General features: G+C 46.4%; 6 protein-coding genes across 7 annotated transcripts; 2 read left to right on the forward strand and 4 right to left on the reverse strand.

The window, feature by feature from the left end:
* Positions 1 to 35601: 35601 nt before the first annotated feature.
* On the reverse strand, positions 35602 to 36933 carry LOC123073651 (E3 ubiquitin-protein ligase SINA-like 10). Its single transcript, XM_044496714.1, has 3 exons — positions 36864 to 36933; positions 36537 to 36770; positions 35602 to 36448 (listed from the first exon to the last, which is right to left on the reverse strand). The coding sequence occupies exons 2-3, from the start codon at positions 36762 to 36764 to the stop codon at positions 35780 to 35782; spliced, it is 897 nt and encodes a 298-aa protein (XP_044352649.1). The 5' UTR covers positions 36765 to 36770; positions 36864 to 36933; the 3' UTR covers positions 35602 to 35779.
* Positions 36934 to 40017: 3084 nt separating this feature from the next.
* Positions 40018 to 41580, reverse strand: LOC123073652 (putative E3 ubiquitin-protein ligase SINA-like 6). Its single transcript, XM_044496715.1, has 2 exons — positions 41154 to 41580; positions 40018 to 41067 (listed from the first exon to the last, which is right to left on the reverse strand). Exons 1-2 carry the CDS (start codon positions 41472 to 41474, stop codon positions 40291 to 40293), a joined length of 1098 nt encoding a protein of 365 aa, XP_044352650.1. The 5' UTR covers positions 41475 to 41580; the 3' UTR covers positions 40018 to 40290.
* A 3506-nt stretch (positions 41581 to 45086) lies between these two features.
* Positions 45087 to 46823, forward strand: LOC123076791 (putative E3 ubiquitin-protein ligase SINA-like 6). The gene is made up of 3 exons (XM_044498921.1): positions 45087 to 45216; positions 45319 to 45556; positions 45914 to 46823. The coding sequence occupies exons 2-3, from the start codon at positions 45335 to 45337 to the stop codon at positions 46646 to 46648; spliced, it is 957 nt and encodes a 318-aa protein (XP_044354856.1). The 5' UTR covers positions 45087 to 45216; positions 45319 to 45334; the 3' UTR covers positions 46649 to 46823.
* A 1369-nt stretch (positions 46824 to 48192) lies between these two features.
* LOC123076792 (lecithin-cholesterol acyltransferase-like 1) lies at positions 48193 to 49995 on the reverse strand. Its single transcript, XM_044498922.1, has 2 exons — positions 49507 to 49995; positions 48193 to 49204 (listed from the first exon to the last, which is right to left on the reverse strand). Exons 1-2 carry the CDS (start codon positions 49905 to 49907, stop codon positions 48289 to 48291), a joined length of 1317 nt encoding a protein of 438 aa, XP_044354857.1. The 5' UTR covers positions 49908 to 49995; the 3' UTR covers positions 48193 to 48288.
* Positions 49996 to 53083: 3088 nt separating this feature from the next.
* On the forward strand, positions 53084 to 56582 carry LOC123076793 (uncharacterized). Its single transcript, XM_044498923.1, has 7 exons — positions 53084 to 53384; positions 53558 to 54157; positions 54266 to 54388; positions 54686 to 54941; positions 55215 to 55333; positions 55463 to 55669; positions 55762 to 56582. The coding sequence occupies exons 1-7, from the start codon at positions 53298 to 53300 to the stop codon at positions 56437 to 56439; spliced, it is 2070 nt and encodes a 689-aa protein (XP_044354858.1). The 5' UTR covers positions 53084 to 53297; the 3' UTR covers positions 56440 to 56582.
* Positions 56583 to 58867: 2285 nt separating this feature from the next.
* Positions 58868 to 64193, reverse strand: LOC123076795 (uncharacterized). 2 transcript variants are annotated; one of them, XM_044498924.1, is made up of 11 exons: positions 63963 to 64145; positions 63751 to 63886; positions 63074 to 63658; positions 62844 to 62966; positions 62091 to 62438; positions 61395 to 61997; positions 61165 to 61287; positions 60540 to 60756; positions 60179 to 60252; positions 59870 to 60088; positions 58868 to 59786 (listed from the first exon to the last, which is right to left on the reverse strand). In XM_044498924.1, exons 2-11 carry the CDS (start codon positions 63874 to 63876, stop codon positions 59106 to 59108), a joined length of 3099 nt encoding a protein of 1032 aa, XP_044354859.1. In that variant the 5' UTR covers positions 63877 to 63886; positions 63963 to 64145; the 3' UTR covers positions 58868 to 59105. The 2 variants fall into 2 exon arrangements, with proteins under 2 accessions (XP_044354859.1, XP_044354860.1); XM_044498925.1 differs by having other exon boundaries at positions 61395 to 61952; positions 63751 to 64193.
* Positions 64194 to 70134: the final 5941 nt, after the last annotated feature.

Below are 70134 nucleotides of genomic sequence, written 5' to 3' on the forward strand. Positions count from 1 at the left end.
AATATCACAGTAGAATGTAAATTCCCGTGCAAATTTACATGTTGAGCTGAGTCTTTTTCCATGCATGTTGCATGATGTGGCATGCTTGCATGTTTAGAGAAATAGGTTAGTGGGGGTCGGCCTTTTTTTCATACATGTTGCATGATGAGATGGCATGCTTATATGTTGAGAGAAATAGTTTACTGAGGCTAACTATTTAGATATACTTTAGAAGATAAACAGTAGAGGAACAAAAGACACGTAGATTGATGAGCAGTGCTGGGCGTACGATGAATTCCTGTAGGACTGATGTCCAACACTAGCAAACCACCGTGAGATGACATCGCCACTTGAACCACGAACGTAGGATCCTAGTGTCGTATGCCGGTCGGACACATATCATACCCAAAAGCAATTTCATTGATCGAAATGAATTTTGATCATCCAATCTAACCTTAGGTTCTAACTAACTTCATATAGTAGTACTTGCCAACTTCCGCCCTCCCTTTTAAAGATAAAGACACATACATACAAAGTGGTGAGGATACCTTCCAACAAGCAAGTCGAACGAAATATAATGACGACGAGCGAGTGACACAAGTACCACAAACCCAACACCCTGCAATAAAAACAGGAGAGTCCATCCCTAACAAACTACAACCAAGACTATTAAAGAGGATCGAAGCTGAGTCCCCATGAGAACCCACCGAACACCTACGATTCGGACACACCGAGCCACCTCCGGAAGGGGCCGTCTCACCGTAGCGATAGCCCCCTCACTTCGGGTCATGGACAACCGCTCCTGCCAAGGGACAACAAGGACTGAGAACAAGGACCACGGGGACCTGTCTAGAAGATAGGAGATAAACAGATGCAACCCACTCCATAGACTAGGACGTGATACTCTAGGGGGAGGCAAACCCGACGTCGTAGGCCATCTGCCATCGAGAGGGGCCGAGATTCCGCGACGATGCCATCAAAAGGGTGAAGGCTCCGGGCGCCACCGCCATCGGGCCCAAGACTCAGGGTGTCTCCAAGGCTGACCCGCAAACCAGACACCGCATCAGTCAACAGACCAGGGGGGGGGGCAGTCAACGAACACTGATGCGGAAGCCAACCATCCAAAGTTAGCTGCATACATGCATATGTAAACAAACTAGATGAATCTCATTAAAACTTTGTTGTTTTTACATAAAGCCTTATGATTTTTGATCTAGACCAGACTCTAAACCTAGAAAAATAACCGCCAGCACTCGTTCCCCATGTCCGGCAGGCCATGGGCCCCGGGAACTGAAGCTCCGCCTCTGCAGCCTGCAATAGCTACTGAGCCGACGATAATGAGCCCGCCAAGCTTGGCTTCAAGGGGGCGAAAGAGCGATGGCCTTCCTGGGACCCCGAGCGTTGGTGACCTTCCATGCTCTACTCTTCCTCGCTATCGCCGGTGCCTGCAGATGTGTCGGCTTCGTGGTTGTGGCGGAGCTGGTGACGTTGTCCTCGTCCTCGATCTTGTCGTAGACTTCATTCGCCGCCTCGTCGATCTCCTTGAAGGCGTTCTAGCTCTGCCTGATGGCGGCGGTACCACCAGCGGTAGTGGCGGATTTTGTGGGTGGTACGATAGGAGTCGAACAGGTCCACATCCAGCGCGATGGTCATGCTAGCGGCGAGTTGCTCCTCCGCGCGCTGGTGCTCATCGAGGAGGCAAAGGTTGTACTCCTGGTCGGCATGCGTCTGCCGGAACGTGGCCTCCCGCTCACAGGGCCGGCCCTGGGGTATGGCCGATGGGGCGACGGCCCAGGGCCCAGGCGAGGGGTGGGGGCATGATGGAGTATATACATATACTATAGCCCAACAAAAACAAGTAAAAAAATTACAAAAGAATTAAAGAAAAGAAATAAGATGGGCTAGGCGGCCCAGATATAGCTAGCTAGCGATCGCTGATGGATTAGCGAAGGCGAAGCCGTGCCGTGACTCACGCTAGTTGCCAGGGCTAGGCACACAACTGCTCGTTTCCTTCGTATCGTAGGTTCGTCGCCCTCGCCCGCCCGTCGGCCTTCTCGCTCGCTCAGCGCCTTGCCCCTTGGCCCTTGCCGCGTCGCCCTCGCCTCGCCGCCACATAGCAGTCAGCACTCAGCAGTCCGGCAGGCGGCAGCCCGGCCATCCGGCATCCGGCACCGCGGCAATACCTATACAAATACGCATCCGACTGGAAGTCAAGAAGTACACATCCATGTTCCTGTCCATCCCCAAACCTCAATTTGACAATTTCAGTAGTTTATTTATTCTTTATTTAGTATGTACATATTCTAATCCAATCTATCAATTTTTTGTCATTCTATGTAACATGTCTAAGGTTCCAATCATCCGATCTATAAATTCCTAATTCTTTGTATGCTCTTTTGATCTTTTCTTCATGATTTTAGGACTTTAGCCTGCCATGTTACCTAAGAAGAAGCAATTGTCGGGTGCTGAAAAAAGGAGGAAAAAGAAAGAAAGTGGTTTGAAAATTCTACCACTGAAGGGTTCTTTGAATAAGTTCTTTACATCTTCAAGCAATGTTGATGTCAGTGAAGAACAAGGGCAAGAAACTACTTCTAAGCATGAAAATTCAGATGTTGAGGTGAATGAAGATGGTGCGAGTACAGGGGAGCAAATAAATTTTGAAGTTGATGCTGACAGTACAATGGAGGAGGAAAATTTGCAGCCTTCCTCTAATGATGAACAGGAAGATTCCCTTTCATTTATTTTTTATCCAAGAACATGGGAAGTTCTTGACAATAGCAAAAGGGATATTTTAATTGAGAAGGGACCTATTAGAGTACCGGATCTGGAGTTCGAGAAAGACACCATTGGTAGACACTTTTCATATGCTTTTTACTCCAGGAAGTTAAGTAATGGTGAGTTTGTTGACAGAAAGTGGTTGGTTTACCACAAAGGTGCAAACAAAGTATATTGTTTTTGTTGCAAGTTGTTCAAATCAAAACTGAGCAAGTCTATGCTAGCATCTGATGGATTGAATGACTGGAAGCATTTGAGTGTGCGTCTCAAAGATCATGAGAATAGTGTTGAGCATTTAACAAACATGAATACATGGAATGAAGTTAGGTTGAGACTAAGCAAAAATCAGACAATTGATAATGATATGCAAAGGGGGGTTGCAAAGGAGAAGGAGCGTTGGAGACAAGTTCTGGTAAGAATAGCTTCTGTTGTGAAGTTTCTAGCAAAACATACTTTGGCTTTTCGTGGATCAAATGAGAGGTCGTATCAAGATAATAATGGTAATTTTTTGGGCACGATTGAAATGATTGCTGAATTTGATCCTGTTATGCATGAACACATCCGGCGTATTCAAAATAGTGAAATCCATCATCACTATCTTGGCCAAAAAATCCAGAACGAGTTGATCTCAGTTCTTGCTGATGCCGTGAGGAAGGTTATTTTAAAGATCATCAAAGATGCCAAGTATTTTTCAGTTATTTTGGATTGTACCCCGGATGTGAGCCATGAAGAAAAAATGACTCTCATTGTGCGTTGTGTCAATATGTCAAGCAACCTTCCGAGAGTGGAGGAGTTTTTCCTAGAGTTCCTAAAGGTTGAGGACACATCGGGGTTGGGGCTTTTGAAGGTATTGATGGATACATTGAGTTCTTTTGATTTGAATGCTGCTGATGTGAGAGGTCAAGGTTATGACAATGATTCCAACATGAAAGGACAATACCAAGGTGTTCAGAGTCGCTTCCTTAAAGAAAACCCCAAAGCATTGTATATGCCATGTGCATGTCATAGTTTGAATCTCACTCTTTGTGATATGGCAAAATCTTGCAAACAAGCTATTACATTCTTTGGTATTATACAACGGATATACGTGTTGTTTTCACGTTCTACTAAAAGGTGGAAGATTTTACTTGACAATCTTCCAAAAGGAACAAAACTAACTCTCAAGCCTTTGTCCAGTACTCGTTGGGAGAGTTGAATAAAGAGTGTGCAGCCTATCAGGTACCAAACTATCCATGTAATTTCAGCTTTGAAGGAATTGGAGGAGACTTCTACTGATGATTCAGCAGCTGTAAGTGATGCTCAATCTTTGGTCAGTGCACTTGAGAATTTTGAAACTTTAGTTGGCATGGTTATCTGGCATGATGTCTTGTTCTCTTTAAATGTGGTGAGCCAAAAGTTGCAGGAAAAGATGGTGTGCATTGATGCTACTATAAAACACATTGACGGGGTCATATTATATTTTAAGAAGTATAGAGATGAAGGCTTTCAAGCTAGTATTGAGATAGCAAAGCCATTGCATCTGATATGGACATAGAGCCAGAATTTCCTTCAAAACGTCAACGGAAAAGAAAGAGGCATCATGATGAAATAAATGATCAAGACGAAGAAATACAGTTGTCAGCTATGGAATCCTTCAGAGTTAATTACTTTCTAGTCATCGTTGACAATGCAATTCTTTCATTGACCAGTCGCTTTGATCAGTTGAAGAAATTTGAAAAGGTGTTTGGTTTCTTATTCAATTCAAAAAATCTGAAGTCCTTGGATGATAGCAAACTACAGGAATGTTGCGCTACTTCTGCAAAAGCTTTTTCTGATGATAAATCATCTGATGTTGATCTTCATGATTTTGTCTCAGAGTTAAAAGTGTTGCAGGTATCTTTGCCAGATGGTTTGATGTCAGCGCTTGAGATTCTTCAGTTTGTTATGGTTGTAGATTGCTATCCAAATGTCTCTGTTGCCTATCGGATCCTGTTAACAGTAGCCTCAGCTGAATGGCCTGGCTATGTGCTGCATTGAGAAGGATATCTTGGACAATGTTGATCTTGATTGTGCCCTTAATGACTTTGCATCAAGAAATGCCCGAAGAAACTTTTTTTGAAGCACTGATGTATTATTGTTGTCGATGGAGTCAGTCTAATTTCGTTCTTATTTAAGGTAATCATGTCATGTTAGTTTCATTTTGCGATCTTTTTAGTACTTTGCTTCTTATGGAGTCGGTTCGAATTTGGTTATTATTGTTCTCGATGGAGTCATTTGAATTATTATAGTCATATTTTAAACTAAAGATGTGTGATTGAAAGTTACTTTTAATAAGTTATATATATAACAAACGCATACATATATATTGTCTTAGGACTTAGGACATAGGGGCCCATGTCGTCGAGTTCGCCTAGGGCCTCCCGAAACACAGGCCGGCCCTGCCCGCTCAGCTAACATCTTGTCATTGTAGTGAGCACGAGCCTCGCCCATGGTATTGGCGGCATGGACCGGCGAGGAGGACGGTGCTGGCGCGTCGTCGGCCGCTTCTTTCATTAGGATGTCCGCCTCCGGCTACCAGTCGGCAACAATGGCGCCGACTTCCATCTTGTGCACGGACGAGAGGCTGTCCCAAATGGCTTTGGAGCTCAAAAAAACCATGGCGAGTGTGGTGTTTAGAAAAGAAATGGAGCGAAGGAGGATGGATGCGGCTATGTTCGAGACTGGAGTTTAAATGGCCGGCGGATAGTGCGCCAGATAATTCAAGAACGAAACGTGTAATTTTATCACCACCTCCTCTTCCTTGAGCTGGTGCATTATTGCTTCACTGGCCATTTGGTAGTTCCAGCTCCAAGGCCGAACTAGCAGTCTGCGTTCGCCCCTCTCTCCCTCTCTCTCGTCTCTCTAGCGAACGGCTGGAAAAAAGGCAGCAAGCTCACGGCACAGTAAACGAATCAAGCGGCTGAGTCAATGTGTACTCGATTGATTGATTGATGGACATCAGTCATTGGTCAAGGGCTGAGAGTCAAAATGTGGCGTGCGCCGCTGGTCGTGCCTGCCACCGGATGACGCTTCCCGACGCGCGACGGACCGACGGTACATGCCATAGGTCCTCCGAGCCTAGCTGCACCGTGCAGCCATAGCCTCGTGGGTGCAGCCAAATCCCCTCTCGTCCCCCGAATGTCCACAGCAAAGCTGCAACAGTCCACAGCAAAATGAACCACCATACAGTATTTGGTGTACTACTACTATGCCTGGCAGTTGGGAAAAGAGATTATGTTTTCCTAAAAATCAGACGTCTATTTTTCAATGCGTTAGAGCATCTCTAGTGGCTTGTCTCAATTTGGTAGTCTATATCTTCACATACACAATGGTGTAAAAAAAATCCATTTTAGACAACCTTAGTTTCTCAGCGGATTGTCAAAATTTGGTGCGGGCAATCAATCGAGAAAGAGATGCGGGGTTTGTTTTACTCTGGAATGACTACTTCAAAGAAAATCCTCGCTATCCCAAAACCTTATTTCGACGAAGGTTCGTATTAGCACATTAGTACTTTATATTTGCCTATTTTTCGCATCCTTATCTCATTTACATTTTTACGCACAGGTTTAGGATGCCTCGTAATTTGTGTCACTCGCAGCCGCCGCTCATGCTCATGCTCGCACCTCGTCTCCAACTGCTCCAGATTGGCGCGGGTCTCCTAAAAATCAGTAGTATACTTGCTTGGCGCGTTTTGGCGGGAGTCCAACATTATGCAAAATAATTGTTCTCCAAAAAGAAACACGATAATCAGTTTTAATTATACGAGATGGCTGCACCAACACGTCTCTGGCGGTGGCCGGCATGGTACATCCCCGACCTGAGATCGGCGGGAGTCCTCACGCACTACCGCGGGACGGTGTGGCGTTGCGCCTTCACCGCGAAGCTACTCCTCGCGTGGTTGACTCACGTGCAAGTCGAGGGGAGACCCTCACCCCGTGTGCCACAGTCACGTTCCCGTGTCACGTCGTGCGGATCGAGGAAGCAGAGCGGTGGGGTGACGCACACCTCGGGAGTCGATCATGGCCTAATACGGGTGGAATGGCAGAGTGAGTCTACTCGCTCGCGTTCCGCATTCCACTTCCTCCCCTACCTTGGTCAGTGGGAGGCGACTGCTCCTGGTCTTCTTGATACGAGCGTCTTCGAGGATGGTGGAGATCGAAGAAGAGCGGATGGTGAGGTTCGCGTGAGGGGATGCGCGGAGGCGCACCTGACTACGCCAGATCGAATCCTATTTCAACAGCAAGGAGGCACTGCATGCGGATGCGCGGGCGGTTTGGGATTCCCTGACGGAGGAGGAGGAGGAATCGTTGTTTGGTCGAGTGCGGCGTAGCCACTCGCTGGAAGTTTTCATGTGGGCAATGGATCAGCCCGAGTCGCCGGTGAGGACGATGGTGCGGAGGTGGGCGGCCTTTGTCTCTTTCGACACAGCCACTCTGCCTCCAGCTATGAGAGCGGCGGCGCTCAGATCTCGCGAGGTGGTCCTCGCCCTCCCACCGCCAGGGTCGGCTCAGGCTCCGACTGTGATTCAGGACGAGCCAAGGGCGACTAGCCTGCCGGAAACGAGGGTGCACGCCAACATGCCCCGGCGCTCTGCTCGTCTAGCACCGCCTTCATCGACTACGATACCACGTCGCTCGGTGCGGCTCGCCGGGAACAATGCCTGAATCTTGAGCTACCAGCAACTGCTTCTGGATGCTAGCCAGCGAGGGTTCAAGCAACATTTCTGATGGGAGGATCAACGCTAGTTTCGAATCAGGTACGGAAACCTCAGATCTGGATGTTTCTCATTATCTCCTCTCAATTGCGAGTGTTGATAATGGACGACAGGGGGTGTCGGTGTCAAAACCGGCAGATCTCGGGTAGGGGGTCCCAAGCTGTGTGTCTTATCTAGGATCGATGGTAACATGAACACGGGATTTTACCCAACTTCGGGCTCTCTCGAAGAGATAATACCCTACATGCTGCTTTTGATTATATTCGATGTATTTGATTACAGAGTTGATCTACCTCAAGATCATATGTTGTGGTCTAAACCCTAGAGGTATGATGAGTAATGTCCTGATCCTCCATCGACTAGCCTGGCCTCGGCTTATATAATGTATCAGAGGCCTAGGATAACAAGAGTCCTAGTCGAATACGCCGGTGGAGATGAGTCCTTGTCTTAATCACCAAGTCTTGTGGAATCTTCCTCGTGTATACATCGGCTGTCCGAACTGGCCCATGAGTAAACGGCCATGGGGGTCCTCGGCCCAATCCAACTGACCGGGAGACGGCATGGTGAGTACCCCCTAGTCCAGGACACCGCCAGTAGCCCCCTGAACTGGTCTTCAAGTTGGGGACGCTCCTCGATTCTTCCGAACGGTTCTTCATCTTCGGTCGTCGGTCTTGAAAACTGGTTCAACAAATCATCTCATCTTCGATCTTGAGGATCGCCGAAGTGAATCCGAAGAGTTTACACGTCGGGTATCCGAGGAGCCCCTTTAAGTTCTCGGCCTTTATCAATGCCTTGTTGTTTTTTATGCCATACCTCGGGTTTGAAGTTGTTCCCGTGCGGCGGTGTCCTCTTGCACCCGAGCTCCAACGCCGGACTGCATTCGAGATATCTTTTGCAGCCGAGCACCAACGCCGGACTATATCCGAGCTCCAACGTCGGACTGTATCCGAGCTTCAACGCCGGACTATATCCGAGGTGTCATAGATCACCTTGGCTTGAAAAAGTTTGAAGGAGATTATCCAAGTTTAACGCTGAAAAGTTCTCTATGGAACGAGCCATTCGAATCCGAGCTTTATGCCGGACCACTTCCGAGCTCCAACGATGGTCAGCGTCCGAGGTGTCGTAAACTACCTCGGTCTTTTAAAAGATTGAACGAATTCAGCCGAGCTTAATACCGGAAATGCCCTCTATGGAGCCAGCCACTGGCGCCCGAGCTTTATCCCGGACTGCTTCTCAGGTGGTGCACCACCCCGACCACGGGCTGATTTTTTGTGAATATTTTTATTGGTGCAATTTATTCTCTGCCGAGATATATAGCCAGTATATGTATATCCAGTAGCCCTCAAGGTGTGTGTCGGTCTAAAACCCGAGATGCACCTGAATGAAAACATAAAACTGCTGATCCTAGTAGCCCCTAAGACTCAGGTCAATTTATAAAATCGGCCTGAGGATCAACTCCGAGCTCGGCAGCATACGTAGGAATAGAAATGCAATGTAATATATTAGAAATAACAATCGGCAGACAGGCCCCTGAGAGAGGGTTGTGAGAAGTCGCCGTGATATATTAGCTTGATGCCGGATAAGTCCCAGATGGTACTTATTGTTGTCCGAAGACGCGCTTGCCCATAGTTCGGTCATGCCGAACACTGAGCACTTTGAATTCTCTGCATTGAATAAGCAACGCAGTAGCCCCCGAGACACTGGTCGGGTGGCAACACTAGATCAGGTGATCGATGTGCCCCTTTAATATTTATAAATAATGAGCACGAAGCCCAGTAGCCCCCGAGCCTTAATGTGGGCACGGGTGACCGAATTAAGGATCGATATCCGTTTGACAGGAAATTTTGTTGTGTTTAACACAAACTTCTCGGAAAGAGAATAAAGATCTCTTAAAGGAGCTTAGAGCTGGTCGAAATCCGAGCTCGCCAAGGTAGGCCCCAAGGGGTTTAAAAGATGGATTGCAGTAATTGGATTTTACTCGCAATTTTTATGTGTAATGATTCTATGTATCCAAGTACTTTACATCATGAATGCTCGGATCCGCATTGTACAACCCCTTGTTGACCGACCATCGGCTTCAACCTCCTCGGCCAGTGGCGAGGGAGTGTTTGTCCTACTTCATAAAGCCTTTACAAGGGCAAAGGTTTATGACAAACAAGGCAATCCGGCCATATGGTTTTATAAACAAAGGTATGCGGAGAGAATGGTATATTACTATTTGATGTAAATGTTGGGGAACGCAGTTTTTCAAAAAATGTACCTACGATCACGCAAGATCTATCTAGGAGATGCATAGAAACGAGCGGGGAGAGTGTGTCCACGTACCCTCGTAGACCGAAAGCGGAAGCGTTAAGTAACGCGGTTAATGTAGTCGAACGTCTTCGCGATCCAACCAATCAAGTACCAAACACACGGCACCTCCGCGATCTGCACACGTTCAGCTCGGTGACGTCCCTCGTACTCTTGATCCAGCTGAGGCCGAGGCAGAGTTTCGTCAGCACAACGGCGTGGTGACGGTGATGATGAAGTTACCGACGCAGGGCTTCGCCTAAGCACTACGACGATATGACCGAGGTGTAAAACTGTGGAGGGGGGCACCGCACACGGCTAAACAATCAACGTGTGTGTCTATGGGGTGCCCCCCTCCCCCGTATATAAAGGAGTGGAGGAGGGGGAGGGCCGGCCTCATGGGGCGCGCCCAAGGGGGGATTCCTACTCCTAGTAGGAGTAGGGTTCCCCCTTCCCTAGTTGTAGTAGGAGAAGAAGGAACAGAGAGAGGGAGAGAAGGAAAGCCCCCCCCCCAATTCGGATTGGGCTTGGGGGGCGCGCGCCTCCCACTTGGCCGCCTCCTCCTCTCTTCCACCATGGCCCATTAAGACCCATTAACTCCCCGGGGGGTTCCGATAACCCCACGGTACTCCGGTAAATGCCCGAACTCATCCGAAACCTTTCCGGTGTCCAAACATAGCCTTCCAATATATCAATTTTCATGTGCCGACCATTTAGAGTCTCCTCGTCATGTCCGTGATCACATCTAGGACTCCGAAAAACCTTCGGTAAATCAAAACACATAAACTCATAATACCGATCGTCATCGAACGTAAGCGTGCGGAACCTACGGGTTCGAGAACTATGTAGACATGACCGAGACTCATCTCCGGCCAATAACCAATAGCGGAACCTGGATGCTCATATTGGTTCCCACATAATCTACGAAGATCTTTATCGGTCAAACCGCATAACAACATATGTTGTTCCCTATGTCATCGGTGTGTTACTTGCCCGAGATTCGATCGTCGGTATCTCAATACCTAGTTCAATCTCGTTACCGGCAAGTCTCTTTACTCGTTTCGTAATGCATCATCCCGTAACTAACTCATTAGCCACATTTCTTGCAAGGCTTATAGTGATGTGCATTACCAAGAGGGCCCAGAGATACCTCTCCGACAATCGGAGTGACAAATCCTAATCTCGATCTATGCTAACTCAACAGACACCATCGGAGACACCTGTAGAGCATATTTATAATCACCCAGTTATGTTGTGACGTTTGATAGCACACTAAGTGTTCCTCCGGTATCCCGGAGTTGCATAATCTCATAGTCATAGGAACATGTATAAGTCATGAAGAAAGCAATAGCAATAAACTAAACGATCATAGTGCTAAGCTAACGGATGGATCTTGTCCATCACATCATTCTCTAATGATGTGATCCCGTTCATCAAATGAGAACACATGACTATGGTTAGGAAACATAACCATCTTTGATAAACGAGCTAGTCAAGTAGAGGCATACTAGGGACACTTTGTTTTGTCTATGTATTCACACATGTACTAAGTTTCCGGTTAATACAATTCTAGTATGAATAATAAACATTTATCATGAAATAAGGAAATAAATAATAACTTTATTATTGCCTCTAGGGCATATTTCCTTCAGTCTCCCATTTGCACTAGAGTCAATAATCTAGTTCACATCGCCATGTGATTTAACACTAATAGTTCACATCTTTATGTGATTAATACCCATAGTTCACATCGCCATGTGGCCAACACTCAAAAGGTTTACTAGAGTCAATAATCTAGTTCACATCGCTATGTGATTAACACCCAAGAGTAATAAGGTATGATCATGTTTTGCCTGTGAGAGAAATTTTAGTCTACGGGTCTGCAACATTCAGATCCGTATGTATTTTGCAAATTTATATGTCTACAATACTCTGCACGGAGCTACTCTAGCTAATTGCTCCCACTTTCAATATGTATCTAGATCGAGACTTAGAGTCATCCAGATCGGTGTCAAAGCTTGCATCGATGTAACTCTTTACGACGAACTCTTTGTCACCTCCATAACCGAGAAACATTTCCTTATTCCACTAAGGATAATTTTGACCGATGTCCAGTGATCCACTCCTGGATCACTATTGTACCCTCTTGCCAAACTCATGGTGAGGTACACAATATGTCTGGTACACAGGATAGCATACTTTATAGAACCTATGACTGAGGCATAGGGAATGACTCTTCATTCTCTTTCAATTTTCTGCCGTGGTCGGGTTTTGAGTCTTTACTCAACTTCACACCTTGCAATACAGGCAAGAACTCCTTCTTTGACTGTTCCATTTTGAACTTCTTCAAAAACTTGTCAAGGTATGTACTCATTGAAAAAATTTATCAAGCGTCTTGATCTATCTCTATAGATCTTGATGCTCAATATGTAAGCAGCTTTACCGAGGTCTTTCTTTGAAAAACTCCTTTCAAACATTCCTTCATGTTTTCCAGAAAATTCTACATCATTTCCAATCAACAATATCTCATTCACATATACTTATCAGAAAGGTTGTAGTGCTCCCACTCACTTTCTTGCAAATACAGGCTTCACCGCAAGTCTGTATAAAAGTATATGCTTTGATCAACTTATCAAAGTGTATATTCCAACTCCGAGATGCTTGCACCAGTCCATAGATGGATCGCTGGAGCTTGCACATTTTGTTAGCACCTTTAGGATTGACAAAAACCTTCTGGTTGCATCATATGCAACTCTTCTTTAATAAATCCATTAAGGAATGCAGTTTTGTTATCGATTTGTCAAATTTCATAAAATGCGGCAATTGCTAACATGATTCGGACATGCTTAAGCATCGCTACGAGTGAGAAAATCTCATCGTAGTCAACACCTTGAACTTGTCGAAAACCTTTCGCGACAAGTCGAGCTTTGTAGATAGTAACACTACCATCAGCGTCCATCTTCCTTTTGAAGATCCATTTATTTTCTATGGCTTGCCGGTCATCGGGAAAGTTAACCAAAGTCCACACTTTGTTCTCATACATGGATCCCATCTCAGATTTCATGGCCTCAAGCCATTTCGCGGAATCTGGGCTCATCATCGCTTCCTCATAGGTATATCATGGTCTAGTAACATGACTTCCAGAACGGGATTACCGTACCACTTTGGTGCGGACCGTATTCTGGTTGACCTACGAGGTTCGGTAGTAACTTGATCTAAAGTTTCATGATCATCATCATTAGCTTCCTCACTAATTGGTGTAGGAATCACTGGAACTGATTTTTGTGATGAACTACTTTCCAATCCGGGAGAAGGTACAATTACCTCATCAAGTTTATACTTTCCTCCCACTCACTTCTTTCGAGTGAAACTCCTTCTCTAGAAAGTATCCATTTTTAGCAACAAAGATCTTGCCTTCAGATCTGTGGTAGAAGGTGTACCCAATAGTTTCTTTTGGGTATCCTATGAAGACACACTTCTCTGATTTGGGTTCGAGCTTATCAGGTTGAAGCTTATTCACATAAGCATCGTAGCCCCAAATTTTAAGAAACGATAGCTTAGGTTTCTGGCTAAACCACACTTCATACGGTGTTGTCTCAACGGATTTAGACGGTGCCCTATTTAAAGTGAATGCAACTATCTCTAATGCATAACCCCAAACACGATAGTGGTAAATCGGTAAGAGACATCATAGATCGCACCCTTATCTAATAAAGTACGGTTACGACGTTCGGACACACCTTTATGCTGTGGTGTTCCAGGTGGCGTGAGTTGTGAAACTATTCCACATTGTTCTAAATGAAGGCCAAACTCGTAACTCAAATATTTGCCTCTGCGATCAGATCGTAGAAACTTTATTTTCTTGTTACGATGATTCTCCACTTCACTCTGGAATTCTTTGAACTGTTTCAGACTTGTGTTTCATTAAGTAGATATACCCATATCTGCTCAAATCATCTGTGAAGGTCAGAAAATAACGATACCTGCCGCGAGCCTTAATACTCATCGGACTGCATACATCGGTATGTATTATTTCCAATAAGTCAGTAGTTCGCTCCATTGTTCCGGAGAACGGAGTTTTAGTTATCTTGCCCATGAGGCATGGTTCGCAAGCATCAAATGATTCATAATCAAGTGATTCCAAAAATCCATTTGCATGGAGTTTCTTCATGCGCTTTACACCAATATGACCTAAACTGCAGTGCCACAAATATGTTGCACTATCATTATCAACTTTGCATATTTTGGCATCACTATTATGAATATGTGTATTATTACGATCGAGATTCAATAAACCATTTACATTGGATGTTTGACCATAGAAGGTTTTATTCATGTAAACAGAACAACAATTATTCTCTGACTTAAATGAATAACCGTATCGCAATAAACATGATCTAAACATATTCAAGCTCAACGCAAACACCAAATAACATTTATTTAGGTCCAACACCAATCCCAAAGGTATGGGGAGTGTGCGATGGTGATCTTATCAACCTTGGAATCACTTCCAACACACATCGTCACCTCGCCCTTAACTAGTCTCTGTTTATTTTGCAACTCCCGTTTCGAATTACTACTCTTAGCAACTGAACCAGTATCAAATACCGAGGGGTTGCTGTAAACACTAGTAAAGTACACATCAATAACATGTATATCAAATATACCTTTGTTCAATTTGCCATCCTTCTTATCCGCCAAGTATCTAAGGCAGTTCCACTTCCAGTGACCATTTCCTTTGCAGTAGAAGCACTCAGTTTCAGGCTTGGGTTCAGCTTTGGGCTTCTTCACGGGAGTGGCAACTTGCTTGCCATTCTACTTGAAGTTCCCTTTCTTTCCCTTTGCCCTTTTTCTTGAAACTAGTGGTCTTGTTAACCATCAACACTTGATGCTTCTTTTTGATTTCTACCTTCGCCGACTACAACATCGCGAAGAGCTCGGGAATCGTTTTCGTCATCCCTTGCATATTATAGTTCATCATGAAGTTCTAGTAACTTGGTGATAGTGACTAGAGAATTCTGTCAACCACTATCTTATCTGGAAGATTAACTCCCACATCATTAAGCGATTGTAGTACTCAGACATTCTAAGCACATGCTCACTGGTTGAGCTATTCTCCTCCATCTTGTAGGCAAAGTACTTGTCAGAGGTCTAATACCTCTCGACATGGGCATGAGAATGAAATACCAATTTCATCTCTTGGAACATCTCATATGCTCCGTGGCGTTTCAAAACGTTTTTGAAGTCCCGGTTCTAAGCCATAAAGCATGGTGCACTAAACTATCAAGTAGTCATCATACCGAGCTTTGCCAAACGTTCATAACGTCTGCATCTGCTCCTGCAATAGGTCCGTCACCTAGCAGTGCATCAAGGACATAATTCTTCTGTGCAGCAATGAGGATAATCCCCAGATCACGGACCTAGTCTGCATCATTGCTACTATCATCTTTCAAGTTATTTTTCTCTAGGAACATATCAAAAATAAAACAGGGGAGCTACACGCGAGCTATTGATCTACAACATAGATATGCAAATACTATCAGGACTAAGTTCATGATAAATTAAAGTTCAATTAATCATATTACTTAAGAACTCCCACTTAGATAGACATCCCTCTAGTCACGTGATCCAAATCAACTAAACCATGTTCGATCATCACGTGAGATGGACTAGTTTTCAATGGTGAACATCACTATGTTGATCATATCTACTATATGATCAACGCTCGACCTTTCAGTCTCAGTGTTCCGAGGCCATATCTTCATATGCTAGGCTCATCAAGTTTAACCCGAGTATTCTGCGTGTGCAAAACTGGCTTGCATCCGTTGTATGTGAACGTAGAGCTTATCACACCCGATCATCACGTGGTGTCTCGGCACGACGAACTGTAGCAACGGTGCATACTCAGGAAGAACACTTATACCTTGAAATTTAGTGAGAGATCATCTTATAATGCTACCGCCAAACTAAGCAAAATAAGATGCATAAACGATAAACATCACATGCAATCAATATAAGTGATATGATATGGCCATCATTATCTTGTGCCTTTGATCTCCATCTCCAAAGCACCGTCATGATCACCATCGTCACCGGCTTGACACCTTGATCTCCATCGTAGCATCGTTGTCGTCTCGCCAACTATTGCTACTATGACTATCGCTACCGCTTAGTGATAACGTAAAGCAATTACATGGCGATTGCATTTCATACAATAAGCGACAACCATATGGCTCCTGCCAGTTGCCAATAACTCTGTTACAAAACACGATCATCTCATACAACAAATTATATCACATCATGTCTTGACCATATCACATCACAACATGCCCTGGAAAAACAAGTTAGACGTTCTCTACTTTGTTGTTGCAAGTTTTATGTGGCTGCTACGGGCTTAGCAAGAACCGTTCTTACCTACGCATCAAAACCACAACGATTTTTCGTCAAGTGTGCTGTTTTAACCTTCAACAAGGACCGGTCGTAGCCACACTCGATTCAACTAAAGCTGGAGAAACAAACACCCACTAGGCACCTGTGTGCGAAGCACGTCGGTAGACTAGTCTCATGAACGCGGTCATGTAATGTCGGTCTGGGCCGCTTCATCCAACAATACCGCCGAGTCAAAGTATGACATGCTGGTAAGCAGTATGACTATTATCGCCCACAACTCTTTGTCTTCTACTCGTGCATATAACATCTACGCATAGACCTGGCTCGGATTCCACTGTTGGGGAATGCAGTATTTCAAAAAATTTACCTACGATCATGCAAGATCTATCTAGGAGATGCATAGCAACGAGCGGGGAGAGTGTGTCCACGTACCCTCGTGGACCAAAAGCGGAAGCGTTAAGTAACGCGGTTGATGTAGTCGAACGTCTTCGCGATCCAACCGATCAAGTACCGAACACACGGCACCTCCGCGATCTGCACACATACAGCTCGGTGACGTCCCTCGTACTCTTGATCCAGCTGAGGCCGAGGGAGAGTTTCGTCAGCACAACGGCGTGGTGACGGTGATGATGAAGTTACCGACGCAGGGCTTCGCCTAAGCACTACAACGATATGACTGAGGTGTAAAATTGTGGAGGGGGGCACCGCACACGGCTAAACAGTCAACTTGTGTGTCTGGGGTGCCCCCTCCCCCGTATATAAAGGAGTGTAGGAGGGGGAGGGTCGGCCTCATGGGGCGCGCCCAAGGGGGTGATTCCTACTCCTAGTAGGAGTAGGTTTCCCCCCTTCCCTAGTTGGAGTAGGAGAAGAAGGAAGAGGGAGAGGGAGAGAAGGAAAGCCCCCCCCCCCAATTCGGATTGGGCTTGGGGGGTGCGCGCCTCCCACTTGGCCGCCTCCTCCTCTCTTCCACCATGGCCCATTAAGACCCATTAACTCCCCGGGGGTTCCGATAACCCCATGGTACTCCGGTAAATGCCCGAACTCATCTGAAACCTTTCCGGTGTCCAAACATAGCCTTCCAATATATCAATCTTCATGTCCCAACCATTTCAAGTCTCCTTGTCATGTCCGTGATCACATCAGGGACTCCGAACAACCTTCGGTACATCAAAACACATAAACTCATAATACCGATCGTTATCGAATGTTAAGCGTGCGGACCCTACGGGTTCGAGAACTATGTAGACATGACCGAGACTCATCTCTGGCCAATAACCAATAGCGGAACCTGGATGCTCATATTGGTTCCCACATATTCTACGAAGATCTTTATCGGTCAAACCGCATAACAGCATACGTTGTTCCCTTTGTCATCGGTATGTTATTTGCCCGAGCTTCGATCGTCGATATCTCAATACCTAGTTCAATCACGTTACCGAGAAGTCTCTTTACTCGTTCCGTAATGCATCATCCCGTAACTAACTCATTAGTCACATTGCCTGCAAGGCTTATAGTGATGTGCATTACCGAGAGGGCCCAGAGATACCTCTCCGACAATCGGAGTGACAAATCTTAATCTCGATCTATGCCAACTCAACAGACACCATCGGAGACACCTGTAGAGCATCTTTATAATCATCCAGTTACATTGTGACGTTTGATAGCACACTAAGTGTTCTTCCGGTATCCGGGAGTTGCATAATCCCATAGTCATAGGAACATGTATAAGTCATGAAGAAAGCAATAGCAATAAACTAAACGATCATGGTGCTAAGCTAATGGATGGGTCTTGTCCATCACATCATTCTCTAATGATGTGATCCCGTTCATCAAATGACAACACATGTCTATGGCTAGGAAACATAACCATCTTTGATAAACGAGCTAGTCAAGTAGAGGCATACTAGGGACACTTTGTTTTGTCTATGTATTCACACATGTACTAAGTTTCCGGTTAATACAATTCTAGTATGAATAATAAAAATTTATCATGAAATAAGGAAATAAATAATAACTTTATTATTGCGACCGTTCATCAGTTGAAAGTGGCCCATCGTCGACTTCTACCCCTTTGTAGATACTATGCAGGGTGTTTTCGCAATAACAAGACAACCCTTAGCCGACGTCTCGGTGCCCTGAGGCAGTTGTGTTAGCGGAAACGACGCAATCAGATATGCGGGCTTTATAATTTTCACTTAGTGATAGGAGCTTAAAGTTGGGAGGCCAGCTACTAGCCCCTGGTTAGTGTTTGGCGACAGCCGAGGTCAAGCCGTAAACACTTCGGCCAATGTTATGAACGACCCGTCATTTAACACTGTCATCGGGTCGCTGACCAGTTTACACTTATCGTGACAGTCAGTCTTCGGCTTTTTTCCACTAAGGTGCTTAACCATGCGAGCTGGAAGCACAATCGCAGTGGTTCTCCCTTTGCACACCGAGCCGAACAAAGTGGAACATAGGAGGCAAGCATACGAGCCAGGCAACCCAACTATTGACCAAAGACACAATTCGAAACCGATGTATATATAGCAATATCCGAGAATGTTTTTGCAGAATCTCTAAAGGTGTCCGGCGTTGCACTACGAGACTTATGCTGGAAACACACAAATAGTTTAGAAGTGCCATAGGCCCGAAAAGCCAAAAACTTATGTAAAAGCTTGACGTCCGGACTAAACCGAGATTTTGGTGCCAATCCGGAAATTGGTCTTTAAAAAAAATTGTGCTTCTGTCGTGCTTTAACATGACACATCCTATCTCAAGACTTCAAGCGGGTCAGCCTACGGCTTCAAGCTCCTTATCCCGAAGGCGGAGTGCTTCTCCGAGGCTAGTTTAGCGAACTAAACTCGAGTGGCTTTAGAGATAAGCTAGGCTATCCGGCTATTGACCATACACTTGAGTAGAAAAAGGAGCGGTAGAAAAAGACTTTGCACCGACCAAGAAGAAAACACATTATTATAGAATGGCTCGTGCAAATTTTAAGAGCCCCCAGTTAACATCGGTAAGGGGAGTTTCTTTTAACGAACAACGTATGTGAACAAGTTAAAATTTTAAAACTTTGAGCATGAAAGCGACTTAGCTGGTTAATGTGTTCGGCATTGATGACGCGGTCCAAGCTTGATGCGGGACAAGGTTTCATCCCCCAAGCCGGTCCCGAGGTGGCGAAGCGAAGAGCTCGACACTCCGAAGTGGTGACATAGCACGGCCAATGCAGGCCGGCAGAGTGACACCGAAGTCCCCGGCGTGGGTTAATGAAGTATTGACGAAGCCCCCCGTCCAGCCGAGGTGACGTGGTATGTCAGTACGCCGAGGTGACAACACTGCCCGACCCGGATCATTTACCTGTGCACAAAAAATAGTGCAAACCGGAGATAATATTAATAATAATACATTAAAAAAATATTGCATAATAAATAATTTATGCAAAGTGAGTAATAAAAAAATATGGCATGTGCGTCGAACACTCGATGAGGTAGAGCTCTCTCGGCGATGCCGAAGTCCCCGAGGTAACCGAACACGTCGGTATGGCAACTCGACCAACAAGGTGATCACGCGAGCCGATTGGGACGACGACGTCGGCTTGCTGAAGAGACCACGTGACGCAGTCGAAGTCCATTACCTGCACATGTAAAATAGTGCAGGCCAACAATAATAATATAAATATATAAAAATCCTCGCATAATTAATTTACGCAAAAGAATTTATTTAAAGATATGCGGCCTGGCGCCGAAGTCAATGTCGATGGAGGGCGTCGGTGTGATGCGGTAAAGGCGTGGCAAAACCTGAATTCACAGGTCGGTCCGAGTTCCGATTGCGGCATTCGTCGAACTATGTAGGGTGACTGACCGAACCACCACGCGACCGTCGTTAATGCGGCCACCATTTGATAGACCTATGTACAGATGATGGAACAAACCAGAGTGATAATTCCTTGGAAAAAATAAACCCAAACAAGCAAAAATTGCTAGGATTAATAGCACCTGGTTTTTTTGTTGTAGCAGTCCGAACAAAAGTGACTCCCAAAATTGGGACTCGACCCGCACACCCATTGCCTGATGGGTGGTGAAGCAATGGCATGGCGATGCTGGTAAAGGTTGGCTCGTCGAGGCAAAGCCCCCGGTCCAGCTAACGTGACGAAGCTGGTCGGCTGACGATGCCGAAGTCTCCGGACTAGGTTGATGAAGGGATGGCGAAGCCCCCGGTCCAGTCGAGGTGACGGAGCAGGTTGGTAAGGAGACGTTGCAGCTGCCATGTCAGCCGAGGTGTTGAAGTAGTTTAGTGTGATGGACATCGGCTCGAAGAAGCAACAGTTCGGCCATGCCGGTGCAGGTCGTAACTCGTGACATGGTCAATGCCGGCTTGATGAAGTAAACGTGCGGCGATGCCGGTGTGCCGGCTCCGTGTAATCCGTGGGGCGGTGATGTTGGTGATGATTTATCCTTCGCGATGCCGAACTCTTGTTCGGCTTGCCGAGATGATGATCCGAAGAATTTGAGCTCGGCTCAACAAAGCAACGACGTGTCTAGCGTAGGTCGGCAGCCGTGGAGCAACGTTGTCGGGCTGGTTTGACACCGGGGCGATGATGAAGATCATATTGGAAAAGACTTTAAAATTAGTGTGGGATGTGTTTGGGAACAAAACACAATACCCCATACAAAACTTCCTTCAAAAAGGATGTCCGAAATCCCGTTCATAAAAAAGATGAACTCGGGTCGGATTCGTTCTCGCGCAGAAAACATATCTAAAAAGTGATGCACTAATCGAAAGGTTCCCGGAGTTTGGACAATCGGGTCGAGCTAAAATTTTGAGGGGTGGTAGATATAGGAATTCCGCAGCCGATCAACGGTGGGATCTTCCAAAGGACGTCCGAGCTAGATGCTGCACACCACGCTCCAAACTCGTCCAGATTCCCATCCAGATTTGATGGGGCTCCGTTATATCGGAGACCGACGGAGATTGCTCCATCAGAACGCGATGAAATTTTACAATGTTCTTGTAGACTCAATTCCGCACAATTCCACCGAAGGAATCGTCAAAGCGATGCTCGAGGAGGTGGTGGTAATGGGTACAAGTTCGCTGTTCGAAAAAACAGCACGGTCGCCCGAGGGCAATGTTGACGTTGAGCCCCCGAGCTCCATGGATGATTCCTCCATGATCTTGATAGAGATCGGAGTTGATGTTGATGAAGGCCCTCGTCTGAACATGATGATTGGAGGTAGGGCACAGTCCTCGGTCAAGCCAAGGTGACCAGTCGAGGCGGCGACGAAGACACCGATGTCACAGTTGATCTGCAGGCGAGCCATTGATCCTTTTGCCGACCACACAGCGGAACTCTCAATGAAAGCACCATTGTGGGTGTCAAAACCGGCAGATATCGGGTAGGAGGTCCCAAACTGTGTGTCTTAGGATCGATGGTAACATGGACACATGATTTTACCCAGCTTTGGGCTCTCTCAAAGAGATAATACCCTACATGCTGCTTTTGATTGTATTCGATGTGTATGATTACAAAGTTGATCTACCTCGAGATCATATGTTGTGGTCTTCCTAGAGGTATGATGAGTAATGTCCTGATCCTCTATCGACTAGCCTGGCCTCGGCTTATATAATGTACCAGAGGCCTAGGATAACAAGAGTCCTAGTCGAATACGCCGGTGGAGAGGAGTCCTTGTCTTGATCACCAAGTCTTGTGGAATCTTCCTCGTTTATACATCGGCTGTCCGAACTAGCCCATGAGTAAACGGCCATGGGGGTCCTTGGCCCAATCCAACTGACCGGGAGACGACGTGGTGAGTACCCCCTAGTCCAGGACACCGTCAGGGGGATAATATGAAAATTCAACGTTGTATCATACGGGCAAATAGAAAAATTAAAACTCAAATGAACCAATATGTTTAGAGTCTTCTACTTAAAAATTCAGAGAAAATGGAGGGGACCTAGATGGGGAGGGTCATTGCTGGTTGTCGGAATCATGTACCATCTGTAGATTCCCCTGATTGCGGTAGATATCATAACAAACAAATTGACTTTGCATGTCCCGCAAGCTTTTGTTCTCTGTCATTTACCTGAGTGTTTGATGAGCATAGAAGGAGATGACAATTTTGCTAGCGGGAAATGGAAAGCGGTAATTTAAATACCACAAAATGTTGAGATTGAGAAGATCAGGATGTGTGATTCGATAGCTGCTAATGAGGTTTTGGAGCTTTTTGTTTCTGAATTTAATCTGGAGGGTAATCCGAAGGTTGATGACAGTGGTGTAGGGGGAGGCAACAAGTCTAGTTTGGGAAAAAATGATGAGGGTTATGGGCCTGGGTGTGCTGGGCCTGGCAGAATGATATGGAATGGGGCCCGAACAGAGCTAGATAGCTGGTGGTATTTAACACCTGGGATCCATTCCCAATCCTGCTAGAACCAGATATCCTCTCCTCACCAAACCCTAGTGAGCGGGCGATGGCTGGCAGTGCTGAGGAGGAAGATTTGTTGACAAAAGAGGGGAAGATGGCAAGAAGGCAAGACAATTGGCGCCCCAGACCAGGCAGAGGTGGCTTTGGGGGACAGGGAACTCATCTGGTAGATTTGGGAGCAACTACGATAGAGATTTCAACATGCAAGATCATAGAGAATTAGATAATTTTGATCGCAGAGGTGTACAGGGTGGTTTCAGAGGTGGATCTCGAACCAACAGTAGCAGATCTTGAAGTGAGGGGCACCAAGTGGACAAGGTAATGAGTTTGCTGGCCAGATAGGTGGACAAAACCCTGTCAGGTACATGGGTCAATAAGATAGTTTGCAATTTGGGCCAAATGCAGCTAGGAGTGGTAGTGGTTTTTTGCCAGGGGTTACAAATTTTCAACATCCTAGTGGTCAGGGGAACAATTTGCGGATGCAAGGAGGTGTTTTTTTGTTATGCCTAACCAAAACTTCCCTCAAATTGTCCCTGTGGGTCTGGGTTTGAGTCAATTGGGATCAATGCCTCAGGACCAGATAGCTCAGCAATATCAATACTTGCTTGCAAATGTGCCCAACAAGACTGTTCTGCAAACTCAAGGTGATGGTAAAGAAAGTGGAGGCAAAGAAACAAACAAGAAAAATGATGCAAGTGGGTCAAAAAAAAATGTTTTGTGCAAAGTGTAAGGGACGGGGGCATCTCAAAAGTCACTGTAAAATCAAAGTTTCCTGTGTGGTTTGTGAAAGGCCCTCACACAGTACAGAGGTATCTACTATTCTGAAACAAAGTAAACCTGTTGTGAAATATGTGGGATATGGTGCTAGGGGCCTTGGTTGCTTGTTGGTGCAAAATACTAAAGACATTGCTACTACATAACATGCTAATCCTATGGCACTGATAACATTCTCTCAGGTCAACTAAATGAAACTACTGTGGCTCAAGGCTTCAACAAGATGTTTGAGTGGGGGTGGACATGAGGAGCTAAGTTTTAGAGTCCAAAAGTTTTCTTAATGAGATTTCCTTGCAAGGCCAAGCTGGTAGAATTAAGGAATTTTGAGAAATTTACTTTACTAGGAATAGGAGCTATAGTGGAGGTTGTCTTCTGGAGCCCTAATGACAAGGCCAAAGGGAAACTACACTCTATTTGGATTAAAATGTTGGGAGTGCCTAATACCTTGAGAAATTACTTAGGGATATGTGAGATTGGCTTGGCCTTGGGGCCTATTGTGGAGGTTGATGTAGAGCACATTCACTCACAAGAAGAAATCAGGTTTAAGGTTGGAGTGACAAACCTACATAAGATTCGAGCTGGGACTGAGATCACCACGAAAGATCTGTCGTTGTATGATATTGGCTTTGAATTTGAGTCCATTGTAGAACAGTGGTGGTATAATTGTGATGATGGAAACAAAAGGAAAGTATTTGATTTCTTATCTTTGGAAGATATACCTGAGCAACAGGACAATGTTGTGCAAAAGAAGAACGAACAATCTGATCCTGGTAAAAATAATGTGAGTTTAGGGAGCATGGGATTGAAACAATATGAGCAAGTTGTAAATAATGATGGGCAAAACAAACTCCTGATGTAAGGAGGTAGCAATGATATAGAGAAAAGGGTGGGGGAGGATAAGAGAGAGGAGCAGAATTTGCTTGTGAGGCTCCAATTGGCAGAAGAGATGGCTATCAGACAGGTTGCTCAGCTGATATTGGAAGAGAAGAAGAGGAAGGAAATGGAAATCATTAAGAGAGGCTCGGAGAGAGAGGTTAAAAGATAGCATGAACTATTACAAATCAATTTTAAACAGTTGATGAAGTGAGAGAATCTCAGTCTGATGAAAAAAAAACCTGGAGAAGGATAATAGATCCGTGGATGGTGATGAGCTTGAAGGAGAAGGGGCAACTGAAGGCGAAAATATGACAGAGCTAGAAATGCTAGAAAAGGAGATAGGAATGGGATACTTGGAGCCAGTAGATTATTCTATTAATCAAGATCAGGAGTCCTTTGAGACCAAAATTAAGAAAGCTGAGAGCTGGGACTTGACCTAAAAGAGGAAGAGAGGCTTAGAAGATGTGAAAGACTCAAAGGAAAAGAAGATTGCAACATCACTGATTTAGCTAAAGAAAGGGCCGCTAAGAAGGATAACTATGGTAACAATGATTCCCCTGATTTGTTTCTTGCATCACATAATTATTTACAGAATGTTGCAGATAGTGTGGGTGTTAGTTTAGGTGCAAATATTGATGTGATTGAACACAATATCAAGCTTATTAAGTCAGTGGAACAAGCTAAAGAAAGGGCCGCTAAGAAGGATAACTATAAAAAGCGGAGTATTATATAAATACAATGTGGTGAAGTACGCCGAGGAGTGGGGCATATGCCCGTGTCTAGCCGAGGATATTGTCCTGAGTGTCATGACTTACCTCTTGTAGCAGTTTGTGAAGGAAATATGCCCTAGAGGCAATAATAAAGTTGTTATTTATATTTCCTTATATCATGATAAATGTTTATTATTCATGCTATAATTGTACATGTGTGAATACATAGACAAACAGAGTGTCACTAGTATGCCTCTACTTGACTAGCTCGTTGAATCAAAGATGGTTAAGTTTCCTAGCCATAGACATGAGTTGTCATTTGATTAACGGGATCACATCATTAGAGAATGATGTGATTGACTTGACCCATTCCGTCAGCTTAGCACTTGATCGTTTAGTATGTTGCTATTGCTTTCTTCATGACTTATACATGTTCCTATGACTATGAGATTATGCAACTCCCGAATACCGGAGGAACACTTTGTGTGCTATCAAACGTCACAACGTAACTGGGTGATTATAAAGATGCTCTACAGGTGTCTCCGATGGTGTTTGTTGAGTTGGCATAGATCGAGATTAGGATTTATCACTCCGTGTATCGGAGAGGTATCTCTGGGCCCTCTCGGTAATGCACATCACTATAAACCTTGCAAGCATTGTGACTAATGAGTTAGTTGCGGGATGATGCATTACGGAACGAGTAAAGAGACTTGCCGGTAACGAGATTGAACTAGGTATTGAGATACTGACGATCGAATCTCGGGCAAGTAATATACCGATGACAAAGGGAACAACGTATGTTGTTATGCGGTTTGACCGATAAAGATCTTCGTAGAATATGTAGGAACCAATATGAGCATCCAGGTTCCGCTATTGGTTATGGACCGGAGATGAATCTCAGTCATGTCTACATAGTTCTCGAACCCGTAGGGTCCGCACGCTTAACGTTCTGTGACGATTTGTATTATGAGTTATGTGATTTGATGACCGAAGTTTGTTCGAGCCCCGGATGAGATCGGGGACATGACGAGGAGTCTCGAAATGGTCGAGACGTAAAGATCGATATATTGGAAGGCTATATTCGGAGATTGGAAAGGTTCCGAGTGATTCGGGTATTTTTCGGAGTACTGGAGAGTTACGGGAGTTCGTATTGGGCCTTAATGGGACATACAGGAAAGGAGAGAAAGGCCTCAAGGGTGGCCGCGCCCCTTCCCCATGGACTGGTCCGAGTTGGACTAGGGAAAGGGGGCGCCCCCTTCCTTCCTTCTCCCTTCCCTTTTTCCTATTCCATGTGGGAGGTGGAATCCTACTAGGACTAGAAAGTCCTAGTAGGACTCCACACTTTGGGCGCGCCCTATGAGGGCCGGCCTCCTCCTCCCTCCATCCTTTATATACGTGGCTAGGGGGCACCCAATAAACATACAAGTTGATCATTGATCTTTTAGCCGTGTGCGGTGCCCCCCTTCACCATAATCCACCTCGGCCATATCGTTGCAGTGCTTAGGCGAAGCCCTGCGTCGGTAGCTTCATCATCACCGTCATCACGCCGTCATGCTGACGAAGCTCTCACTCGACACTCTGCTGGATCGTGAGTTCGTGGGACGTCACCGAGCCTAACGTCTGCAGATCGTGAAGGTGTCGTACTTTCGGTACTAGGATCGGTTGATCGTGAAGACGTACGGCTACATCAACCGCGTTGTCATAACGCTTCCGCTTATGGTCTACAAGGGTACGTGGACAACACTCTCCCCTCTCGTTGCTATGCATCACCATGATCTTGCGTGTGCGTAGAATTTTCTTTTTAAAATTACTACGTTCCCCAACAGTTTGTACACTGGATTTTTTGTAGGTTTTCCCCAGTTTACCTACACACATAGAAGGGGAGAAGTTAAAATTAGCAACTCGTCGGAATTTTGAAGCTTGTTCTTCCTCTTTGTAATAAAAGATTGCAACTTGTTGGTTGAATCTGTTAAGAGTATATAGGCATATCACTGTATATGGTAGACTATGATTTGTAATCATCTCCTGCCTTATCTCTAGAAGTGCCTTCTTGCCCTCCAAGCCATTTACTCTATATAAACCGTCCGAGAGGCTCAATACAACAACGATCGATTCCACAAAACCCTCTCTATCCCTTCTAACAGAATCAGTCATCTGCTAGACCACTGCCACATGTTGCTTATGTCTATTTATTTGTTAACTGATTTCTCCGTCTTGGAGATTGATAGATGGTTTTGATCTTCATTTCCATCTATCTACGCTATGGATGATTTCGCTACAACAAAGACATCGTGTATCTTTTTATTTTGAGTAAGTTCTTTGTCACTTAGTTCTTTGGTTCCGCAATTTTTTGATATATTCTATGGTCACTTTATTCATTGTCATGTTTTTCAATTTTGGCTTGCCTGGCTCTTGTAGAACGACAGTCCCCTATTTTTAGGATTTTCACATATAGCGCGTTTTCCTGTACATAGTTCAAAACTATGGAGGTACACTGGTACTACTAGTACTAGCTGATGAGAGCCAGGTCAGGCAAGCTATCAGTAGAACTGAAATCTTTAACACCTTGCCAAGAGTAGAACCAGCTGGATCATCAAAAATACTTATGCAACTCCAGCTCCTAAGATGGACGTAGTATTTATCAGTGGACGCGTCTGCGGCCACTGATATGGAGCCGATCATTCAACACTTGTCTCGAACCTTCATCTGCAATTAAAAAAAATGACAGCAAACACCACGGAATTCATGCAAACGGACATAATTTGATATAATTTACATAAACTAAATGGTATTTCTTCCGTTGAAATAAAACATAAAAAATAAACTAATTTGTAGCGGGCGGTGACCTCGTATGCCTGATCAGACTAGCCGACAGCACCTCCAGCGTCGTCCATCTCGTCGTCGACGGAGTGATCCTTGTAGCAGGGGAAAGGAGCGGGGGCGCAACAGGCCTACCATGCCGCCACCTGGTGCTCGCGGGGGAGCCGCACAACTACTTCTTGTGTCGTGCATAGGGCCCGCCTTGGCCGATGCCCAACATGGTTGGGGAGCCCTGACCTTACCCTTGTCGGGACGCGATAGTGTTGTCGCTCGGTGACCACTCCTCCTCGATCATAGCGAGCTCCCCCGTCGAGGCGACGCAATCGACGCGAACGTCTCCGCGGTGGTCATGGACATGTCCCGGTCCAGAACATTTCTCCTTTTGATCGAGCTCTTAAAGTTGAGAATGTGCCCCACCTCCCAGTCCTTTTCCTGTTGGATGCTCATGGGCATCATCATCTCAGCTTCTTCGTCTGTATTCAGCGAATCAAAAAACTCATTTTGAATCATTTCATTAAGCTCTTTGTCCGACGAACCATCCGATCCCATCGGTTTGCCTATGAATAAATCACAAAAAACTGGTCGGGCAGTGTGTTGAACACGTACACAAGGTGAGGTCAAGAGTTGCTGGACATACCGCGGTCACTTCAGGACCGGTGACGATGTCCGCGATGGAGAGAACGGATGGGAGAACCACTGTAGCAGGGCTAGCGGCGCTAAGAGCTCAGAATGGCGGTGGAGCAACCGTGGCGACGGAGCTAGGAGATGGTCGGCACGGAGTAAGAAGAAGAGAGGAAAGGAGCAAATGGAATCAACTAGGTTGGGTGATTTGGTGCAATTTGTGGTGGCCTCGGGCTGTCTGGTCCGACGTGGCGGACGTCTTTCCATATCCGTCATTTATTTGGACTGGTTATGAGGAGTGTTGTACAGCCCGGTCGTTTAAGGCCGGTTCGAAGCGCAGGTTGGGTTCCTTTTTTACTTGTAAGTGATCGAGTAGTCTGACTGGGCATTTGAGACGGATATGAGGAGTCCGGCTGTAGATGCTCTTAGGGTACTACAGAAAAAAATCAGACGTTCTATTTCGGGGTAAAAGAATTCATCGTTGAAACAGTTTTTCTGTAATTGCATTTTGTCCTTGCTTAGCGTGTTTCTAAAACTTCTCTGTTTGTTTTTACATCAAAAAGTAAACAGACACGTCAGAAAGATTGTGTCTCGTGGTTGCCCAGAGTTAAAATATATTAGTAGTACTACCTCCGTCTCGGTGAATAAGTCATTCGCGTGGTTTTTTTTTTGAAAAGAAGGATGACCCCGGCCTCTGCATCCGGGAGATGTGTGTGGCCATATTTATTGATTATTCTCGAGGACTTTACAAAGTAGAACAACAAAATGCCTGAATCCGCCATCTTGAAAACATCTGCCGCTACTCCTATCCAAATGATGAAGGGGTGCAAGCTGGGCCACATACCCAGACCTCTAACCTAAGCCTAACATCTAAAGCCGGAGGCCCCGATCGAGCCATCTGCCGGGTCCGGGGCTCAAACCGGTCCGACGCAGTCACATGTGCCGTCGCCGCCATCTTCCACTTGTCCATCTTCAGAGCAGATTGAGGTGACAACCTTGGCAGGTCCTCCGCAATCGACGCCACCACGACGCCAAACGACAACCTCCACCTACGCGAGCCTTGGCAGGTCCTCCGTCATTGACGCCAGCCGACCATCTCTACCTATGCGAGTCCATCTCCAAGCAACGGACGTAAATCCATGCTAGGATAGGGCCGCACCACCGTCGTCGCCCGCCACCCACAAGCGCCACCCAACCCCAAGGTTCCCAAAGCGGCGCCTTCAAGAAGGGAACGGCACCGCGAGCGCCGCCGCCGCCCAACAAAGTTAGGGCTTTCGCCCGGGAGACCTAGGGGAAGGGGAAGTGAGGAGATCAATCCATACCGACGCCTCCAAGGAGGGGAACAGGCCCTCAGGCGTCGCCGTCGGCGCGGCCGGTCATGGCCGGCCAGGGATTTCGCCCGAACTAGATCCCCATCACCAGCAGCACCTCCTGTACAGAACCGGCGACCAAGAGGAAGCGCGGCCCGACCAGGCTGGCCCGCACGCCAAACATGGGACGAGGGGAGGCGCCAGATCGCGCGCACCGACCGCCGCAGAAGCCGCCGTCGGCCGCCAACGACCACCGGATCCCGCCGCCCGCGCGGCCGGGATGCGAGATCCATCACACGCACGGCTGCCAGCCGGCCGTGCCTTGCCAATGGAGCCACCGCTCCAGATCCAGGGTTCCCCACGCAGAGGCAGGGCAACCGAAGCCCCGCCCTTGGCGCCCCGGGCTTGCCCGGCGACTGCCTCAGGCGGCGGCGAGGAAGGGAAGAGGGGGGGTGAGGAGGGGCGGCTAGGGTTGAGACCCAAGTTCAACGCCTTAGGCGAATGGCGGAGCTTAAAATTTGGGGAGAATTTCACTTCCTCGGCCTCTGCACCAACTAGGGATACGTAGCCTTTTATGTATGAGTATTATGATTTTTAATCTCGGTTAGTCCTCAATAAATGCATGAGTACTAGGAAAGCCCGGTCCTTAAGAATAAATAGGAACCTCAATTTGCCTCCGTGAGGATTTGAACCTAGGTGTTGGGTTTGTACATCCACTCCCCCAATCAATTCGCGTAGTTCTAGGTCGACGATTTAACTACTCCCTCCATTTTTATATACAAGGCCACTATGGAATATACGTTTTGCATCTATACAAGGCCACCAACAGTAATCAAGGCAAAATTAATGATATTTTCTCCTAAGCAACCTGTTTAATAGTTGCGTGCATGTAGTCACAATGACAATCAACTACTTTCTGCACTCAGATTTCTTGCATGCATGTGGGGTATTAATGATCCCAGTAAACGAAAAGAAAAGCTGACTTGCAAAGCAGGCATTAAATTTTACATTAGTATCTGTAATTTGAGTTTGTGGCCTTGTATATAAAAATGGAGGGAGTATCTAAATATGTATTGTATGTGACAAAAAATATATGTTTAGAAACTACATCCGTGTATAAATCTAGTGATATACTTTTCAGTGAAAATGAACAAATCTGGCCCTTATCTGAAACTTCAACACAAAATGACCCAAATCTGAAAATATTTAATGAAACGACCCTCTTTTCCATGGCGCCCGGGGCTAGGGCGCCATGGTAAAGAGCATGACAGCCCGGGCTAGGGCGCCATGGTAGCAACATGAAGCATGGCGCCCCGGCCTAGGGCATCATGCCGCATGATGCCCTAGCCCCTGGCGTCATGTAAAATGGGTCATTTCGTGAATTTTTTTTTGATTTGGGCCATTTTGTGTTGAAGTTTCAGATAAGTGCCAGTTTTGTCCATTTTCACCACTTTTCATGACACATAACACATATTTAATTGCTTAAATCGATGACCTGGAACTACGCGAATGACTTATTCACCGGAGGTAGTACTAACTTTTGCCCAAATCTTAAATTTGGCTGCATCTTTGGGCTGAACAGTCAATCACAAATTTACCGTGTCACTAACAGATTTTTCTTTCTTCTTTTGCAATTACTTCTAGACCCCTTCAATGCAAGGGCGTGCGTCGCAAGGCGTGCCTGCCACCTGCCATAGCTGCACGGCGCAGCCATAGCCTCTCATGGGGGACTGTGTACGACTTTGACGCTGCGTTGACTACGGTAGAACCCGCTGAACTATAGACAAACTTGCTTGGACGGCCAGGATAATGATGCCGACGGCTACTTTCAGTACATAAAATATGGTTGCTATGTTTCACAACCTTAGATCACGTAGGAGTAATAAGTTAAGTTTAGTTAGCCAAAGCATTAGTTTAGCTTCACTACCTATAGCAATATGATCAAAGTTCACCGTACCATCAAACCTAGAAAAACTCCCGTATCACTTCGGTCAGTCGGATGTCTCCCTGTCCACCGGTTGTCCACGACACGATGACACCAAGCTGCACTGGGAAACAGCAAAATGAAGCGCAATAAATGTGGCGTGGCGTGCTTGCCTGGCCCTTGGGCAGTAAAGGCATTGGAGCAGTTGGGGAAAGAGATTCGGCGAACAGAGCAAATCTGTGAATTTACAGCCCAGTTCAAAGCACAAATAAACAACACGATAATAAAAAGCATGCTATGGTAATACAGTAAAAATGCAAACACATAATGGAAGTTTATAAAACAAAATAAAGGAAGACCGTTTCAAAACCCACAAGTATGCAAAAATGTCTCGATTGTACAACAACTGCACTGAAAAAAATAAAATGGTTGGAGTAGATGATCAGAATCGTGTGAAATTATAAGTTGTGTACACTCATGAAATTGTAAAAGAGCGTCCAAAACTTTGTTCAAGTGCGATAAATATCTTGTATTCCAAAATTTGGGTTGTTGGATCAAAATGTAGCCTCTATTAACGGAAAAAGATTTCCCTGCTTTATATATGAAGCAACTATCATCAAGTTACCAATACAAACACACCGACACAACTCACACCCGAGACATGATACAAATACGCTGAAACGGCCACACTACCCCATACAACTCCAAGCCAACAAACAGGTGAACAATATGCATCACTATGGAGTGTCGGGGCACACAACCATCGACATGACATCACAATGAGACGAAGCCTTGCATGATGAACCATGGGCTCCAAGTTGGCGCCCTCAAGAAGGGAACGACAACGAAGCGCCACCACCTCCCAATCCGAAGACCAGGGATTTCCCGGAGGACCACAACAAACAGTGAGTACCCACGACGACGCATAGAAGAAGGGGACGACGCGAGGACACTGCCCCACTGACCGACAAGTCAGGACAGTTTTTTCACTCCGGACGGCACTCACCGTCACCGAATTGATCTATGGTCTACCGCACCACCGCCACCGAACATCACACGCTGGCTACCATGCCGCCCACACGACCTAGTCACCAAACAACGGCTAAGCTGCATGCTCCGCCCCTAGCAACACGGCTCCCAGCACCAAGGTCGCCACCCCGACAACCATGGCACCAACTCCATCCCCTCCTAGGCTCGTAACCAAGACGGCAGAAGAGACGGGCGGGAAGGCACATCCTTCCACACCCTTGAACAGCGCCTGGCCAGAGCTAGCCTGCACCGCCCCACCTTGCCCCACCCGGGAAAAGGCGAGCTCACCGGTGGCACGCCGCCACTAGACGGGAGGCAAGGATGACGTCGTGCCCCACACCCCCTTGACGACGGATCATCCCTCAATGGTGGATAGAATTGGGAAAAGTCCAACCCTTCAGTGCCTCCAGTACAAACACAACTTCATAATTGAGTGGAGACCACCACATGAACTGCTCACCAATAGACTAACGCTCGATCATGCCCTGCGGATGCAAACCGAACCGGAGCACCACCATGGGCTACCACCACGCCATCACAAAACCCACACCCGGAGGGTCCTTGTCACCATCCCGCGCCGCCCTTTGGCCACAAGTGGTCAAATCCGGACGGTTCTGATCAAACCGGCGCCCATCACGCAAGCTCCAACAGATCTGACACCCCTCCCAGCCTAAGAACAGAAGAGGGACAGGCCGACACACGTTTCTCACTCCATTGTGTGAAAATTTCTATCCAACTTTGCTCATCACTTATAACATTATTGATGTGTCATTCTTCCACCTCTAGTATTAAGGGCTTATTCGGTAGTCCCCCTAGCTTCACTAAATCCTCGAATCTCGCTTCCGTTTTCCGATTCCAGCTCCTTCCACAAATCGGGATCGATGGAAAACCGTTCGGCTCGCTCGCTTCGGCTTCTCGTACGCCCCAGCAGGCCGGCTTGCCTGGGCGGCCGGAGCCCAGTCGGCTCAAGAAGTAGGATCGGTGGGAGACATGAGGAAAGAGGATGGGCCTGGCCCAGATCGGAGGAAAAGGTAACGAACCGGTACGTGAGGCACTTCGCGGTGTCATCCGATCGTAAATAACGCCAACTCCAGGAATCCCGATTCCTGGATCGACAAATCTGCCACTCTAAGTTTTTGTACATGGATGCTGCTTCGATCTGGGAAGCCAGCTTCCTGGAGCCAGGCCGTTCGCGCCAGCTTCGCTCGCGGATACGCGGAAGCTGGGAGCCAGCAAGCTACCGAACAGGCCCTAACTCTCTAAGGGTAACTCCAATGCGGTACATCAAATAAGACACCACCAAACGTCCGCAGACACGTTCTGACATGTCCGCTGATAGTGGAGCAGAAGGCAGTCATCCAACCATATCCACCAAATGTTCGCTCTTTGTCCAACAAAGAGAGGAGAGAAAAAGGAGAAAGAAAAAAAGTGGGTTTGGGTGCGGTTTGAGGCTGAGTTGATGTGTCTGTAGCATGTCCGGACTCCAACAAACTATTTCTATGTTTGGTTCCGGTTTATGGGATTTCAAACGTCCGGACAAGTTCATAGAAAGTTTTGTGGATATCATTGAATGGTAAAGTGTCCAGACATGCCGGTTCGAACATTTGCGGACGATTTGAAGCACGTCATTAGAGTTGACCTAAAGGGTGTGAATATGAATTTGTCGCCTCGTGTTGATGTACAATAGAACTATTTCATTTCTCCTCTTTGTGTATTTTTTTCCCAAGCTTAAAATATTAAGCCCCCCCCCCCCCACCCACCTCCAAATAATCAGTTTTTCATTAACAAGATGAATCTCTTATGTACATTACAACTGGGGACGATTTTGAAGCACGGCATTGAAGTTGATTTAAAGGGCGTGAATGATGAATTTGCGGCCTCGTATTGATGTACATTACAACTTCTCAACTTCTTTATTTCTCCTATTTTTGTATTTCTTTTTCTAAATCTTAAAATACCCAGCCTTATGAATCAGTTTTTTATTAACAAGATGAATCTCTTATGTCTCGTATTGGATATCCATTTCAAATCTAGTTCCAGACAGAAAGAAAGAAGATATTTGTGTGTTTATTTTCAAAATTGCAATAGCACTACAGCATCACATATTCTGTTCTATGATGATGATATATTTTATTGAAAAGATCTATCAGTGTATACCACCTAACGATTTTGTTTTCCTTAAGCGGAGCCTTGGCTTGCCCGTACATGTCTGAATTTCATATTTTTGGATGGTTTGAGCAGTGAAGTGGAAAAACAGCTAACCTCTCAGTAAATTAAAACTGGAACTACCTCAATTCAGAGAGTTACAAGCCCCTGCACAAACCCCCCCCCCCCCCCCCCCCCCCGACAGGGATCAGGTGACATGCACGTTTTGCATGTCACCGTGTGCCTTGCGGCTGAATTCAAATTTAAACATTGCGAAAAAATCTGAAAAAAAATCATGCATGTTTAAAACACATATTAAGATAACCCCTAAAAAATTCAGATCAAAATTTGAAACATACATCGAGAGACAAAAAAGAGAAACTCAGATGTGAATAGTATACAGAGAACCATTCGCGAACTATTCATGACAGATTTCTCTTTTTTCTTTCTCGATGTATGTTTCGAATTTTGATCTGAATTTTTTAGGGGTTATCTTAATATGTGCTGTGAACATGCATGATTTTTTCTAGATTTTTTCGCAATGTTTAGATTTGAATTCCGGCCGCAAGGCACACAGTGACATGCAAAACGTGCATGTCACCTGATCCCTGTCCCCCAACCACCCGCGCTCGCTGTAGAGGTAAACATGAAAAGACTCGATGGAAATGCATACTAAACATAATATTTTTTAGTAAGACTTCATGATTTCTCCTTTTTGGGATAACAAATAACAACACAACATTATCAGATAGTTGATAATGCATTTTTTAACTGAGCGACATTTGCCTTCATAAACTGCCACACAGCATTTTTAGGTCATCTAGCATCCATTAGATCGCATTATGCTACAAATAAAAATCGTCTCTAAACTGTCGTGTGTAGAGTAGTTCCGATCACCAAAATATACTACTACTACTTTTGATCACCAAAATACTAGTCATTTGTTCGAACACTAAACCTACATCTTCCATCATTAGATTTGGATTTGGATCGAGCGAAGAGCGTTAAATCTTGTCAATGCGGACATTGAGAGGCACTAGCTTGGAGTTGGAAACCCCAGCAGCCCCAACCCGATAATACCTCGGCGGCACCGTCAAGAAGGACGCGGCGGCCACCGCGCCGGGCGATGTGCTGCTCGTCACCTTGGTTTTCACCACGACGAGGTCCTGGCTGGGCGGCATGATCGACCACATCTTGCACAAGTACTGCGGCCGCAGGACGGCGCTGGCACGGACGCACACGACCGACACCGCGGTGGCCGCGGCCAGCGCGCCCGCGGAGACGAGGAACGCGCGGCCGTCGTCTCCGCCGATGAGCAGCCGCCGTGACGGCTCCGACGCCGGCACCAGGAGCCGGAAGTCCTCGCCGTACTGGAATTTGTGCGCCGGCATTGAGTGCCGGACGAAGAGATGGACGAGGAGCACCCGCGGCGGGGCGGTGAAGCTGCAGCCGAGCTCCGGGCAGGAGCAGGGCGCGTGCCCGCACGCGCTCCGGTGGTCGCCGAGCTCGTGGTACGCGACGTAGGTCAGACAGCCGTCGTGGGGGCACTGGACCCTGGCCGCGGAGACGACGGCGTCCATCGCCGTGCTGCGGACATCGAAGCCGCCGCCGTGCTCGCACCTCCGGCACGGCTCGGCCAGGCAGCCGCCGCAGGCCACGTGCCCGCCCTTGCACTGCACAGACCGGAGAAATTTGTACGAGTGGGATGGAACGGGCGGAAGATCGACCGAGTGCCGACTGCCGAGAAGAAAAGAAGGGAACCTGCAAGACGGGCGGCTTGAGGGGGAGGGTGCAGAGGGGGCACTGGAGCACGCGCATGTCCATCTTTACGGCTCGCCAGGTGCCTGCCGCCGGCACGACGACCGAGCCGCCACTTGCTCCGCCTCCGGTTGCTTGGTGCATAGCTAGTTTGTCCACCGTCGCCGGCGAACCCCTGTCCCGTGCCCGTCCATCAGAGGAAGAGCAAGCAGCAACCTGCCGCATCCTCATCAACCACTGACACAGACGCAACCGCAGGATGGAGGAGGATACACACTGAAGATTGAAGAAGAAGAAGAAGAAGATAATCTTTTGGTTTGAGATCCTAACCTTCTTTCCTGCCCAAATCACACCAGTTGTGGACAGTGGAAGGGAGGACAGAAGAAGAGCGCCTGGGGAAAATGAGCGCTGTAAACTAAGCGGCTGAGTTAATGCCTGCTTCATTGATTGATTGACAGTGGTCACTGGTATGTGTAAGATTGTGGCGTGCGTCCCTTGCACTGACGGAATGACAAGGCATGACTTGGAAGGGAAATTACATCTTTGTATTGCATGTGTATTTTTGTACATGTTTTTAACATAATTGCTAAAACACATCTAGATGACATTTAGTTATCTCACGTCTAAGCTCAAAACCGTCTGGTCAGTTTTTTTGGTATTCGCGCAATGCTCATCGCGACGTGTGTGTCTGTGGAGCCATCTAGCACGTACCCTCGGGAATGTATCCAGTGCACCTGCGTATACAAAAATGTATACAAAAATGACAAATCTGACATCAGTGTGATAATTGGCCAAATCAAAAGCCCAAGTTATGTTATGTATTATTTAGTGTTGAATTGTCATATTTGTTTTCTGAGTTATGTTTCGAATTTTGACTTGAAATTTTGTGACAACTTACATTGATGTCGTGTGAGTGTGCTGATTTTTTTAGCTTTTTTCAACATTTTAAAAGCACAATGTGAGTTCGGTGTATTGGTAGCACCACAAGCTCCGGTGCATCAGATATTTTCCCGCGTACCCCCCTCTCCAGATCGTTCACACGGTGGGGCAGCCCATATTTCGGGATTTAGAAGCACCGGTTTTGGGAAGGTTTGAGAACCTTCCTTGAACCTGGTTTCTTTTTCTGGATTTTTTGTTTCTTTTTTTCTTTTCTCCTTTTTCTTCTTTACCTTTTCACTTTTTTGTGAATATTCTTTTAAAATTCGTGAATGTTTTTTTGTTCATCGAATTCAATTTTGGAATCGGATTTAAAAATGTTAATAAATTAAAATTTTGTTCATCAACTTTAAAATTTATTGACCCATTTAAAAAAAATCTCGAATATAAATTTTGTTTTTCAAGTTCTAAAAATGTTCATCCAATTCAAAATTTATTTATCAAATACAAAAAAATATTGGTCGTCATTAAAAATGCTCATAAAAATTGTTCATCAACAACAACAAAGCCTTCAGTCCCAAACAAGTTGGGGTAGGCTAGAGGTGAAATCCATAAGATCTCGCAACAAACTCATGGTTCTGCCATATGGACAGAAAACTTCAACACACTCCTGTCTGTGGTTAGTTTGCTGATGCTGAGAGGGTTACGCTCCAACATTAATCTTTCGTGTTTCATCTTCATAAGAGTGGCTATGTTTTGATGTTGGCTCGCCGAGCCTATCACAACATTCCTCCATTACCGGCGCTTGGGACTGGCTATGTTGAGACAACATAGACGAAGTTCAGAAAATGTTCATCAAAATAAAAGAACATTAGAATTGAAAAAAAAAATCATTCTTTAAAATCGTGAACATTTTGAATTCAAGAAATATTTTTTAAATTCGGAACATTTTTCTGAATCCGTGATGTTTTTTGGAAGTCGGAACTTTTTCCGAAATCTCGAAAAACAAATAGGGTCACCTCGCCCCCACATGGGCCGGCTCGGAAGGGCGCGCAGGGGAGGGGTGCACACGCGGCCGATTCCCACGCGCGGGTTGTGGAATAGGATTTTTCTAATGCCTCCCATGCGAGGCCTTCTTCAAATATCGACCCGCCTCGCAACTTTGGGGTTTTTCTTTCCTTTTTCCGTTTGTTTTTTATTTTTTCATGAATATGATTTTTTGAATATTTTTATATAATTTGGAAACTAAATTTTAGTTTTGGGGAACACCTTCTAAATTCGCGCAAAGTTTTTGTACATGATTGCTAAATCACATCTATATAATTTTTAATGATGTCTCATCTAAGTTGTGTGACTAGGATGTACGGTCTGGAAACATGAACGGTAAAAAGAAAAGATCAGAGAGTGGGCGATCGAATTCATACGTGATTACATGCATATAAAAGTAACCCGTGTGAATTTTTAGCATCAACCATACCATTGAAAACGAGCTTTTTTACAGTACAAAGTTTTATAGTATAGAAAAAAAAAAGAAAACATACAATTCAGAGCCCGAGCTCATCTACACCGTATGAACAGTACAATCAAAATAAATACTAGCGAAGTTCAACAATTTTCCTTTTTTTTAAGTGAAAGATGCTTGAGTGCGTAATGTCCGTGCCAAGTTTCAGCGCATTCGAACATCTAAGTAGCTCTGAGCGGAAAAAAAAAATCAGGTCAAAACAGTGAATTTTTCACAGACCCGAAATTTGTCTTTTTTGCTCAGAGCTACTCATATCTTCAAATGCTCTGATATTTGGCACGAACATTATGCAGTCAAGCATCTGTCATCACAAAAACATGCGGATTTTTTTTATTTTTTTAATGAATTTACAGTTCACTCCCGGGCTCATCTCAGCCGGGGAGCAAAAACGCCTCGTCCGCTTTCTTTACATGGAAACTGTACATAGTTGTACATTTGGTCGAAACTTTGTAAATAACTCGTGCCGCTTGAATCAAATGTTTACTGCAAATTTTGAGACCAAACGTGCCATCACCGGATTGGCCAAATGATATGCTTATTCATATGATTACAAATTCATATGATGATGTTGTGCATACAGACTTTGTAAATAACTCATCTCGCTTGAATCAAACAGGTGGGAGTCTACATATGAATCTTATTTCGCCATCGCAAGATGATATGCTTACATACATGCGCAAAAATGTTGACTCCTACTTACTACGTATTTGAGTCTGCTCATCTGGTTGGCATATCACATTGTGTATCCACCGGTGGGTCATCCATTTTTACCCTACGAGTAACCTAAACGTCAGAGATAAGGCGACGTCTGAAGCTCAAGTCCCCCAGAAGGTATCCAAGATTAAGCATATCTCCCATGAGTTCTCCAGTTCTCAGTCACAGTCCGGCTATCAAGTGGCTATCTGACAACTTATCAAACCACCCAGTGCAAACAGCACCTACCAAATGCTCATTGCCCATGATTTTTATTTGTTTGCGATGGAAATAGGGTGTTTTATTCCAAGTTCACGGAATTACAATCCTTAGCAACAAGTTGAGAAATAAAAGGAGGGGATTGGTACTTTGCTTGATGTGTTTGCTTGCCCATGATTGGCCAATTTTGACTAGCAAAATGAAATATGGAGGGCAAGTTGGCATGTGTGTGCATACAAATAATGTTTTGCAACCATCCAAATAATAAGTAGTACGTAGTATAATAACTTTTCTGGTTTTGAATTTTGAAAATTTGACATGGTTGGTTTTGGAGACAGACCAAACATGCTTGCCCTAGCGGCCTACACAAACGCATACAGTACTGATAACAGGCCATATGAAGCCAAAACATACACAACATCATCAAGAAGAAGAAGAGCAGGGTTGTCACTGGAGCCTCCTGGTTGTTGTCCTAGCACTAGCATGGGGTGGTGGTGGTGGCGCTGGTGCCCTGGCCGCGACAGCAGTGGAAGCAGCAGGAGGAGGAGGAGGAGGCTGGAGCTGATCAATGCGGACGCTGATGGCGAGCACGTCGCCGGACATGAGCTCGTGCGGCACCGCCAAGAACATCCCCTGCCCCGGCACCGGCGGGCCGGCGGACAGGGGGCTGCTGCCCACGGCGGACGCCATCATGACCATCTCGTCCTTGTCGCCGCGCGGGTGCTCCACCGAGAGCTTGCACCAGAAGTGGGGCGCCGAGGGCAGCGCCGCGGCGCCGTCGGGCCTGACGCAGAGCAGCGACACCGCGGTGGCCGCCACGCCCAGGTCGGCCAGGGAGACGAGGAAGACGCTCCGGTCCTCCTGCCCGACCACCACGTGCCAGCGCTGCGCCAGCGGCAGGCTGAGGGTCCACGGCCGGCCGTAGCGCACCTGGATGATGGGCCGGGAGTGCTCGGCGGAGCAGTGGTCCAGGAGCGCCGCCGGGGGGCCGAGGAAGGCGCAGCCGGGCTGCGGGCAGGAGCAGGGCATCCACGGGCACACGCGCTTGTGCTCCGCGGCGCCGTGGTACACGAGGAACCGGTCGCAGCCGAAGTCCCGGTACGCGCACGGCACCTTGGTGGCGCCCACGACGGCGTCCAGCTCGGGGCAGTGCGTGTCGGCGCGGCCGCAGGCCTCGCCGTGCGCGCCGCGGCAGTAGCCGCACACCACGTGCCCGGCCTCGCACTGCGATCGGCAACGGCAAGATCGTCGGGAAAAATGCCAAGATTGCTCATGCCTTGTAATAATCTGGAAAGAAATCCATGCCGTACCTTGAACACGCGGGGCTTGAGGGGGAGGAAGCAGGCATGGCAGTGGAGCAGCGCCATGTCCATCCTCACGTCGATCTGCGGCGGCGCGGGCGCGGGCGCGGGCGCCGCCCCCACCAGGGCCTCTGACGCAGCCGCCGATCCCGAGCTGCCGCCATGGGACGTCAGCTCCCCCTCCTCCCACTCCTCCTCCTCCTCCTCCTCCTCCTGCCGCGGCTCCTGCTTCACCACGGGCACCAGGGCCTGGTGCCGCGCCTTCTTGCCGCCGTGCTCGCCGTTGCACGCCGGCATCGACGGCAAACACCTCTTGTCCTGCCCGGCCATGTCTCCCTCGATCCAACTAACTACCCCCCCTGCGACCGAGCACACGCCCCCAACAAGATCCCACCGGTTTGCACGGAGTGGAGTACAGTGAAACGGCTTCCGCTACGAGAGATTGCGTCGTGCTATACTTATACTTGCACAGTACTCCCTCCTTCCCAAAAATATATAAGGCGCCGATTGAGATGTGACTGTTGAGCATTCGATGTCCGATCAAACAAACGGCAAGAAACAGGTTCTCTAACGGAAGGGGGGCTGTGATACCACCTAGGTTTAGCTACTCATCGATTGCTTAGCTGGACGAAACGCGGGACAGCCCACGTGTTGCTACCCCCTCCGTTCGGGTTTGTAATAAGACAAACGCGGAGCGAATTCAATTTCAACCCCCTTTCCAACTTTAGAGGAAAGTTAATGGCTCTTTGGCGCTCGAGCCGTTACTCTTGATTCGATTGGCAAGTAATTACTCGCCGTGGAGCGACCTCATGTATAATTCAAAGTTCTATTGTCGACGTCGATTTTTGTCCTACCACGACACTTTATGTTTTTTTTTTCAATTTGAATCCCCTTCCCAACTTTAGTGGAAAGTTAATGACCCTTTGCGAGTGAGTCATTACTTGTGATTCAGTCGGTCTGATATTACACATTGTGTCATATATAGATTCTAGATAAAAACATGTTGATATGCACAACACGCTAATCCTATCAACACCACATGGATATATAAAACCCAACGGTGAAATGGTAGGAAATGGATCATGTGGTGGCAAGGCACGCTTCAGAACATTCAACTAGTAGTTTTTCGTTGATGATGTACCCAACATGACAATTTGCCCATTTTAATTACTTCAATGTATTTTAAGTTTCCAAGCAGAATATTGTCAGCAAAAATGAAACTCCTATTGCATTTTTTCGCAATTTTTGAAACTTTCCCTTTCGTGCTAACCAGATCAAATTATAATTTTGAAATATAGATAATTTAAAGTTTGTATTTGCAAGGTGCTCGCTAAGGTGGGCTAATTTATAGCGTGCCACGTGCCCCCCGTTCCCTCTGCACATATTCACGATGCTCGATGTTGTGTAGCACGTCCCGAAATAGGCGCGGGGGGGGGGGGGGGGGGTGTTAAACTTCAAATAATAAAACTTTCGCATTGCACATCAACGATCGCCAAATTTAATTTGAAGTGTGTGCTAACCGGCGGGTGATCCTTCCATTCGTGGGAATTCAATGCGTTGATTTGATTTCCCCCCTTTTTAGCAACTTTCGAAATTTGAAGAATGAACTTTCTGAAAACTTATTGAAGGTTTCCAACCTGGAAAGGAGATGAGCCCAGAGACGGCGTCACAAGGCCGAAAGAGGGGGGGGGGGGGGGGGGGGGGGTGGTGCATGCAGCGTGAGCCACTGAGCCCCTTGTCCGGGTCCGGTGCTGCATGCAGCAGCGGCTACGCTAGGCGTACAGCCCGTGGCTAGCAAAATTAAGATGCGCGCACGTACGCATGCTCGGCCAGAAGATGGTCGAAACACACGCATGTAAGTGAATTAGTGGCTGTAGACGAATGAAGATCGTGGGAATATCAAATATCCGCTCATGCATGCCTCCGGCTCCGGTGTATGTCTGGTACGGAACTAGTGTGCATACAGAACGGATACTTCGGCGTACGATTTTCATGGCACCACCCTCCGATCGATGGCTCCAGCCCACACAACAGATGTGCTCGAGGGATGCCATTTTGTGTCCTACTTAAATCGTACAAAAATCATCGTATGTGTAGCAGCCCTCGTGAAAAAAAATTCCAATGCTCTGGGTGGAAAAAGAAAATCAATGCTCCAAAATGCCTTAAAAGTAGGTTTTTATCATTGATTTTGCTTTTCTCGCCAAGAACATTACAACATTTTTTATTCATGAAATCCGCACAATGTTTGTTACCAATAAGAAAATTCGTATTTTTTATTTTTATCACCCCCTCTAATCCATTGTACTAAATCAACAACAATTAGCATGGTTCGATCCTCAATGCAAAAAAAAAAAACATGGTTCGATCCAGATTAATTGTCTTGTACTAAATCAAGGACAATTAATATGGATTGAAGAGAGTACTTTTCTTTTCTTTCGATTTTACTATTCACAGAGGCTCATTTGAGCTCGAGCGACTCCCATGTCCACAACACTCGAGTCGTATCCCTGACTTGGATATAGTAATATAGGCGATTGTCATATGCATAACACTAGTCTACGCTAATCCCTAGTAGTCTCGAGAGTCGTATCATCAGTCTAAGATAATCCCTAGTAGTCCCGTGTATATCTTGGAAGAATCAAACATGTAAACACATGACCAAGTATTGGATCCAAACAGATCCACCGAAGACTAGCACTGACTAAATCCCTCGAGATTCGATGAAGACACACCTCTACACGCCCTCCAACATCGCTAGACGCACCATCGAAATAAGGTCGAACGTGAGAGATATTATTCTTACAGAGGTACATCGCCGCCAGGGACGAAGCTCCCTTGTAGGCATTGGGGTCAATTGACCCCAATGAAATTAGAAAATGCTTCATTAATTTAGTACTAAGCATTATCTATTTATTAAGGATGACCCCACTGCCATAGACATGACCCCATTAAACTTTTTTCCTAGCTTCGTCCCTATTCGCCGCCGCTTCACAACCTCAACCAAGATGTTAAACCTCACAAGAATGACAACGGGGTCCCTCCCGTCGGCAGAGGCCGAGGTCCTCCGCACCTCAATGGTCGATACTTTGCACCACAAGATAATAATATAGGCTATTGTCATATGCATGACACTAGTCTAAGCTACTCCCTAGTAGTCTCAGGAGTGGTATCATCAGTTGAATAAATAATGGAGCAGCTGTCCCCGTGATAAAAGAGTTTAGTGGAGGGCCGTTTTGGCTGTGGGGAGCATATGCTTCCGGATGAATAGTAAATTTTATGATAATAGTAAAGTAGTCTAACAAAGGTGCTTGAGAATTTTCATGTGGAACGGAATAGCAGTGCTTTGTCGGTGAAAAACCAAAACTTAGTGTAACATCTGATTTGATTTTTTGCACAGATCGAAATGGTTAAGCTTTTCCACTAGAAATTTACAGGTATCATTTGGGTGTGACAATGAACAAATCTAGTTTTTCTATAATTACTTGAACATTTGTGAAATCATTTTTGAGGAGCAGGAGCATATGCTCAGGCTCAGCCGTGAGTCCTGAATGTCGGGCGAAGGTGCGGGCCCAGCCGAAGCGCCACTACTGGCCGCGGGCGGAGGCATGGTGGGTAGGGGCGATGGAGGACGTTAGATTGTCAATCTGGTATTTCCGGATCAGGATGCTCTCTTTTTTTCATCGTGTGTTTCATGGCGTAAAACTTTATTTATCAATGTAAATATATATTGTTGCGAGGGTGCATAATGAGTTTTATTCATCTATTTTTTATTAGATTAGTTTGGATTGCTTACCGCATATTTCACGTTATAATCTGATGGTTCACCTCACATTCTGGTGGTTCATGCAACCACCATGATCATGTGTAGAACTAGGCTGTAGACTAGTGGCAAAGGGTCACAATGGTGCACCCAGCGGCTAGAGATGATCCCGTCGAGAGCGAATTTCTAGTTCCTCATCCGGGTTGGCTTCTTCTAATAACGCTCAGCTCTTTCAACAGTCAAAAGAAAAGGGAAACACCCAAGGCTGCGCGCACGGCCTCAAATTATTGTCCTGCTTCTTTCCGTTTTGGGGTATGCTCTGCCGGGTCGCAGTGGCAGCCATGGCCCCTCCAGTTTCCCTCCCTTTCTTTCCATTTTTATTTCATCGTCATCTAACACACACGCTGCACCCAGAAATGAAATAATAACAATGGAGTGTGCGGAGAGCTGCGGCAAGAGCGTGACGAGTGAGCAGGAGGAGGCGAAGCCGGAGTGCGAGGAAGGCGAGGTGATGATGATGCAGGAGCAGGACGGAGGTGCTGCGGCGGCGGCGGGGGAAGCCATGGCGCCGGCGCAGATCGACGTGAGGATGGACGTGGCGCTGCTCCACTGCCAGGCGTGCCTCCTCCCCCTCAAGCCCCCCGTCTTCAAGGTGATTTCTCCCCTCCTCTCCTCTTCTCTTACCAGAGAGTCATCCAATGATTGTGTTTGTTTGCCAAGATCACGAATTTGTTTGGAAGAACCAAAAAACCCTCGTCCCATCTCACTTTTTGATTTGATGCGGCCGTGAGAGGATTTCTTAGTGTATTTATCTGGAAGAAATTCTTCATGTTTTCCCTATCCTCTTGCAAGCAGAATTATGGGAGTTGAATTTTTTTCAGCAAGAACCAGAAAACCCTCTTTCCATCTCCTCTTTTTGAGAGGAAGGATTTCTTTGCAAGCACAAGAAAGAAATTTGGGAGGAAGCTGATGGATGATTTGGGGGTGGTTGTTGCGTTTGTGGTCGCAGTGCGAGGCCGCCGGGCACGTGGTGTGCTGCTTCTGCCACGCCGGCCACGCCGCGCTCTGCAGCCGCGCCAGCGCCCACTGCGGCGAGCTGGACGCCGTGGTCGGCGCCGTCAAGGTGCCCTGCCCCTACAGGGCGTTCGGCTGCGAGCGCTACGTGGTGTACCACGAGGCCGCGGACCACCAGCGCGCGTGCCGGTGCGCGCCCTGCTCCTGCCCGGAGCCCGGCTGCGCCTTCGTGGGCTCCCGCGCCATGCTCCTCGGCCACTTCGCCGCCGGCCACCAGCGCCCCGCCGTGACGGTCCGCTACGGGCGGGCCTGGAACCTCGGCTTCTCCCTGGCGCACCGCTGGCACGTGCTCGTCGGGGACGAGGACCGCAGCCTGTTCCTCGTGTCCCTCGGCCCGCTCGGCGCGGCCACCGCCGTGTCGCTGCTCTGCGTCCGGCCGGACGGCGAGGCCGGGGCGGCGCCCCGGTTCCGGTGCAAGCTCTCCGTGGAGCGCCCGGCGGGCGACGACAAGGACAACCTGGTCCTCATGGCCTCGGCGGTGAGCAGCAGCGCGCTGTCCACCGGCGCGCCGGCGCCGGGGCAGGGGATGTTCTTGGCGGTGCCCCAGGAGCTGATCTCCGGCGACACGCTCACGCTCAGCCTCCGGATTGACCTGATCCAGCCTGCCGCTGCCGGCGGCGCTCCCAAGTCCGCTACACCGCAGGCCAGGACGCCGAGGAGGATGCAGTGACTCATGTATCTGCACCTTAAGTTAGATGCTTCTGATGCAATAGCAGTTAGTAGTATGGTGAACAGTTTAATTCAGTACTAGTGCAGCTCAGCTATGGATTATTGGTATGAGTGTATGAGACTATGAAATACAGTATGAATTTAGTAGGCTTGTTAAGCTACATGACTTCTGATCAGTACCAATGCAGCTAACAAGTGAGGATATGCTGTGTGAAAGTTTCAGGTTATGTTCATGGTTAGAGCTTCATGCAAGTAGCGTGCACCACAAAGCTAGGTTTCTTTTTAACGATGGAAAACCCACTTCATCTCCTCCGTTCTTATTTGGAGGCGTCGGTGAGGTTAAATTCTCTAAAATGACCCAGATTTTAGGCATGTTGAGTGGGTTTGACCAGGTTTGACACATGAACAATAAATTCAAAAAAAAATAGCAAGATAAATCTGAAATTTTGTGACAACCAAGATGCTTGGGTTGCGCTAGGTGTGTGAAAATTTATGTGGTATTTCGACATCCGAGGAGCTCCTGGCAAAAAAAAAACAAGCTTTGGCTCACAAAAAAAGCCAAAATTTGTTTTTTGCTAGAGCTCCTCCGATGTTATTTGACCACAAAAATTTACACGCACCTAGCGCACTCAAGCATGTTGGTTGTCACGAAAGTTCAGTTTTTCTTATTTGTTTGCTATTTTTCTGAATTTACTGTTCATCGGTCGAACCTGGTCAACCAGGTCAACGTGCTCAAAATCCAGTTTTAGGCCAAACTTATCCGGTTTTGAGACTTGAAAGACCAAATATATACCCAAAAAATTCGAGGGACCAAGTCTATATTTTTGGGGAACTTGTGATGCCAAAAACATACTTTTCTCAAAAATCAAGTATGTACAAGCTCTACTGCCCATAACATATTAAACTGAACTCCATAATCTTAAGAGATACGCAAGAAGGTGTGAACACAGTGCTCAGAGTAGAGAGACAAGAGAGACAAGGCGTGCTCGCTCCGAACAAGCAAACAACACAGCCACACCCCCTAGCTTGAGGGTCATTCCGAACCTACATGACGTCCTACATCTACAAGTCCGACATCGGGGATGCTGCGAGCACACAAGATGACGCCAGGCGCCTGCCGCCGTCCGATCTGACGAATGAAACCTAGGGTTTCCCCTGGTGCTCAAAGAGGGGCTCAGGGAGAGTCCATGACAATGCTTCCAAGATGTGGACGACACTCGTGAGCGTCGCTGCTGCCAGCATCGGCAAGCCAAGCAGGGATTTCTCCCTGGCCTGGGTCTGAGGAATCCCATAGCCACCGAATCAGAAATCGGGAGTCGAAAGTAAAACGTAGGTCGAAAAACCACCACCAAGAAGGGGAGCCACACCAGACACGCGGGCCTTGACATGACAGGCGCAGGGCAACAAGGCGTCCTGGGTTGGGGAGGCGGCGGGGCGAGGGGCCAAAGCAGGGGACGTGACGACCGATGACGCCAGCAAGCCAGGAACTAGAGGGGGTGCATCACAATTTTGAGGGAATTCGTTAAGCAGGAAGAGTGGATGCAGTTCACAAGGAAAACCAGATCAAAAACATCAGATAGCAGCGATGTTTTTAATTACAAAATTGGGCTAAAAGCGGGTGTCGCAGCTCAATTATTTTCGCTACATCGCACGCGCATCTACGGCAGGTGTAGCGGCGTAAAAAATCTCACCAAGCAAACGCTCGAGGGCGAGAGCGTCCGAGACAACACCAAGGTGAGACATATTGGCAATCCTGATGGACCTGTAGTGCTCCTGCCTCGGGTCTCCACCCATCACCGTGTCCAGCGCAAGTATGCTCGCCAAGTTCACGACGCCGTCGCCGTCTCCGTACACCACCTCCGGGGCCGCGCCGAGGCCGCCAGGCCCCCGGTAGACGAGCTTCTCCACGGTCGGCACGCCACCGCCGTTGATGCACGTCATGGGCACTAGCGGCGGTCCGAGGCTCAGCGCCACGGGAAGGGCCCGCGTCTCGTAGAGCCATACCGCTTGTGGCGGCAGCCCCGCCGCCGCGAGGAACGCCGGCATGTCACGCGCGGCGTAGCTCCGGTTCGCCGTGACCACCAGCGGCGTGTCGTCGCCGAAAGCGACGGGAGACGGTAGTGCCGAGAAAGTGCCGGGGAAGATCATCCTGACTTGCGGCGGCGAGAGGACGTCGGCGGGCGAGGCTGAGGTGGAGGTGCCGCTTGAGGGGAGGAGGGTCTGCATTAACAGCACGAACCCGCCGGCGCCCGTGGAGGCCATGACGAAGTGCTTCACGAACCTCCTGCGCCACGGCAGCGGGCTCCGGTTGAGGAAGTCGAGTGCGAAGTAGCCACCCTGGCTGTGCGAGACGAGGATGACCGGCTTGTCACCGTTTGTCCTGCTCGCGCGCTCCACCAGCTCCCGGAGCCGCTGCCGGAACCGGGACACCACCCTGTTCGCCGTCCCCGGCGGGGCGGGCGCGTACCGGAAGTCGTAGGGAGCGCCGAAGAGGGTCTCGCCGTCGCGGTACCCCGCTCGCTCCAACACCTCCACCAACTTCCCCATGCACAGCTCCCTGGCAGGTTAACCAAGTTGCCGTTTATTGATGTGAATATGTGATGTCGTATGTGAGAGCATAGTTTGGGATACTACTTCCATCCTAATTTGTTGGTCCTTTTAGTATTTGATGCATAGATTTAATAACTAAAAAATAGTAATGCATGTAACCAAAAATTACATTGTTGAATTTCATATTTAAACTTAGTTTTGAATTATATTTTTTTCTACATACATTAATATTTTTTAGTTAAATCTAAGATTAAAATTTAGCATAAAATGTGAAGCGGACCAATAAACCATGACGGAGGCAGTACTTACTTCTCGGCAGAGTCGTCGGCAAGGAAGCCGCGGGTGGAGCCGAAGGAGACGGCGCGGGTCTCGACGCCGGGCGCGTTGTGGTAATCGCCGGCGGCATCGTCGTAGACCAAACTAAACTGATCGGCGAAGCACGTGGCGTCGGCATCGGGAGCAGCCGCGTTCTTCCATAGCCGGTGCCACTGGCCGTCGCCCTTGTGCACGGCGCAGAGCGGCGACGGCGGCTCGTAGGCGTCCGTGAGGCGGGCCTCGATCTGGCTGCACGTGCTGCCGGGCAGCAGCACGACTGGGTGGAGGCCGGAGGCATGGTCGAGTGTCAAGGCGGTGGTGTGGCAGACGAGGAAGAAGGTAGAGTGGATGAGCAGGAGCCATGGTAGACATTGGAGCTTCGTGGCCATGGCCATGGCGAGAGATACGTGGCCTGTTGCTCAGAAAGAGCGAGGGTGGATAGGGCTCCTGCTTTATCGGCACCTCACACCACACGTCTCCCTCCTATCAAACTCCTGCGCTGTGAGTGAGCTTCTGCGCGGTGCAGCCGGATCCAACGCGTCGGGGCCCTGGAACTTTTGTTGGAAATGTCACTAAAAATTAAAAAGAAATACCACCAAAAATTGTTGAACGTGGCCCTGGACTTTTCATTGCGAGTATGACACTGATTTTTCTTTTTGGAAATGCCACTATTTTTTAAAGGGTGTGGCTAGGTCTTAGTCGACTAAGACTTAATCAGTCAAGTGATATAGTGTATAAAAAGGAAAAACAAACTGAAAAGAAATTTTTTGTACGAATCTTCATGCAAGATCAAAGGAATATAGTATCGACTGAGACATAACGAAGTCTCGGCTATACAACGTGGAGCGAATGAATGAATTAACCAACATGTAGAGCAACAAGAAGCAAAACTTACGATCTTCATGGTTGACAAGCTCAATGGCCACATTGTCTCCACTCGGTGAATCGTACTGCAACACTTCATGACAGAGTTGCAGATGGTGTACCACCAACCACCAACGCGATAACGACTTTATATTGTGTTCATGAATGACGTGCATGTTGTGGGGTGTGAAGTTCTTTTGCTCATGAAACGAAGGATGCACATTGTGCCCAAAGGCCGAACCCCTTGCCTCATGCCTACAAACTCCGCATATATGAAATCCTTAAACTGTTTGATTTCTAATCTGGGCAGCCTGAATGCCACGTCGGATGACACGTCATCGACGGGTGGCGTCTTCTGGTGGTGGTGCTAGGTTAGGCTCGGTCGCCTCCAAGTCGCCTCGGGCGAAAGTGACACAGGGGGTGCATATTTTGCAAAAAGAAAAAAACTTATCTGTGTGATTGTGTCGTTGGATAGCTTTTATTTGTAATAAATACAATGATCTGCGCCGGCGCGTGTGCCGCCCCCACCAGGGCCTCCGTCGCAGCCGCCGATCCCAGGCTGCCGCCATGGGACGTCAGCTCACCCTCCTCCTCATGCGCCTCCTATCGCGGCGATGGATCACAAGCCGGCCACAGGAGTGCAGAGGCGTTAGTGAGAACCAGTGGCGTAGCCAGAATTTTGTATTAGGGTGGTCCAATTAAATTTTTACAAACTAGCAAATGCCAGGCTATTTAGCTAAGGGGGCAATTGCTCCCCCACTCTCCCGTTTGACCAAACAAATTTTGATATTTTTTGAAGTTTGTAAAAAATAAAAATAAAATGAAAAAGGGGGAAAATAAGAAAAGTAAAATAAAAAGGAAAGAAGGAGGAAAAGGAAAAATAGTAGACCAGAAAACCCGGTTCAGGAACCTTCTAAAAGGTTCCCAAAACCGGTAAAAAATGCAAAGTGAGCTACCCCATGTAGCATCGAAGGTGTGCGATACGTCTACAACTTAACGCATAATGTGTTTCTGTAGGAAATGGGCCCGAACATTGAAGAAACTCATCATACAGAAGAAAACACCAAATGTGGGAGCAAACATCACTCAAATGGAGGTGTCCCAAGGACAACAGATTGACTCAAGTATGAATTTTGACATGACCTTTGCTCATTTTTTAGTATTTGGTTCACAATTCAAATAGGATATAGGTTAAGGACCTAAGTGCATAAGTACAACTCCATATTACAGTTGAAGTAGAATTAAACAAATAAAGAATAGGATGAGAATTAATAATGAAATTCTTTTTACAAAGTTATATGACAAAAGTTTTATCCAAAAAGGAATAAAAAACTTTATTAATAAGTAAATTAGTACAAAGTAATATTATGAATCCTACAATCTGGATAATGAAACAATAAGCTTTACTTATATAAATACAATTACAAAATCATTATATTGAATAAAAAGAAAGGAAATAGAAGTCCTAAACTACATCTTCATCTTCATTTCTTCTTCTTTTTGATCAAGACCTGCAAAGCAATCAGGAAACAAAAGGGGTGTTGATGATTAAAATGTTGGAAATTCTCCAAAAGCCTTTGAAAACCGAAACACTTTTTGAAAACTTCGGACAATTTTTGCAAAAAACAATTTTGTTTAAAACTTCGAACAAATTTTGTAAAATCTTAACATATTTGGCAACGCAAGCAAATTTTGAATATTTTGAACATTTTTTGAAATTTGTAAAAAAATAATAAATAAATAGAAAAAGGAACTAAAAGGGTAAAATAGGAAAAGGAAAAAGAAAAAGAAAATAAGAAGGAAAAAGAAAAAAAAATAAACCAGAAAAACTGGTTCAAGAACCTTCTGAAAGGTTGAAAGATGTGAGATACGTTGACAACTTATCCCAGAATGTAGCAATTATGGTTTCTGGCAACCGATCATTGTCCGTGAACACGTCCAGACACGTCCGTGGATGTTTTAAGAGGCTTGATTAATTAGATCTGATATGTAAATTCTAGGTTTATAGTCCATCATCATACTTGCGCGCAACCCAAATTAATGTGCTCCAGTATCCACAGTTAAACGCGGAAATTGCTTTTGGAGGCCGAGCTATGTGTAGGCCTCCAAATGCAAAATATAAAATTCGTGAAAATTCATATATTTAAATTTCAAAAAATTCTGAAAAAAAAATCCAGAGATAGATGAAGGCATAATGCACAAGTGTGTAAATTTTCAGGACGAAATACGTTGGACAAAAAGGACAAATCTGATACTTTTTAACACATGATACTATTGATCCTCCTAAACCCTGAATTTGTCTTTTTTGTACAGGTCACATTTCAACGTATTTCATCCTGAAATTTTGCACACGCACGCCTCACATCCTTGTTTACTTGCACAGACTTTTTCAGATTTTTTTGAAATCAATTTTTTTGAAATTTTTCAAAAAAAAACCGGTCTTCATGGTGGCAGAGAGCCAAAACGACATTATCATCTAAACGCTTTTATATTAGTTTATAGAGGGAGTACTAATACTGTTGCGAGCGGAAGCAGCATGTGCTAGGGCAAAAGAGGACCACGTACGAGCTGAGATCCAACGGCTGTAATTGGCCTGTTGGCCTAATCGTGCAGTGCCGAAGCTGACCGATCGGAGCTCGCGCCGGTTGGCCGAGGGAGAGCGTCGTCCAAATTAATTTTTTCGAGACATGGCAATTTCTGCCTTCGCCACGAACCCTCGCTCTTCTTCCCCCCTTTTCTTCCCCAGCCGCGCCGCTCCACTCCACTCCAGTCGCCGGCGGCCGGCGTCGCAGCCCGCCGCTGCCTGCCAGACGGCGGATCCATTAACTGGTAGCGAGAATCCGCTCCTTTCCTGCTGGATTCCCCCCCGTTTGGCCGCGCACAATCTCGATCTCGAACCCTACCTAGCTACGCAGGCAGCAATGCGCTCCAATCCCGCCACGCCTGCGAATCCCAGCGGGAGCAGAAAGCGTGGGCATTACAATTCCGCCAACAAGTCCCGCCGGAAGGTAAATCCCTCCCCTTTTCTTCTTCCCGCATCTAAATGGGCTGGACTGGATTCAGCTCAGTTCAGTTCAGTAAATCCCTCTGCTTTATTCAGTTCAGCTCAGCTCACATCTAGAGTAAATCCCTTCAGTCAGTCGCTTGTTTAATCCACTCACTCATACTACCTTGTGTGCAGGGAGACACGGCGTACAGGTGCTCGCCTCACCTCATCCCACCGATGATGAAGCTTCTCAGCGACGAGCAGAGAGGCTTTGTGAGAAAGATTGGGTTTGGGAGCCTGCTGTCCATGGCAGACTTCGAGATGGACAGGGCCCTCACCCTGTGGCTGATCGACAGGTTCAGCTGCGACACCGAGGCGCTCGAGTTCGAAGGCGACGTGTCGGTTCCGGTAAGGCCGCTCGTGGCGTCCGTCCTCGGGATCCCTTCGGGCCCCATCCAGGTCGTGGCGGGCCTCCACGTCGGCGACGCTCTCCGCACTCGGCACCGCTGTCTTAAAGGGAAGAACGCCGAGAAACTGGCCGAAGAAATGCGCGGCATGACCGAGGAGGAACCCTTCTGTATGGCCTTCATGATGGTGATACTTGCGATCTATCTCGCGCCGAACACGACCAAGCTTGTCAACCGGTACTTGTTTGGAGCCGCTCAACAGGTCGGCAGCCTCAAGCAGATGGACTGGTGCGGCTTCGTTGCTGACTATCTCTTCAGAGGAATCAGGAAGTTCAAGGAATCGGAAGCACCCTTTGTTTTTGTAAAGGGCTGTGTGCACATCCTGAACGTAAGATACATTCCGGCCGCACTTGTGGAAATTACAAACTGCTTGAATGTGCTGATGTCGCTTGTTTATTTATAAATTTTGTTTCCATTCATTGTCCTTGAAATGCAGGTCATTTACGTTGATCTTGTGAAACACGCTGCATTTGAAGTGCCAAACGGCTTTCCACGCTTGGGCGTTGTCACCACAGAGCATAACAAATGGGTAGCTTCACATCCCTTTGGTAGCTTGCTGGTAATTACTCATGTACTAAATTCTGCAATCAAACTCACTGTGATACACTATTTTTTATTATGTGACATATGCCTTGTTCAAAATAATGGCATGCTATATGCTGCTACAAGCATTACCAGTCTTGTAACCCACATTCATCCAGCGAGTAGCATTTATTTACCAAATCTTGACCGATCAAGTTTATTACTCATACGGAATTACATTTGAGTGACCTCTTTCAGAAGTATTTTTCTTTTTATGAAATGGCATATAATGTTTGCTCAATCAGTAACTTAATGCGCATTCTGATGCAAATAGGTGCGTCGTATAGAAGAGTCTGTCTATGCTCCCGTGCTCAATAACATGGGAAATGGTAGCATTGTTGAAGGCGGAACATGTGCTGATTCTGATACAAATACTGACGCTCTGGCCAATCAGTTTGCTATCACTGTCACCCATCAAAATAACCCGCATCCGATTTCAGCATACCCTGGCCCTGCCAGAACAACCCCTGATGTAACAAGCTTGGCCGGTGTTGAACATGTAGCTTTAGAGACATCAGCTCGATCTGCAGGTACGAACCAGATACTTACTCCTATTACATTATCTATAGCCAGGTTATAACAGATATTACACTAGCATTTTCAACCATTAATTGGCAAGGCTTGTTCCGGACAACATGTATGTAACATGCTGTAAACTCTGTATTCTTCAACTTTGTTACCCTTGTACAAGATCTCTACATATTCATGAAATGGAAACAGCTGTTTTCTTTAACATTATGTTTGCATATCTCAGACAAAATTGTAACATGTATTCTTTTTTTCTTTTGCACATAATTCTACAGTGTATTCATTTAACACTCACAGAGTTGAGGGGTGCGTTTTCTTGGAAGAACGCGTAGGTTTTCCAAGAAGCCGCGAGCAATTGCAGTCTGCTGGGCCTTCTTCACCGTGTTCTGCACAAGTTTGTTGACACTTCACTTCTGTGACATTATTATTTTTAATTACGCTACGTTATGGGTTCCAATTCCACACGGCATGGCATGGCATGGCAGTAATTCAAATAATGTGTTTCCCTCTGATACCCTTGCAGATTGCGGAGAAGACGCAGCTTGCGCCAGAAGCCACTTTGGGAAGGAACAGGGGTTCGCCGAAGGACGATCGGACGCCCGAGAGGGCGAGGGTGGAGCTGCCCAACAGTGGGCAAGTAAAGCGAGCCGGAGAAGGCACCATAAGGATGGACATGAGTTTGCTTAGTTGTCGCGTCTGCTACCACCCCGTCAAGCCCCCTGTCTTCCAGGTTAATTTCTTTCCTCAAAGAATGCTCGAATAATTTCCTGTTCCATTCAGCTGAGGTCTGAGCATGGCAGTATCTGATACAATTTTGCGCAGTGCAATGTCGGGCATTTAGCTTGCGGCACATGCCTCGCGGAGCTCCCCGGCGAACAGTGCCCGATCTGCGAGCATGGCGGTGGCTTTAGCCGCTGTCCAGTGATGGACGACGTCGTCTTGTCGAGCGAGATGAAGTGCTCCTACGACGGCTGCCAGAGCTACGTCCCCTACCACGAGCTCGACGGCCACCAGAGAGTGTGCCCACACGCGCCCTGCTTCTGCATGGAGCCCGGTTGCGGCTTCTGCGGCCCTCCACCGGCGCTCCTTGGCCACCTCAGTGCGGTGCACTCGGTGCCAGTGCAGAAGGTCCAGTACGGCAATGTTCACCGGCTCCGGTTGTCGGAGGCGCAGTGCCTGCTCCATGCGGAAGAGGACGACAGCGTGTTCCTCCTGGCCGTGGGCGCGCTCGGCATGGCCACCGTCGTGTCTGCGGTGTGCATCTGTGCGGGAGCGTCACTGGAGCCACGACACGCGGTCAAGCTCCGGGCGAACGGTCCGCCGCCACCGAGCAGCGCGGCGGGCAGCATTCTGTTGGACACGAAGGCGGTGACGAACAGCAACAGACCCGGCGAGGTGGCCGTGGAGGAGCTGCCGTCTTTCTTGATGGTGCCGCCTGCATATCTGGCTGGATCTGGCGCGTCCGAGGTGTCCCTCGACGTTCGCATTGACAGGGTGTGATATGGTCCATGCTGATGCAAGTGTTTTGCATAATTTCTTCATGCTGGTGTAATGTAATCGCTGCTAGCTGCTACTCCTGATGGAAGATATGCACCGAACTTGCCGAGTGGATGGAAAAACGCGGTGAAGGTGTTATCTTTTCACCATCGGTGCAAGGGAGATTCACCATGAAATATCTTCTTTTTAGAGAACCATGGGGCCAACAAGCTTCCACCAAAACGGGGCTGCGCGCGCCACCCACACGAAAAGGGGAACCTTCTCCCCCTTCAAGGAACATTGTGTTTTGGCGCAAGAGGCGTCCCCTCCCCTCCGGAAAATTTCGGGATGTTCCAAAACTTTTTTGACACCCCACCAAAAACTAGGGATGCATTTCGAAACTTTTCTGCCTTTATGGTTTACTCCGAAACGATTCTAATTCTTGGTTTCTTCAATACATTTTCTGTTTTCTCTCTGAAACATTTCCAGTGTCTTCGAAATTTTTCCGTTCACTTTCTCTCAGACTCCTTTTCTATTACTCAGCAGATATATGACACTTGTGCCAAAACACAGGTTTGGAACAAAATAGGGAAAATGGAAAGGAAGTGAGATGCAAAACAGCGGAAAATAAAACTTTGTAGGAATCTACACAGTCGTGTCCGGAATGCAGGACAAGAAACCCACGAAATCAACATATGTGGGTCCCCTGCATTGATTTTTAAATGCTTGCTGCATGCTGCCTGTGTGGCCTCGATGTGTACAGATCAATAATTTTTATAGCCGATGTGGGTCCTAGGATGCATGGTTCGGTGCCCTTTTCCTTCCACTGTCTCGGGCCTCCGCGAAAAATTTGGCTGCCCAGAAACCTTTCCTGCGGATCGGTAACAAAAGTATCCTTTATTCTCAACGGTTGAAAAGGGAGCAGTTCTTTAGGAATAGCTTTCCTTTGGTTTTCCTACGTTTTTTCTCTATCCCGAACAGGCCCTAAGCGTGTGATCATGTAGGTACGGTGAAATATATACATGAGCGAAACTCTTTTTGATCAATGATCAATAGTGAAACCGTGAACATATATATTGACCTCTATACCCACACAAATATATATTCAAATGAACCTTTAGTTACCGTGTGCTATTCCTGTTGCTTAGCGATATGTTACAAAAACCTGAGGTGAGATTTATCAGCATCCCCGTGAATCGACAAGTTGCTCAGTATGCGAGTTTTCTCGTTACTGGTTTTGCTCTTTCTTCTCGTCCCGTGCTCTGGCATCCACGTGATCAAATCACGATGTGTCTGGCTAGCCGATGATATATACCGTAACACAGAGAGGGCCCCAAGAATATATCTTCATCGTCGGAGGAGCAAATCACAATTTTAACCTATCTAGTCCTTTGTCATACTTTTTCGTGAACCCGTAAGCTGCCGTAATAGTCAGCCAATTACCAATGATGTTAAGAAGTCGATGGTTTAAGGAATATGCAAACGTTTAACTTTCTTTGTCTTATAAACCATTGACGAAAGGATCTCATAGCATAACAATAAGTTAGTCAGTTCAACACAAATGTTCTTCTAACATTGCGTCCTCAAAGTTGCTGGCATTCTCATGCCCATGATTAGGAAAACGTGATCATCATATAACACTTGAGCTAGTCTTAAAGGCATGACTAAGAACCTATATTACCGTTTATTATTTCGCACATGCACATAAGGTTTTCTCCGAGCCTCTTTGATATACAGACTTAAGGACCATTGCAATTATAACACAGAACATAAACATAACTATGAACATGGAAATGAATAATAAAATTTATTATTTTCCACTAGGTCATATTTCCAACACAGACTACCCGAAAGAGGAGAACAGCGACGGGTCGGACGGCTCCGACGATAAGCAGATCTGGCTTGATCCATTTTGCGGTTTAGAGCGATGCTTCCGCGAGAAAGACGGCAAGGGCAAGGGCAGCCTAATCTTTGTCCATAGCTAGTATACGTAGGTAGACATGCCAATTTTTGGTAATCCAATTCCAATGGCACGTGCTGTAATCTTTCTCCATAGGTAGTACATAGGTAGAACATGCCATTTTTTGGTAATCTAATTCCAATGACACGTGCTGATGTAGTAGCCAAACGATTGTTGTTGCACCGTAGAGATAGTTTATGTCGCACGAGTTTATATGGATTTGAGGTTTACTAGTTAGCAAAATTTCAAATGTGAACGTTTGAGGGGCGAGATTAGGTGTATCCGGTTGTAGATGCTCTTAGCATTAGAGAAAAGATTCTTGTTCCAAGAGAGAAGGCACACAGGCGTGCGCTTAAGCTTGTGGAAGAGGAAGAGGCACTATTCTACTCCCTCCGTCCGAAAAATCTTGTCTTCCAAATGGATGTATCTAACACCAAGTTTGAAGAATAAGCTTGGGACAAGTTTTTTCGGGAGGGAGTATTTGACAATGGATGGCGGCAATAGTGGCACTAATAGTTTTCCGGTCAGGACAATTCAGGCCTCTCACGTTCCAGCACAGACATCAACATTTTGAGCATGCATTGGGAAACCAGACGACAAGTCACCTACAGGCTAGGAAGTTTAATTAGTGTCACCTACTTCCATCAGCAATGGCATCTAAGCAGCGATTACAACCCAAGTTACGCCATGAAGAAACGATGCAAAATACTTGCATCAGCAATGAACCATGTCACATCCTGTCAATGCGAACGTCGAGGGACACCTCCTTGTACGCCCCACAGTCAACCAGGTATGCCGGCGGCACCATCAGGAACGACGGCAGCTCCTCCACCGCCACCTCGCCGGGCCTGCTGATGCTCGTCACCGCCTGCATGTCCAGCAGAATGCTGCCCGCCGCGCTGCTCGGCAGCGGCGGACCGTTCGCCCAGAGCTTGACCGCGTATCGCGGCTCTGGGTATGCTCCCGCTCTGAGGCACACCACGGACACGACGGTGGCCATGCCAAGCACGCCCACGGCCAGGAGGAACGCGCTGTCGTCCTCTTCCGCGTGGAGCAGGAACCGTGGCTCCGACACCCGGAGCTGATGGACACTGCCGTAGTGTACCTTGTGCACTGGCACTGAGTGCAGGGCGGCGAGGTGGCCGAGGAGCGCCGCCGGTGCGCCCGCGAAGCTGCAGCCGGTCTCCGTGCAGAAGCAGGGCCCGTGCGGGCACGTGCTCTGGTGGTCGTCGAGCTCGTGGTAGGGGACGTAAATGTGGCAGCCGTCGTGGGAGCACTTCATCGTGCTCGACAGGACGACGTCGTCCATCACTGGACAGCGGCTAAAGTCACCGCCGTGCTCACACATCTGGCACTGTTCGTCGGGGAGCTCGGCAAGGCATCTGCCGCAAGCTAAATGCCCGACATTGCACTGCACAAAATTGTATCAGATACTGCCATCCTCAGACCTCAGCTGCAAGAAATTAATTGAGCATATTGGAGAAAGAAATTAACCTGGAAGACAGGGGGCTTGACGGGGTGGGAGCAGACGCGGCAACTGAACAAACTCATGTCCATCCTTATGGTGGCTTCTCCATCTCGCACCATTTGCCCATTATTGGGCAGCTCCACCCTTGCCCTTTTGGCGCTCCGATCATGCTTCTCCATCGTCGACGGTGAATCCCTGTTCCTGCTCTCGGCGGCAGCCGCAAGAACCTCCAGCCCGTTCAGAATCTGCAAAGGAAAAACATCACATCATGAATTGGTACCCATAATCTACAGATGTTTCTTCTGCGCAATTCAAAGAATAAGGCATAGACAAACTTGTGCAGAAAACGGTTCAGAAGAAGGCCCAGCAGACTGCAATTGTTCGCCGCTTCTTGGAAAAATAATGTGTTCTGCAAAAGTTACATCAAATACATGGAAGAATTTTGTCTCAGATACATATAACCAATGTTGAAGAAAAAGAATTGCTTTCGATTAATGGCTACGTGCTTTACATCTTTTAGGCAAGCTTCTGAATGTAGAGATTTGTACAAGGATAACAGAGTCAGGAGAATACAATACATAATTTATAGCATGTTACATACATGACATGTCAATTAACGGTTGAAAATGCTTGTGTAATATCTTTTATAACCTGGCTATAGACAATGTAATAGGAGTCAGTTATAATGGTTTGTACCTGCAGATCGAGCTGATGTCTCTAACCCTGTAACAATGAGCAAGCTGCCAGGACCTGGTGAAACCGGATGCTGGTTATTTTGATCATTGTCGGTAGCAGACTGATTGGACAGAGCATCAGTATCTGTATCAGAATCAGCACATTCTCCGACTTGAACAATGTTACCATTTCCATTATTAAGCACAGGAGCATAGACAGACTCTTCTAGACGACGTACCTATATGAAAGAGAATACGCGTGAAGTTACTGATTGTAGCAATCGTTATATGCAACTTAGGAAAAAGAAAATTACTTCTGAAAGAGGTCACTCCAATGTAATTCCGTGTAAGTAATAAACTTGATTGGTCAAGATTTGGTAAATAAATGCTACTCATTGGATGGGTGTGGGTTACAAGACTGGTAATGCTTGTAGCAGCATAGAGCATGCCATTATTTTGAACAAGGCATGTCACATAATAACGAATAGTGTACAACAACAACCACAAATCCTTTCAGTCCCAAACAAGTTAGGGTGGGCTAGAGTTCAAACCAACAAGATCTCAAAACCCATAATAATGAATGGTGTGTTTCAAATAAAAATAGCGTATCACAGTTTGCTTGCAGAATTTAGTGCATGAGTAATTACCAGCAAGCTACCAAAGGGATGTGAAGCTACCCATTTGTTATGCTCTGTAGTGACAAAGCCCAAGCGTGGAAAGCCGTTTGGTACTTCGAATGCAGCATGTTTCACAAGATCAATGAAAATGACCTGCATTTCAAGGACAGTGAATGGAAATAAATTTATAAATAAACAAGCGACATCAGCACATTCAAACAGTTTGTAATTTCCGTAAGTGCAGTCGGAATGTTTCTTACGCTCAGAATGTGCACACAGCCCTTTAGACAACCAAAGGGTGCATCTGATTCCTTGAACTCCCTGATTCCTTTGAAGAGATAGTCAGCAACGAAACCGCACCAATCCATCTGTTTGAGGCTACCGACCTGTTGAGCAGCTCCAAGAAAGGACCTGTTGACAAGCACGGTTGTATTTGGTGCTAGATAAATCGCGAGTATCGTCATCATGAAGGCTATACAGAAGGGTTCCTCCTCGGTTATGCTGCACATTTCCTCGGCCAATTTCCTGGCGTTCTTGAATTTAACAGTGCAGTACTGACTGAAGAGACCATAGTCAACATGGAGACCCTGCACGACTTGGATGGGGCCCGAAGGGATCCCAAGGACAGACTTGACGAGTGGCCTCACCGGAATCGATAAGCCGCCTCCAAACTCAAGCGCATTGGTGTCACAACTGAACTTACCAACCAACCAGAGGGTAAGGGCCTTGTTCATCTCGAAATCCGCCATGGACAGCAGGCTCCCAAACCCGATTTTTCTGACGAAGCCCTTCTGCTCCTCACTGAGAAGCTCCACAATCTGCGGAATGAGGCGAGGGGAACATCTGTAAACCGCGCTCCCGCTCTACAAGGTATGAGCGGATCAACTGAGGAGATTCAGGCGTAATGTAAACTGAAAAACGCAGAGCAGAGGAGTGGAGGGATTCCGGGATCGTACCTTCCGGGGCCTCTTGGCAGATCTACTTGGTGGACTACCACCATCCATGGCACTCCCCTGTTTTCCATTACTGCTGGGATTAGCATGCGCAGCAGGAATGGAACCCATGGCCCCGTGAAGATGGTTTGTACCTGCAGATTGAGCTGATGTCTCTAACGCTACAACAATGGACAAGCTGGCAGGACCTGCTGAAACCGGATGCTGGTTATTTTGATCGTTGTCGGTAGCAGGCAGATTGGCTAGAGCATCAGTATTTGTATCAGAATCAGCGCATTCTCCGCCTTCAACAATGTTACCATTTCCATTATTAAGCACAGGAGCATAGACAGACTCTTCTAGACGACGTACCTATATGAATGAGAATACGCGTAAAGTTACTGACTGTAGCAATCATTATATGCAACTTAAGAAAAAGAAAAATACTTCTGAAAGAGGTCACTCAAATGTAATTGCGTGTAAGTAATAAACTTGACCGGTCAAGATTTGGTAAATAAATGCTACTCATTGGATGGATGTGGGTTACAAGACTGGTAATGCTTGTAGCAGCATAGAGCATGCCATTATTTTGAACAAGGCATATGTCACATAATATCAAATAGTGTACAACAACAACAAAGCCTTTCAGTCCCAAACAAGTTGGGGTAGGCTAGAGTTGAAACCCATCAGATCTCGAAACCCATAATAATGAATGGTGTGTTTCAAATAAATAGCGTATCACAGTTTGATTGCAGGATTTAGTGCATGGGTAATTACCAGCAAGCTACCAAAGGGATGTGAAGCTACCCATTTGTTATGCGCTGTAGTGACAACGCGCAAGCGTGGAAAGCCGTTTGGTACTTGGAATTCCGCGTGTTTCACATGATCAATGAAAATGACCTGCATTTCAAGGACAGTGAATGGAAATAGATTTATAAATAAACAAGCAACATCAGCACATTCAAACAGTCTGTAATTTCCATAAGTGCGGTCGGAATGTTTCTTACGCTCAGAATGTGCACACAGCCCTTCAGAAGAACAAAGGGTGCATCCGATTCCTTGAATTCCATGAGTCCTTTGATGAGGTAGTCAGCAACGAAACCGCACCAGTCCATCTGTCTGAGGCTACCAACCTTCTGAGCAGCTCCAAGCAAGGACCTGTTGACAAGCATGGTTGTGTTTGGTGCTAGATAAATCGCGAGTATCACCATCATGAAGGCTGTACAGAAGGGTTCCTCCTCGGTTATGCCACACATTTCTTCGGCCAGTTCCTTGGCCTTCCTCACTTTAGTAGAAGAGAAGTGACTGTAGGGAGACTGCACGACTGGGATGGGGCCTGAAGGGATCCCAAGGACAGACTTGACGAGCGGCCTCACCGGAATCGACACGCCGCCTTCAAACTCGAGCGCCTCGGTCTCGCAACTGAACCTGCCAACCAGCCACAAGGTAAGGGCCTTGTTAATCTCGAAGTCTGCCATGGACAGCAGGCTCCCAAACCCGATTTTTCTGACGAAGCCCTTCTGCTCCTCGCTGAGAAGCCCCACAATCCGCGGGATGAGGTGCGGGGAACATCTGTACGACGCCGTCCCGCTCTGCAAGGTATGAGCGGATTCAGCTGAGGAGACTCGGATGTAATATGAATGAACTGAATGAATAAAGCAGAGCAGAGCAGAGGAGTTCCTACCCAGCCCTTTGGGAGAAGAGCAGAGGACTTCTTGGCAGATCTGCTTGGTGGATTGCCACCATCCATGGCATCCCCCCGCTTTCCGGTCCTGCTGGGATTGGAACGCGCAGCAGGACTGGAACCCATGGCCGTGTGGCTAGGGTTTGAGATGGAGGCGGTGAACAGCCAAATAGGGGGGGAAATCGATCAGAAAAGGAGCAGATTCTTGCTACCAGTTAATGGATCCGCCGTCTGGCAGGCATGGGCGAGCTGCGGCGCCGGTCGCCGGCGGGGTACGCCGGCTGGGGTGGAGCGGAGCGGCGGCGGCGGGGGCGGGGTTGTGGGGGGAAAGAGGAGAAAGGGGGGAAGAAGAGCGAAGCCAAAAAAATGCCAATGCCTCGAAATATTTGGACGACGCTCTGGCGCGAGATGGACTGCTTCGGCACAGCAGGCCAACTCGAACCCCAACGCACCACCCCAATACACGACCCTAAATGGTTGGCCGTTAATTTCAAAAAAAAAAAAAAAATGGTTGGCCGTTTGAGGCTAAACAGACGCAAAACGCAACCCAACGCACATAAGCAAACTGTCCGATTTTCGTCTGCTTTCGACTCATTTCCGGCTCAAATTTGGGTTACGCTTGCGTCGAGATGGATAGAGCGTCGATGGCACAGACGTCCCTTTTCTCTTCCCCTGCCCCTCCCTCTGCCCCCGTCATCGCCACATCACCCGTCGGCGCCCATTTTCCCGGCCGCCTTCCTCGCTTTCCTGCCAGGCCGCCCAAATCACCACCACGCCATGCCATAGCCGACTCAAGCCCGCGACTCGGAGGGCTTTTTGGCGGTGTTCGTGGTTCTTTGTTGCTGCAGCCCGTGGGAGAGAAGTTGCGCCCGCCGACGACGCCCATCAACCTCAACACCTCCCGGCAGGCGCTGCATAGCCGCAGGGTGCCGCCCGCTGATACGTTCATTTTGCATCATGTTTTTATATCAATATTTATTGCATTATGGGCTGTTATTTCACATTATGGTACAATACTTATGCCTTTTCTCTCTTATTTTGCAAGATTTACATGAAGAGGGAGAATGCCGGCAGCTGGAATTCTGGACCGAAAAAGAGCAAATCTGATATACCTATTCTGAACAACTCTAAATGTCCTGAAACTTTATGGAGAATTATTTTGGAATAAAGAAAAAATATTGGGCGAAGAAAATACCAGAGGGGACCCACCAGGCAGCCCCAAGCCTGGGGGCGGCCTACCCCCTGGGTGCGCCTCCAGGGCTTGTGGGCCCCCTGGCAGGTCTCTGGTGCCCATCTTTGGCTATATGGAGGGTTTTGACCTAGAAAAAAAACAGACGATAGCTTTCAGGACGAAGCGCCGCCGTCTCGAGGCGGAACCTGAGCAGGAGCAATCTAGAGCTCCGGCAGAGCGATTCTGCCAGGGAAACTTCCCTCCCGGAGGGGGAAATCAAAGCCATCGTCATCACCAACGATCCTCTCATCGAGGGGGGGGGGATAAATCTCCATCAACATCTTCACCAGCACCATCTCCTCTCAAACCCTAGTTCATCTCTTGCATTCAATCTTTGTCTCAGAACCTCAGATTGGTACTTGTGGGTTGCTAGTAGTGTTGATTACTCCTTGTAATTGATGCTAGTTGGTTTATTCGGTGGAAAATCAAATGTTCAGATCCTTAATGATATTCAACACCCCTCTGATCTTGAACATGAACATGCTTTGTGAGTAGTTACTTTTGTTCCCGAGGACAGGGGAGAAGTCTTGTTATAAGTAATCATGTGAATTTGGTATTCGTTCGGTATTTTGATGAGATGTATGTTGTTTTTCTTCTAGTGGTGTTATTTGAACGTCGACTACATGACACTTCACCATGATTTGGGCCTAGGGGAAGGCATTGGGAAGTAATAAGTAGATAATGAGTTGCTAGAGTGACAGAAGCTTAAACCCTAGTTTATGCGTTGCTTCGTAAGGAACTGATTTGGATCCATATGTTTCATGCTATAGTTAGATTTATTTTAATTCTTCTTTCATAGTTGCGGATGCTTGCGAGAGGGGTTAATCATAAGTGGGAGGCTTGTCCAAGTAAGGACAACACCCAAGCACCGGTCCACCCACATATCAAATTATCAAAGTAACGAACACGAATCACATGAGCATGATGAAAACTAACTTGAAAATAATTCCCATGTGTCCTCGGGAGCGCTTTGCTTTATATAAGAGTTCGTCCAGGCTTGTCCTTTGCTATAAAAAGGATTGGGCCACCTTGCTGCACCTTTGCTACGCTTATTACTTGCTACCCGTTACGATTATCTTATCACAAAACTATCTGTTACCAACAATTTCAGTGCATGCAGAAAATACCTTGGTGAAAACCGCTTGTCATTTCCTTCTGCTCCTCGTTGGGTTCGACACTCTTACTTATCGAAAGGACTACGATAGATACCCTATACTTGTGGGTCATCAAGACTCTTTTCTGACATCGTTGCCGGGGAGTGAAGCGCCTTTGATGAGTGTAATTTGGTAAGGAAAAACTTATATTGTGTGCTGAAATTGACTGTCAATTGTTACTATGGAAAATAATCCTTTAAGGGGCTTGTTCGGGGTATCTTCACCCCGACCGGAAGAACAAAGAGTTTCTCCTCAACCTACTGAACCTACTGAAAATATTTATTATGAAATTCCTTCGGGTATGATAGAGAAATTGCTAGCTAATCCTTATGCAGGAGATGGAACACTACATCCTGATATGCACCTAATCTTTGTGGATGAAGTTTGTGGGTTATTTAAACTTGCAGGTTTGCCCGGAGATGAAGTCAAGGGGACGGTCTTCCCTTTATCTTTGAAGGGAAAGGCATTGACATGGTATAGGCTATGTGATGATATTGGATCTTGGAATTACAACCGATTGAAATGGAACTTCATTAGAAGTTTTATCCTATGCATCTGGTTCGTCGTGATCGGAATTATATATATAATTTCTGGCCTCGTGAAGGAGAAAGTATCGCTCAAGCTTGGGGGAGGCTTAAGTCAATGTTATATTCATGCCCCAATCATGAGCTCTCAAGAGAAATTATTATTCAGAATTTTTATGCTCGGCTTTCTCGTAATGATCAATCTATGCTCGATACCTCTTATACTGGCTCCTTTATGAAGAAGATTATTGAATTCAAATGGGATCTCTTGGAAAGAATTAAATGCAACTCTGAAGATTGGGAGCTCGACGAAGGTAAGGAGTCAGGTATAAAGCTTGAATTTGATTGTGTTAAATCTTTTATGAATACCAATGCTTTTCGTGAATTTAGCACTAAATATGGACTTGACTATGAGATAGTAGCTTCTTTCTGTGAATCATTCGCTACTCATGTTGATCTCCCTAAGGAGAAGTGGTTTAAATATCATCCTCCCATTGAAGTGAAAATAGTAGAACCCATTAAGGCTGAAGAAGAAATCGTTAATTATAATGTTGATCCTGTTATTCCTACTGCTTATATTGAGATACCACCTTTTCCTGTTAGGATAAAGGAACATGCTAAAGCTTCAGCCGTAGTCCGTAAGAGTTATACTAGAACACCTACACCCCCTGAAAAAATTAAAGTTGAACCTAGTATTGCTATTGTTAAAGACCTCTTGGTCGATAATATTGATGGGCATGTTATTTATTTCTTTGATGAAGCTGCTAAAATTGCTAAACCCGATGAAAAAGATAAACACATAATCGTTGTTGGCATGCCTGTTGTCTCTGTTAAAATAAGAGATCATTGTTATCATGGCTTATGTTATTTGGGTTCTAGTGTGAGTGCAATCCCTTTTACCTTATACCAAGAAATTATGAATGATATTGCACATGCTAAAATAGAAGATATTAATGTTACTATTAAGCTTGCTAATAGAGATACTTTCTCACCAATTGGGATCGTTAGAGATGTTGAAGTCTTGTGTGGGAAAATAAAATATCCTACTGATTTTCTAGTTATTGGTTCCCCACAAGATGATTTTTGTCCCATTATATTTGGTAGACCTTTCTTGAACACTGTTAATGCCAAGATAGATTGTGAGAAAGAAACTGTTAGTGTAAGTTTCGGGGATGTGTCTCATGAGTTTAATTTCTCCAAATTTCGTCGACAACCTCATGATAAAGAATTAACTAGTAAAGATGAAATTGTTGGTCTTGCTTCTATTGCTGTGACTCCTACTGATCCTTTAGAACAATATTTGCTAGACCATGAAAATGATATGTTCATGAATGAAAGAAACGAAATAGATGAAATATTCTTTAAACAGATGCCTGTTTCGAAACACAATTTGCCCGTTGAGACTCTTGGGGATCCTCTACCACCCAAGAGTGATCCCGTGTTTGAACTTAAGCAATTACCTGATACCTTGAAATATGCTTATCTTGATGAAAAGGAGATATATCTTGTTACTATTAGCGCTAAACTTTCAGAGCATGAAGAAAATAAATTATTGAAAACTCTGAAGAAGCACCGTGCCGCTATTGGATATACTCTTGATGATCTTAAGGGCATTAATCCCACTCTATGTCAGCATAAAATTAATATGGAGCCTGATGCTAAACCAGTTGTTGATCACCAGCGACGGTTGAATCTGTAGATGAAAGAAGTGGTAAGAAATGAAATATTAAAGCTTCTGGAAGTAGGTATAATCTATCCTATTGCTGATAGTAGATGGGTGAGTCCTGTTCATTGTGTCCCTAAGAAGGGAGGTATTACCGTTGTTCCTAATGATAAAAATGAGCCTATCCCACAGAGAATTGTCACATGTTATAGAATGGTAATCGATTTTAGAAAACTAAACAAAGCTACTAGGAAAGATCATTATCCTCTACCTTTTATTGACCAAATGCTAGAAAGACTATCAAAACATACACACTTTTGCCTTTTAGATGGTTACTCTGGTTTCTCTCAAATTCCTGTGTCATAAGAGGATCAAGAAAAAACTACTTTTACTTGCCCTTTTGGTACTTTTGCTTATAGACGTATGCATTTTGGTTTATGCAATGCACCTGCTACCTTTCAAAGATGTATGACTGCTATATTCTCTGACTTTTGTGAAAAGATTGTTGAGGTTTTCATGGATGCTTTTTTCGTTTACGGAACTTCTTTTGATGATTGTTTAAGCAACCTTGATCAAGTTTGCAGAGATGTGAAGAAACTAATCTTGTCTTGAATTGGGAGAAGTGGCAATTTATGGTTAATGAAGGTATTGTCTTGGGGCATAAAATCTCCGAAAGAGGTGTTGAAGTTGATAAAGCTAAAGTTGATGCTATTGAAAAAATGTCGTGTCCTAAAGATATCAAAGGTATAAGAAGTTTCCTTGGTCATGTTGGTTTCTATAGGAGATTTATTAAAGACTTCTCCAAAATTTCTAGGCCTCTTACTAATCTCTTGCAAAAATATGTTCCATTTGTTTTTGATGATGATTGTGTAGAAAGCCTTAATCTCTGCACCTATTGTTCAACCACCTGATTGGAACCTACCCTTTGAAATTATGTGTGATGCTAGTGATTATGCTGTTGGTGCTGTCCTAGGACAAAGAGTTGATAAAAAATTAAATGCTATCCATTATGCTAGTAAAACTCTAGACAGTGCTCAAAGGAATTATGCTACTACCGAAAAGGAATTTTTTTGCAGTTGTGTTTGCTTGTGATAAGTTCAGATCCTATGTTGTTGATTCTAAAGTTACTGTTCACACTGATCATGCTGCTATTAAATACCTTATGGAAAAGAAAGATGCTAAACCTAGACTCATCTGGTGGCTTCTCTTGCTACAAGAGTTTGATTTACATATTATTGATAGAAAGGGAGCTGAGAACCCCGTAGCAGATAATTGTCTAGGTTAGAAAATGTCCTTGATGAACCACTACCTATTGATGATAGTTTTCCCGATGAACAATTAGCTGTCATAAATGCCTCTCATAGTACTCCTTGGTATGCTGATTATGCTAATTATATTGTTGCTAAATTCATACCACCTACTTTTATATACCAACAAAAGAAAAAGTTTTTCTGTGATTTAAGACATTACTTCTGGGATGACCCACACCTTTATAAAGGAGTAGATGGTGTTATTAGACGTTGTATAGCTGAGCATGAAGAGGAACAGATCCTACGCAAGTGTCACTCCGAGGACTACGGAGGACACCATGCTAGTGATAGAATTGCACACAAAGGTGTTACAATTTGATTTTTATTGGCCTTCTCTTTTTAAGGATGCTCGTAAGTTTGTCTTGTCTTGTGAAGAATGTCAAAGAATTGGTAACATTAGTAGACGACGGGAAATGCCTATGAATTATTCACTTGTTATTGAACCATTTGATGTATGGGGTTTTGATTACGTGGGACCTTTTCCTTCCTCTAATGGGTATAC

The sequence above is a fragment of the Triticum aestivum genome, chromosome 3D (genome assembly GCF_018294505.1).
Source record: "Triticum aestivum cultivar Chinese Spring chromosome 3D, IWGSC CS RefSeq v2.1, whole genome shotgun sequence".
Taxonomy (NCBI): domain Eukaryota; kingdom Viridiplantae; phylum Streptophyta; class Magnoliopsida; order Poales; family Poaceae; genus Triticum; species Triticum aestivum.

What these genes read in the sequence shown, in the direction of transcription:
- LOC123076793 (XM_044498923.1), top strand. Translation starts at nt 53,298, where the DNA reads ATGCGCTCCAATCCCGCCACGCCTGCGAATCCCAGCGGGAGCAGAAAG. An exon ending in CCAACAAGTCCCGCCGGAAG is followed by an intron (nt 53,385 to 53,557) that starts GTAAATCCCTCC and finishes CCTTGTGTGCAG; the next exon opens with GGAGACACGGCGTACAGGTG. An exon ending in GCTGTGTGCACATCCTGAAC is followed by an intron (nt 54,158 to 54,265) that starts GTAAGATACATT and finishes CTTGAAATGCAG; the next exon opens with GTCATTTACGTTGATCTTGT.
- LOC123073651 (XM_044496714.1), bottom strand. Translation starts at nt 36,764, where the DNA reads ATGAGGATGCGGCAGGTTGCTGCTTGCTCTTCCTCTGATGGACGGGCA. An exon ending in TCAAGCCGCCCGTCTTGCAG is followed by an intron (nt 36,449 to 36,536) that starts GTTCCCTTCTTT and finishes CGGTCTGTGCAG; the next exon opens with TGCAAGGGCGGGCACGTGGC.
- LOC123076791 (XM_044498921.1), top strand. Translation starts at nt 45,335, where the DNA reads ATGGAGTGTGCGGAGAGCTGCGGCAAGAGCGTGACGAGTGAGCAGGAG. An exon ending in TCAAGCCCCCCGTCTTCAAG is followed by an intron (nt 45,557 to 45,913) that starts GTGATTTCTCCC and finishes TTGTGGTCGCAG; the next exon opens with TGCGAGGCCGCCGGGCACGT.
- LOC123073652 (XM_044496715.1), bottom strand. Translation starts at nt 41,474, where the DNA reads ATGGCCGGGCAGGACAAGAGGTGTTTGCCGTCGATGCCGGCGTGCAAC. An exon ending in TCAAGCCCCGCGTGTTCAAG is followed by an intron (nt 41,068 to 41,153) that starts GTACGGCATGGA and finishes TGCCGATCGCAG; the next exon opens with TGCGAGGCCGGGCACGTGGT.
- LOC123076792 (XM_044498922.1), bottom strand. Translation starts at nt 49,907, where the DNA reads ATGGCCATGGCCACGAAGCTCCAATGTCTACCATGGCTCCTGCTCATC. An exon ending in GCCGACGACTCTGCCGAGAA is followed by an intron (nt 49,205 to 49,506) that starts GTAAGTACTGCC and finishes TTAACCTGCCAG; the next exon opens with GGAGCTGTGCATGGGGAAGT.
- LOC123076795 (XM_044498924.1), bottom strand. Translation starts at nt 63,876, where the DNA reads ATGGGTTCCAGTCCTGCTGCGCGTTCCAATCCCAGCAGGACCGGAAAG. An exon ending in ATCCCTTTGGTAGCTTGCTG is followed by an intron (nt 62,439 to 62,843) that starts GTAATTACCCAT and finishes TCATTCATATAG; the next exon opens with GTACGTCGTCTAGAAGAGTC. An exon ending in GCTGTGTGCACATTCTGAGC is followed by an intron (nt 61,288 to 61,394) that starts GTAAGAAACATT and finishes CTTGAAATGCAG; the next exon opens with GTCATTTTCATTGATCTTGT.